This window comes from Ovis aries, chromosome 11 (genome assembly GCF_016772045.2).
Source record: "Ovis aries strain OAR_USU_Benz2616 breed Rambouillet chromosome 11, ARS-UI_Ramb_v3.0, whole genome shotgun sequence".
In the NCBI taxonomy this organism is placed as follows: domain Eukaryota; kingdom Metazoa; phylum Chordata; class Mammalia; order Artiodactyla; family Bovidae; genus Ovis; species Ovis aries.
The window spans coordinates 56,218,991-56,288,425 of record NC_056064.1 but is presented as its reverse complement, the minus strand read 5'-3'; the positions used below and the strand labels follow the sequence as shown (position 1 = coordinate 56,288,425).

Genomic DNA, 69,435 nt, shown 5'->3' with positions numbered 1-69,435 from the left:
TCCCGGAGTTCACTCAGACTCAAGTCCATCGAGTCAGTGATGCCATCCAGCCATCTCATCCTCGGTCATCCCCTTCTCCTGCCCCCAATCCCTCCCAGCATCAGAGTCTTTTCCAGTGAGTCAACTCTTCGCATGAGGTGGCCAAAGTACTGGAGCTTCAGCTTTAGCATCATTCCTTCCAAAGAAATCCCAGGGCTGATCTCCTTTATGACGGACTGGTTGGATCTCCTTGCAGTCCAAGGGACTCAAGAGTCTCCTCCAACACCACAATTCAAAAGCATCAATTCTTCGGCGCTCAGCCTTCTTCACAGTCCAAGTCTCACATCCATACATGACCACTGGGAAAACCATAGCCTTGACTAGACGGACCTTAGTTGGCAAAGTAATGTCTCTGCTTTTGAATATGCTATCTAGGATGGTCATAACTTTTCTTCCAAGGAGTAAGCTTCTTTTAATTTCATGGCTGCAGTCACCATCTGCAGTGATTTTGGAGACCCCCAAAACAAAGTCTGACACTGTTTCCACTGTTTCCCCATCTATTTCCCATGAAGTGATGGGACTGGATGCCATGATCTTCATTTTCTGAATGTTGAGCTTTAGGCCAACTTTTTCACTCTCCTCTTTCACTTTCATCAAGAGGCTTTTTAGTTCCTCTTCACTTTCTGCCATAAGGGTGGTGCCATCTGCATATCTGAGGTTATTGGTTTAGTGGTGTACAAAGCCACCCTCCACCTTCAAAGCAGAAGAAAGGTAGGGAGGAGGATCATGCCATTCCCCTCCCAGCCGCTAGTAGTCACTATAGCCCAGGAAAGCTTGTCCAGGTTGCTGTCCTAGAAAGTGCCTGGGTCCAAGATGTAAGAGGAAGAGGCAGGTTTACCAACCATTTACTTGACCACAGTGCAAATAAAAGACTGCCTTCTTGCCTTCTAGCTACAGGGTCTTGATGTCTTCCATTACAGATTAATTCCTTTGGGTTTTGCTTTGCCCTTGCCTCGTTCTTGCTTTTTAAAATGTTAATGCCTCATAGGAGGATTTTTGCGTTAAGTCATTAACTCCCTAGCTGGGAAATTTGTTAAATTTTATCCCTGAGACTCTTAACAACTTGAGCTTCCAAGGAACTTGGATTCCGAAGAGAAGTGTTGAAGAGAAGCATTGGGACTAAGAGTGGGAAAATGAAGGGCAAAAAGGGTCAGTGGTAGGAAGACATCGGGGAAAAGTGTTGATACATACAACTTTTCGGTCATCTCTTTACTGTCTGGTAGCAGTTTGTACCTGTTCCTGGTGCTTGTTAAATACTGAGTGGATGAATGCATGGCTGATTCTCTGTGGCCTTGGGCATCACAGGGACAGAGAGGAGGGCCAAGCGGCTGGCCATCTGAACTGTGGGAGTCCCGGGGCAGAGAGGAGCTGAGTGCTTGGTGAACTTGCTCGTAAACCTTACCCCCATCCTAGCTGCAAGAGCTCAGGGAATATTTGGGTCCAGGTTACAATTGGTGGAGGGAGGTGAAAATTTAGCACAGTTTCCTCGTCTTCCATGCCTGGGAAGAGGAATGACAACTGGGCTTCCTCTCGTTTGTCTGTCTGGTTAGTTGAGAAGAGTCCCAGGAGTTCTGTGTTAAGAAGGGTTCTGGCGGTCCAGTGGCTAAGATTCTGTGCTCCCAATGCAGGGAACCCAGGCTTGATCCCTGGTCCCGGAACTAGATCTCACATGCTGCAATTAAGAGCTCACGTGCCACAAAAAAGATCCAAGACCCCCACGTGCCCCAACTGGTGCAGTCAAATGAATACATACATAAATAAATAAGAATAAAATAAAGAAGGATTCTGGGAACTTGCCTGGTGGTCCAGTAGTTAAGACTCCACACTTCCACTGCAGGGGGCATGAGTTTGATCCTTAGCCAGGGAGCAAAGATCTCACATGGCACTCGGCGCTGCCATAAAAAAGAGAGGGAAAAAGGATTCAGCAGCTCAGAGGGCTAGACCCTAGATCAATGCACCCTGGTCCAGCACCCTGTGTGTCGGGGTCTGGCCTGAGGGACTGATTTTGCCTTTTCTCCCCTCCGTCTCTAGGGACCCAGCTGGAGCCTGGCCTGGCATCCAGGATGGCCATCCACAGAGCGGTGCTGACGTGTCTGGGACTGCCTCTCTTCCTGCTCCCAGGGGCCCGGGCCCAGGAGCAGGCCCCGCCCGGCTGCAGCCCTGACCTCAACCCCCTCTATTACAACCTGTGTGACCGCTCTGAGGCTTGGGGCATCATCTTGGAAGCCGTGGCGGGGGCAGGCGTCGTCACCACCTTCGTCCTCACCATCATCCTGGTGGCCAGCCTCCCCTTCGTGCAGGACACCAAGAAGCGGAGCCTGCTAGGGACCCAGGTGTTCTTCCTGCTGGGGACCCTGGGCCTCTTCTGCCTCGTCTTCGCCTGCGTGGTGAAGCCTGACTTCTCCACCTGTGCCTCCCGGCGCTTCCTCTTCGGGGTCCTGTTTGCCATCTGCTTCTCCTGCCTGGTGGCCCACGTCTTGGCCCTCCACTTCCTGGTTCGGAAGAACCACGGGCCCCGGGGCTGGGTGATCTTCCTCGTGGCCCTGCTGCTGAGCCTCGTGGAGGTGATCATCAACACGGAGTGGCTCATCATCACGCTGGTGCGGGGAGCTGGCGCCGAGGGCGACGCTCCAGGCAACGGCAGCGCGGGCTGGGTGGCCGTCTCCCCCTGCGCCATCGCCAACGCGGACTTTGTCATGGCGCTTATCTACGTGATGCTGCTGCTGCTTTGCGCCTTCACGGGGGCCTGGTCGGCCCTGTGCGGCCGCTTCAAGCGCTGGCGGAAGCACGGGGTCTTCGTGCTGCTCACCACGACCGCCTCCATCGCCGTCTGGGTGGTGTGGACCGTCATGTACACTTACGGCAACCGGCAACACAACAGCCCCACGTGGGACGACCCCACGCTGGCCATCGCCCTCGCCACCAACGCCTGGGCCTTCGTCCTCTTCTACGTCATCCCGGAGGTCTCCCAGGTGACCAGGTCTAGCCCGGAGCAGAGCTACCAGGGGGATCTGTACCCCACCCGGGGCGTGGGCTACGAGACCATTCTGAAAGAGCAAAAGGGCCAGAGCATGTTTGTGGAAAACAAGGCGTTTTCCATGGACGAGCCAGCCTCAGGTGGGTCACGGGACGCCCTCCTCGGGTCCCCTCTTGGTGGTGGCTTAGTTGCTTAGTTGGCATATTTGACTCTTGTGACCTTATGGACTGTAGCCCGCCAGGCTCCTCTGTCTGTGGGATTTCCCAGGCAAGAATATGGGAGTGGGTTGCCATTTCCTTCTCCGGGAAGGTCCCCTTTATTTAAAAAAAAATTTTTTTTGAGACTTTTTTTTTTTTGTATTGGGGGATATTCGATTAAGTGTTGTGATATTAATGGTTTCAGGCGAACTGCAGAGGGACTCAACCATGCCTATACATGAATCTAATTTTTAAAAAATCATTTTAATTATTAATATTTGGCTATGCCATGTGGCTTGTGGGATCTTAGTTCCCCAACCGGGGATTGAACCCAGCCCATGGTAGTGAAAGCACCAAGTCCTAACCACTGGACTGCCGAGGAATCCCTGCCAGCTCTTCTTTTATTCCAGGTGACTTATTGCAGGACCGGGGACTAGTCTCCTGAGCAAAATGGGAGGTGCCTGAGAATATCCAGAGTTCTCTGCCATCAAGTTCCTAAACTCCATTTTTAAAAAGATTTTTTTCTCTATACTCATGCAATTCATTAGTGTATTTTCATTGTAAAATCTGACACATTAGGGATAAAATTACCCTCCACTGTCTCCCTAATTCTACCCTGTTCCTTCCTCTTCTGTCCACAGAACTGATCCCTGTTGACTGATATTTTCCCACTAGGTACCTTAGTTTCCTCATCTGTAAAATGGGGAATATAGTGCCTCCTATTTCATAGGATTCTTTTGAGGATTCCGTTAATGCATCTTTGTTTTTTGTTTTTTTTTGAGCCATGCTTTGTGGCATGGGAGATCTTAGTTCCCCAACCAGGCATCGAACCCATGCCCCGTGCAGTGAAAACACAAAGTTCTAACCACTGGAACTCCAGGAAATTCCCCAATGACTGCGTTTCTGTCATTATTATCCCTCCAGAGCTTCTTCTATTATATACATATCCATAGTCTTAACTTCCTTTAAAAGCTTTTTCAGTTAAAAATTTTCCCTTTTTCATGAAAGTGTGTGTGCCGCATGCTAACCTACGCAGCACCCACTATTCAATATCCAGCTTGTCCCCAACCTCCTGCCCTGGCTCTTTGTTACTGGGATGAGGTTCTCCTCCGGAACCAGCACTTGGGGTGCCAGGCAGGAACAAAACCTCGGGCTTTGGAGTTAAGGGCGCCCCAGAGGTGGAAGTGGCAGGAAGTTGGGGAGAGAAGCCCCCGCAGCCTGCGGACAGGTCCCCCTCGGGAGCAGCCTGGGAGGCAGGAGCCGGTGGCCATTCTCCTAGAGACGCGTCCGGACACGCTCCGGGCTCCCTAAGGAAGGAGCCTTCTGTCGTTCCTCATCAGGACCACTAGTGTTTACAGAGCACGAACCGAGCGCCAGGGCCTGAGCCTTTCCGGACTTGCTCTATAGCCTACATCTCGTGTGCTTTCTTAGCCGGCTGGCTGCAGCCCCTTCATCCGCCCTGACCCGGAAAGCCTGGACTCTGACCCCGGCCTGTGCTGATTGAGGCTTTTGGGGGCTTAAGACTTGACCTGCCTGACTGTGGAGCAACGACTGGCTCTGGGGCTTCTGCCAGGGGTCAGAGGCCGGGGAGGATGCAGAGTCAGAGCTTGCGGCCTTTTCTCTGTAAGCTGAGGTCCCTGTGATCCCAGCTTTGGGGAAAGGCTCAATCCTCACCCTGCCAAGCGCTGATCTTTGACCTGGCCCCGGGGATGGCCCTGGCACACGCACAGCCTGGGGCCACTCGGGGAGCAGGGCAGGGGGCGGTGGATGAGGCTCATGGATGAGTGTTGCGAGGAGCCGTGGCCGCCCCCACCTTGGCTTCCATCCGCTGCCTGTTTGTCAGGCCCAGGCGTTCTCAGCCTTTGTCCTCAAGACAAACACTTCTGGGGCTGTGAGAGGTTTTTTTCCTTTTATTTTTATTTTTTTTCTAAATGGAAAAATCAATTGAGTGAGCCCTGCACTTAGGAGGCCCTATAGAATTGTGGTCCCTCCGAGCCTTGGGGCCATCCGCCGGCCGGAGACCGGCATCCGCTGCCCCCGCCCCCAGGGCTTAGCCCGCCCCCCGGACCCCAGGAACGGTCAGCAGTTTTCCGTGGCCCCAGCGCCCAGCAGGGCAGGACAGGTCAGGAAATCGACAGCCCCGAAGACACAGGGGAGTGTTTCTGAAGCTGAAAATAGTTCTGGAAACTTGCCAAGGGACCACAGGGTTAGGCCACTGATGTGCCTTCAGTCCCCTGGGGGGCTTGAGGGGAGCAGGCAGGGATTCTGGGTCCTGGGCGGTCAGCACCCAGCTCTGCCCCATGGAGACTTTCAGGCGGTGGGCTCCCTGCTGTATTTACCCCGGCACCTGGCAGCTGGCCCGCAGCGGGAGAGGCCAGAGCTGGAGGCTGGCCACCTTGGAAGGCTGCCGAAGGTCCGTGTGCCTGTCTTGGCCTCTGGCCCCAGAGGGCGGACAGGGATGTGAAGGTTGCTGATGGAGCGTTTTTTGGTAGGAAGGGGTCTTGTGCTGCAGGAAAACCCGAGGGGAAGGTAAACATCATGCTCTCTGTGCCTCCAAACAAAGAGATGCTGGGCTCCAGTGGGGGGGCCCCACACCTACAGCCTCGCGCCCAGGGCTGGCCCAGTCCCCGCCACCGGTCCGTCTCCCTGCTCCCTGGGGAGCCTCCCTTGAGAGTGGGAAAGGGAGCTGAGAGACCAGCCCTGGAGCAGCACCTATGTCTCCTTGCAGCTAAGAGACCGGTGTCACCATACAGCGGGTACAACGGACAGCTGCTGACCAGTATGTACCAGCCCACTGAGATGACCCTGATGCACAAAGCCCCGGTGAGTGGAGTCCCCGGGTCCCTGTGACCCTGCTGGAGCCAGGGGGCCAGTGCCGGCAGGGTGGGTGGAGGCAGCAGGGAGAAGGCTGGCTCTGCGTCCGATGGGTCAGCCTTGGGGAACCCAGGGCCTCCAATGCCATTTTCCTGGGAGTGACAATCCCTGCGGCGGGGCCTCCCTGCCCCGTGTCATCAGGGTATCACACAACCCCTTGAGGCTAGATGCTCAGAATGGTCTCTCTCTACACTGATGGGAGCCGCTAGCTGTCCCCCATGCAGGGACAAGGGGGCCTCAGCCAGGTATGTGCATTCCTGGTTGACAGAGGTGCACAGGGCAGGTCTGGGTAGATCCTGACTCCGCAACCACAGCTGTCCCAGGAGGGCCCCCAGCTCCCCTCCCCCCGCCAGCAGGCAGCCACTCTCAGCTTCACACCTCCCCTGGGTTCTGGAAACCAGATGCTCCCTTAGCCAAGGGAGGGGGGTGGGAACAGGAAGCCGGAGGGTTAGAGTCTTACTCCATTGGTGTTCCTCCTCCCCGGCTGGCTGGCAGTCACTCTGCAGAGAGGTCAGTGACCCCCCTTGGCAGGAGGCTGGGAACAGGAAGCAGGGAGGTCAGTGGGGTGGCGTTCTCATCCTCTCCCCGCCTGGAGCCCTGGGGGCTGGGTGAAGCCAGGGCACCCCACACTTCCAGTCCTGGGCTCTCTCCGGGCCTGAACCTGTGTCCTGCGAGAGCAGACCGTGGCCAGGAACTGGGAGGGCAGAGGAATCTCGGAAGGGTGGGAGCAGGGTTTGCCAGCCCCCAGACGCCCAGGGTCCCCTGCCTGCCCCCCCCCTCTACCCATGTGCATTGAGCCCCACTCCTTCAGGAAGACTTTGGATGAACAGATATTTTATCTCATAGTGGCTCTAAAACCATGGTCCCTTGACCCCCACCACTCCCATCACCTGTGTGTGTGCTCAGCTGGGTCCCACTCTTTGCAACCCAGTCAACTGGAACCCACCAGGCTCCTACATCACCTGGAACTTACTAAAAATACAAGGGCCGGTGGTGTGATGGAGCCGATGATTAGCATCGCTTCAGTGACGTCACCTTGATTACGTGGAGTTACCCAAGTCACAGTAGGAGTGACCGTGGAAATCTGCTGCCGTCACAGATCAGGGTCATTGAACAGTGACCAGCTCGCCTCGGGGTGGGGCCCCCTAGGTGTGCTTGTGGCTCAGCAGTTCAGGTGATTGTGATGCACAGCCAGGCTTGAGAACCGAGGGTCTCGATGTTCTAGGAGCTACAAGGGGCGGGGGAGGGCAGATAGTAAAGGGGTGGGAGGACCTCCCCCCTCAGGACCCTCCCCCACCCCCATCCCCCGGCCTCCAGGTTTGAGTATGTGGAAGAGCTGCCGCCCCCGAGCTACAGGGCTTTGGTGGCGGCTCTCTGCCTGGAGATGAGGCTGGTGGGGCTCACGTTCCTTGCAGGGTGGGCCCTGGGAACAACGCCTCAGCCTCGCCCACCCAGGAACAGAATCAGTGCTGCTCTGACCAGGATCCAGGCCACGAATTTGGATTTTTAAGTCTCCAAAACTTAAAACTCGCCAGCCCCAAACCACCAGGGTTTTAAGTCTCTAAATTAGACTGCTAAACATGTGATATCTAGGGCCGGACAGAAGAGTGTCCTGGGCCCTGCACACCAGCTGCGATGCTGTGGGGGATGTGGCCTCATTGGTGGGGCTCAGGAAAGACCCCCAGAGGAAGCAGAGTGGGTTGGGTCATAGGAGCTCAGCCTGGCTCACCCTCCTTTGGGCCCCACGGTATAGGGAGTGGGATGGGGCTTGAGAGGAGGAACCTCCCCCTGCGCGAAGCCCCCGGACCATTGGAGGCAACTGGAGCCTCGTTTCGCTGCCCAGCCCTCTTCAGGGTGAGATAAGGGGCTGGAGGTCAGAGGGCAGCCCCTTCGGCTCCAGACTTAGAGTCACCATCCCAGGCCCAGCTCAGGGTGGGGACGGGTGGTGATGGGGAGGGGCGGGGAAGCTGGCAGGCACGGCCCGCAGGAAGCCGACTGTTTGCACATCCGCCCCGGCGGAACCGGCTGTGAGACCGCCTGTTCTTCCTTCCAGTCCGATGGAGCTGGAGCGTACGATGTCATCCTCCCGCGGGCCACCGCCAACAGCCAGGTGACTGGCAGTGCCAACTCCACCCTGCGGGCTGAGGACATCTACACGGCCCACAGCCGCCAGGAGGCCACGCTGCCCAAGGAAGGCAAGAGCTCTCAGGTGTTTAGAAACCCCTATGTGTGGGACTGAGCCAGCCCCTGGAAGAGGCGGGCAGATTGGAGGACCTGGCCCCTGGAGAGGGTCTTCTCCCCGCCGGGAGCCCGCGCTCTCCCCAGCCCCCTCCCTCCTCGCTGGCCCAGGGCAGGGGCCTGGGTCTCACCCGGGAGACCCTCCTGTCTGCCAGTGTTCAGATGGGTGTCCCGGTGCCCCTGCCTGCTCCTCAGTGTTTGTGGAGTCCAGGAGCCAGCTCTAGCTTCCTGCCAGGGTCACCTCCGGTGGCCACGCTCCAGCCAAATAGTGTTGTTCTTCTTGGGGTGGCGGCCAGCCAGCACCTACGTTCTCTGGAGTCTTCAGAGAGATTCCTGCAACCTCGGGAGACGTCGCAGGCGCTTCTGTCCTGGGCCTTGTTCCTCTGTGAGGAGCACGGATGCCTAATAAACATGTTTCTGCTTTATTAACCCTTCCTCTGGGAATGTCATGTCTGATCTGGGCTCTCTGTCTTGGATGATCCGCCCCTCTGGCCTGGCCTGTGGGTGTCTCCTCTTTCTCCTCCCTCTGAGTCCAGGTCCCAGGAAAGCCACTGCTGAGCTCTCCTTCCATGCGGCGAAGGAGCCGACGCTTCCCTCCAGGGAATGGGTCTTCAGCTGAGCCTGGGTCCGTGTCCTGTGTGATCAGGATGGCTCTTGGGGCCCGGCTCCCATCTCGGGTCTCATCTGGCATCTGGGCTTGTCTGACCAGGCCACTTTCCTTGGGGACCCCGTCTACTGGATGGAGGGCAGGGAAGGCCAGCCTAGCAGCAGGCGGTTCTGTGCAGTGTATGTGTAGGGGAAGGCTTCAGCCCCTCTTTGTGGAAACAGTGATGAAGATCTGTCGGGATACAGTGGAGGACCACTGCTCCATCTCAGATCATTCAGTGTGTGTGTGCTGGGGCGTGACTCAGAGAGGGCTAGCCCTTGTTTACGAAGGTGGAGGGGGCTGGCCAGGTTCTGGTTGGTTTCACTCCTGGGCGGGAATTTAAATCCCCGTTTGCTCAGTCCTTTATAGTAAAGCCTGTCCACAGCAGTGCATTTTAATCCTTGGAGCTGACCCTGGGAGATGGGTAGGATGATACTTTCTCTTTTCCAGAATCAAATCCCAGAGCCAGACCATTTTAGGATTAGACGGGGTCTTGGGCCTGAGTGATCAATGTAGCTCCCTGCCCCTCCCCCTGACAGGTAAGGGACTGGCCCAGAGAGACCACAGGGCCTCTGGAAGTGGCCCTGCTTTCAGCTCTCAAGACTTTTAGCGGGTCCCAGTGGCCTGTGCTCAGACAAGCAACCTTGCTCTGACTTTTGGACACCAGTTCAAGGCTTTGCGAGGGGTCTGCTAAGTGAGCCCCTCCTGGGCTTGGGGATATTTCTCCCCAGCTCCCCAGAAGCTACTTTCTGACACAAACTATAGGAGAGAAAACGTTTCTGTTGGAAGGGGGAGAAAGGTTTCCAGAAGAAAAAATAAAGCGGACTTCTCCTTCGATGTCAGATTACACCATCCCCCCGGGGATGCGCTTTTGTGGTTCTTGTTCTTTCTTCAGTTGTTCAAATACATGTTCTTTCTGGTCACTTTAGGCTCAGTCCCCGCAAAATAACACGAGATGGTAGACGCCCTCTTCCATGGACCACACGGCGTTCAGATGTCCTCTTTCCCGTATGTCCAGGCTGGGCAGGGCCTTTCTCATTGGTGCTGGGAGGGCCCTGAGGTCACCCATCTGGAGCGGTGGAGTCGGGGGCCGTGTGAAACTCTGAGGATGTGGCTGGGGCTCAGGGCACCCTCGCCCCGATTCCTACCCAGCCCAGCCTCTCCTGGTCCCGGAGGGACTTGAGACTGCAGGAGCGGTCTGCAGACAGCCAGCCTGCCTCTGGACACCCTCCCCCCACACAGCTCCTGCATCCCCCTCTTCGGCTCTCCAGATGACCATCCTGCAGGGCCACCCTTCAGTGTCTGTCCCGCTCTGCTCCAAGGTGAAGCCAAGCTATGGCGAAGCTGCCCATAGTCCTTCTCACCAGGACCTCCTGCCACCACCTGGCCCGTGGAAGGCCACTGAGCTGGGCACAGCTCCCTCGAGGCCTGGACAGACTGTGCCTCTCTGAATGGCCTCCGAGCCCCTCAGCATCACCACCCCACACCTTCGGTGAACTGGGTCCCGTCAAGACACAAGGTGGGAGTGGGGCTGCATTCTCAGGGATGAATGGAGAGTCCTGGGCCTCTCCCAGGACAGACTTGTGGGACTTGGGACAGTCCCTTAGATAAGCGACATCCACGACCGAAGATTGTGCCACTTCCTGATGAGCAGATGGCGGGTGTCTACCTCACCTTGGGCACCCGGAAGGGCTGGTGCTGCCATCCTCACCCACGACTTGCTCCATCAGGGCCTGACAGCCACCAAGGGGAGCGGGGGCATCCTTGGGACCTGAACGAGGCTGGCACCAACAAGGATGTGCACACAGCTTCAGACTCGGGGGAAGGAGATCTCTGTCGTGTCATCTCTGTGGTTTCCTCCTGCCCTTGGGTACCACCGCTGGCTCATCCAAGGAGCCCACGCCAGGTGTACCTGTGGAGCTCACCTCTGTGTGCGGAGATGGAGCGAGCCCAAGGCAGGTGCTGACTCCGAGGGCAATCCCACAGCCCCCTGGTGGCACCCTCCTAACCCTAGCATCTCTGCTTTTGTCACTGGGGTATTTCTAGAAGGCTAAGTTGGTTGAACAGACCCTGCAGAGAGTAGGTCTGTACCCCAAGTGTGACAACCCCCTCACCATTCACTGATCCTTGCACTGGGCTGCCCGGTTCCAGGAAGGGAGTATAACTTACTCTGATGAAAAGGAAGAGGGGAGCTCTGTGCACCTGATTCCTCGCGATCTAGGTTAGTGGCCCCAAAACCTCATCGTGAATAAAGGCTCTGTCTTGCATTTTGAGCTGATAGTCTCATGTGTGAGTTCTGGCAGCGCCAAGCAGCCACGGGGAGCCGCCGGCAGTGAATGTGGGTTTGTTCAGAGTCTGAGTCCCCTGGGGGCTTGTGGTGGGTGAGGCTCGAGCAGGGATAGGCTCCTGACCGATGCAGACCTTCCCGGATGTGAGAATACCCGGTGGCCCTGCTGCTTCCAGTCTTGGCCCAGGTGGTCCAGCTGCATCATACACAAACCTCAAATGGAAAAAACCAGCATAGGCCCGAGCCGGGTGCAGGGGGCACCTATGTAGATTGCACATCCATCTCTGTCAAATCATGTGGAGCAGTTATGGCTTCGTCACTGTTCAGGATTAAATGAACTTATTCTCCGTTTGGGGACCGAACCCAGGTCTCCCGCATTGCAGGCGGATTCTTTACCAACTGAGCTACCAGGGAAGCCAATACTGCACAATCCCTGTATGTTCATTAAGGATTTTTCTGGGACTTCCCTGGCAGTCCAGTGGTTAGGACTCTGTGCTCCCATTGCAGGGGGCGTGGGTTCGAACCTAGTCAGGGAACTAGGATCCCGCATGCCTCGAGGCGGGCCAAAAAAAATAACTTTTTCTGGAATTTGTTAATATTTTGAATTTGACTCCTTGCCTTCTAGACTAACAAAGACTGCTTGATTCTAACCGAATTTTTTTCTTGGTTGGGGATTTATTCTAAGGAGAGACCAGGCCTCCCAAACCAGCCAGACCCAAGATCACTGTCTCTCCGCTCTCCCCTTCTCCCCCTAAACACAGCAAGCAAGGCCTGGTGGTGCAAGGATGGGGCAAGAGAGGGCACCCACCTTTGTCTTAATTCCTGCTACTGCTCGGTGAGCTGCGGGGAGGGGGCATCACTGGGTGAAATTCTGGGCTCATGGAAAAATGAGCTGGAGCCAGGGAGGAGCAAAACCTCCCCTGAGTCAGGAGGACCTGCCGAGCACAACCGTCCACATGCAGTTTACACACGTGGTCCCCAGACTTGTTCAGGGTACCTCACAGTTTCTGTAGGAGCAAGGCACAGGTTAAATGACTCGCCCGTGGTCACGGGGCCAGGAAGGGTCCATCAGCCCTCGAATCCGTTCTCACCCAGCCTAGCACTTCCAGCCCCAGGGGGACCTGGATGCTCAGCCACAGATGAGAGTGACCAGACTTTGTTTCCTGCCTGCCGTCTGCACTCTGGGCCCTCCCGGAAGCTGCAGCCCCTGCTCACAGCACTGTATGAATTATTTAGCACCTGCATCAGCCCGGTAATGCTCTGACCTCATCCTCCCCAGGCTCAGGGCAGGGCTCTGACCTCAGTCTCCTTGAGGGAAGGCAGCTGACGAGCAGAGGCTGGGGCGGTGGGACCCTCTGGGATGTGGGTGACAGACAGGGGCATCGGTACCTTCCAGCAAGGGGTGGGGGCCAGGGGCCAGTTGCTCGCTTGTAGCAGGAGACGACCGCAGAGGAAAGAAGAGTCCCAGGAATGAAACAGCCATGGGCTCAGATCCGGATCTTGCTCACTAATTGTGTGACGCTGGGCAGCTCTCCTGACCCTCCCTCGGTCTCCTCATCTGTAAAATGGAAGTGTAACACTCTGCATTCATATTTAGTATTGAGCTCCTCAAGGTCACTCCATGGAAGTCATCGCCATATACGCTGGTCTAGTGTTCCCTGCCCAGACAGGCTGCTCTCTAGGCCAGTTTTTGCCATCTTCTACCCTTATGGCACCCCACTCCAGCACTCTTGCCTGGAAAATCCCATGGACGGCGGAGCCTGGTAGGCTGCAGTCCATGGGGTTGCTAAGAGTCGGACACGACTGAGCGACTTCCCTTTCACTTTTCACTTTCATGCATTGGAGAAGGAAATGGCAACCCACAACAGTGTTCTTGCCTGGAGAATCCCAGGGATGGGGTCGCACAGAGTCAGACACGACTGAAGCAACTTAGCAGCAGTAGCAGCAGCACCATTAGAAGGTGGCACGTACTTCCTCGGCCATCTCTCATGGGCGCCCAGTGGGTGGAACAGCAGGCTGCTGAGAGTGGAGAGGGCCAGACCTGGGCAGGGCCCAGATGGCAGGGGCTGGCTACCACAGTGTTAAGAGGGTCCCCTGGGCACAGGAAGTCAAGGAGTCAGGCTGAAGAACTAGGACTGAACAGCTTTCAGTCCATAAGCAAATGCTTACTTAGCTCCTGGGGACCCCAAAGGAAAGATCTGATCCCTGCCGGCTAGGGGCTCTCAGCCTCACTCCTCTGTCCCCAGGTCAGACCCAGGGGCTGGAGTGGGTATGGTGACGGTGGTTCCATCCTAGCTCCGAGCTGGCATTAGGTGGAGAGATTAGACTTTCACCAAGCAGCCCCCTCCTGCCAGCCCCCCAAGTCAGCACCTCTGCTGTCAACGAGGCTCCTCCTGCGGTGGAGCAGGTTCTTATTAGCTCCCCGACCCCGGGCAGGTCCCCTGACCCTGCTTGGTTCACCTCATTTGTAAAATAGACCCTGAGCCTCCAGCTCTGCCTAAGCCCTGACTGAAGGGACGCCAGCTGTTGAATAAGAGGACCCGGAAACCACAAGACTGCGCTGAAGGTGAGCCCTGGGGCCTCGACTCAAGTCTGGAAACTGAAACTGAAGTCGCTCAGTCATATCCGACTGTTTGTGACCCTATGGACCACTGCCCCCAGGCTCCTCAGTCCATGGGATTCTCCAGGCAAGAACACTGGAGTGGGTTGCCATGCCCTCCTCCGGGGGATCTTCCCGACGCAGGGATGGAACCCTGGTCTCCCGCATTGCAGGCAGCCGCTTTACCGTCTGAGCCCCCAGGGAAGCTCTCAAGGTCTGGAGGACTGTTCAGATTCAGGGTCACCACTGCCTGGCCGTGCCTGGAGCGGAGGCCCTGGGTGTGGGAGGCTGGGGCGCTGTGGGAGGGTACCTCTGGAATTCTAGCCCGCTCTCTGCCCCCATGTCCCGCCTCTCCGGCCCTGCCCCCCTGGGGGAGGTGCTGGGGGGCGCAGGGAGGCAGGCTCCCGATTCCGAATTCCGCAGACGCCCTGCTGTCTCCCACGCACCTGGGGCGGCGGGCGGAGGGGGTGGAGGCGAGCCTCGGGCGTGCCGACGTCACTCTCCGTGCGGGCCCGCCCCCCGCCCCCAGCCACCCCGGGGCGCCTCCGGTTCCCCACCCCCAGCCCCACCCCGACACCTCCGCTACGCGATCGCCGCCGCGGGGGCAGCAGGCCCGGACCCGCTGGCTCCACCGGTGTCGTCGGCTGGGCGGACGGCCCGCCCGTCTGGGGCCGGCAGGTCCTGCCTCTTCTCTGCCTTCAGGGCCCGGCCCGGCCAAGATCCAGGCGTTCCACTCAGCCTCCCCTCTGGGGACCTTTTCTCCGTCCCCTCCCTGGCTGCGAGCCGATCACCCAGCCCGGCATCTGTGAGATACAGCGTTCATGCCTGTGTCTTTGGGCCCAGCGCGACGCGGGGGCTTGTTCCCTAGAGAAGTCGCCTTCCTGGGCTCAGGAAGCTCGGACGGGTGGGTGTGATGAGGCCCCGGGGAGCCTCGCCTCGCGCCCGCCTTGCCTTTGGGGGAGGATTTCCCAGACTGCCAGGCCAGATCATTGTCTGCGGTGGGAGCCGTGCTATCCAGGGAGGACTCGGGGCCCATCCCTGGCCTCCACGTCTAGATGCCCGCCCCTCCACCCCCTCCTCTCCTCCCCCACCCCCACTCCCCACCTCCGCTAATGTCTCCAGACATTGCCCAGTGTCCCCTGGAGGCAGACTCCTGGGTTGAGAGTCGCTCCTCTGGGGTGCTTCAGTGGGCATCCAGCCAGGCTCCTGGACACTGGCTTTGAAGCTGGGGGTTTTCCCCTCCCCCCCACCCCCGACCGCCCCCGCAAGTCCAGGGCTCTGCCTTTGCTGGGCTTCCCCTCCCCCAGCTGTTTTACAGGTGCTTCAGGCCAGCCTGAGGACACTGACCCTCAGCTGACAGCATTCAGGCAGCATGTGCCCAGCCACCTCCTCTCACTGTGGGAGCCCTTCTCCGCTCCTCCTTGAGCGGGTGTTGAGCAGAAGGCCCTGGGACCCGAGGTGTGGGAGACCCAGATGTTTTCCGGTCATTAGCAGTCAGTGTAGTCCGGGCACCAGAAGGAGACTTACAGGGCACGTCCATCCATTGGGCAGCTTCCGGCTCACAGAGAGGATCTGCGGAGGGGGCTTAGGGGGCTGAGCCTGGGCTGTCAGGAGGGGCGTCCCCGTCGGCAGGGGCTTTGCTGTGGACCCGTCTTTGGGGTCAACCAGATGAGGCCGGGCTCAGCCTCTGTTCCCCTTCCACATGTGTGCCTGAGTGTACTCAGTTGCTCAGTCATGTCTGACTCTTGGCGACCTGTAGCCCTCCAGGCTCCTCTGCCAGGCAGGTATACTGAAACCGGTTGCTATTTCCTCCTCCAGGGGATCTTCCCCACCCAGGGATCAAACCTGTGTCTCCTGTACCTCCTGAGTTGACAGGCAGCTTCTTTACCACTGTGCCACCTGGGGAGCCCCTCTCTCCACAGGCAAAACACCAGACAACCTCTTATGCACGCCTGTGCGCGCACACACACACACACACACGGACACACGTGGAGGTAGAGGGTAGGGGAAAGCGGTTTTCAAGGGACAAAAAGTGACTCGGTCCCGCCTGGAGGCGACTCTGTTGGGCTCCTTAAGCAGGCCCCTTTGGGGCTGGTCGGCACAAACAGGAAGGACAGAGAAGGGCGGGACGGCACTCCTGGCCGGTCCCCACCCCACCCCCCACGTTCCCCCCCCACCCCCGCCCCCGACCACATGCAAAGTAGAATTTTCAAAAGGCTCCAGCCCCAGCCTGGAGAGGGGAGTTTTGCTGGGCCCTGGGCCTCCCTGGTGGCTCATCTGGTAAAGAATCGGCCTGCAATGCGGGAGACCTCTCTCTAGTATAGGCTACCTTCTCCAGTGTTCTGGCCTGGAGAATTCCATGGACTTCTCCGTGGGGTTGCAGAGTCGGACATAACTGAGTGACTTTCACTTTTTTTCTTTCCCTGTATCCATATTTTCCTGTATTTGCATAAAGAGACATCATAGCAGATTAAAGAGGAGTTGGGTCCCTGGGACCAGGCAGATGAAGGACAGGAAGACTTTTCACTGCTTTTCTCTCTCTCCTTCCTGTCCCTTCCTTTCCTCCTTCTTCTCATTCTTTCCTTCCCCAAGAAAATAAATTACATATTTTTATTTTTTTAATTAAACATATTTATTATTTAATTTATTTGACTTCGTTGCAGCATGTGGGATCTTGTTCCCTGACCAGGGATCCCACCCGGGCCCCCTGCACTGGGAGCGCACTGGGTCCAGTTCTAGCCACTGGACCTCCTGGGAAGTTCCAAAAATAAATTACATATTTAAAAAAAAAATTGATCTGAAAGAAAGAAAAGATGCCCCAAAGTGAACTTCCCCTGCAGTTGCCTCTCTTCCCACGGGCCTGTGTGGTCCCTGCCCTGCCCTCACGGAGGCCACTCTGCAAAGTCACAGAGAAAGATAAGCTTCCCTCACCCTGCCTACTTTTTCCATTACATTCTTCCCTGGGGAGTTTATTTTTGAGACGGCTTAGGCTGAGGCCCTAGGGAAGACTGTGTGTGTTCTTTGCACGTAGGGGCATGGGACCCACCCTCCCCACGCCCACCCCACCCCTCCTTGCTAAATAATTGCAATTCGGAGAACTCAGGATGTGATATTCACGGCACCGGTTGGTATGCTCTTTGCAGTGTTTCTGTGTGTAGCTAGCTCGTGGTTATAAAACATGCCGTGTCCAGACGGCATGGGAACAGACTTGGGAACAACATTCAGCTGGTTCATTCATTCATTCATTTAAAAAAATATATTGTCATTGATTTATTCCGCTGTTCCAGGTCTTAGCTGTGGCAGGCAGGATTTTTAGCTGTGGCATGTGAACTCTTAGTTAGGGCACGTGGGATCTAGTGCCGCTCCCAGGGATCCCATCCGGGCCGCCTGCACTGGGAGGTGGAGCCTTGTCACTGGACCACCAGGGAGTCCCCCATTCATTCTTTAGTTCTTCATCAGTATTTGTGAAAGGCTGTCCCCTGCTATCAGGCTCACTGCCATCTGCTTCCGAACTGAACTCCGTCATGTACACGATCCTCCTAACACCTCAGACCTGTGAACTCCGTCTCTGGGTGTCCCTTGAGCTCCGAATCAGACGTCTCTGGGACTTACACTACCGCCCACCGCCCGTGTGATTTCTACAGCCACTTGACCGTTTCTGTAAGGTGCTGCGCAACTCTTGGGCTGCAAGGACGGTTACCCATAAGTGTGCAGGTGTCCAAGTACCTGTGTTGGGGCTGAGGGCTTCCCTGGGGGAGGTGGTCAGACCGGAAAGTGGAGCCCAGGGGACCCGCCTGGGTGGGGCGAGGGGGTCTCTTCCTTGGTCAGAATCACCAAGGCCAACAGGGGAGTTTGCGAGTCATCGGAAGGTCCCTTCTCCACGGGGGCCAGTGAGTAGGGAATCTGATATATTTGCTGCTTCACCATATGCTAAAGTACCACAGACTGGGCAACTTAACAGAAATGTATCATCTCATGGTTCTGGAGCCCAGAAGTCCAAAATCATGGCGACGAGGGACTTCGCTGGTGGTCCAGTGGTTAAGACTTCGAGACTCCACTGCAGGGACTGCAAGTTCCATCCCTAGTCGAGGAATTAAGATCCCACGTGCTGTGTGTGTGCATGTATGCTAAGTCGCTTCAGTCGTGTCCAGCACTTTGTGACCCCATGGACTGTAGCCCACCAGGCTCCTCTGCTCAGGCGATTGTCTCGGCAAGAAAACTGGAGTGCATAGCCATTCCCTTCTCCAGGGGATCTTCCCGGCCCAGGGATCAAACCTGTGTCTCCGGCGGCTCCTGCATTGCAGACAGATTCTTTATCCCTGAGCCACCAGCAAAGGCTACGCTGTGCAGGGCAACCAAAGGAAAATGAAGGGAGTCAGGAGGCCTGGTCCCACCTGAAGCTGCAAGGGAAAGGCCTGTTCCAGGCTCCCCTTGGCGGGCTGACAGCCATCTCCTCTCTGTCTCATCACGTGTTCCCTCTGTGTGTGTCTGAGTCCAGATGTCCCCTCTTCAAGGGGGCACCAGTCATATTGGGCCAGGGGTCACCCTCACGACTTCATGTCAACTTGATCGCTCCTGTAAGGAGAGTCTCTCCAAATCATGTCTCCTTCTGAGGCCCTAGGACTTCCTTCACCATATGGATTCAGGGGGTGGGGAGATGCAATCCTTCCCATACCCTCCTGGAGGTTGAGGAGGGTGGACTATATGCTGGGGCAGCTTGACGAAAAGGACCCCAGAAAGGGACTGGGTGCATAATGAAGCCTTTTTGGTTTTGGATTCTAGTAGGTTTTATTTGTAACCAATCATATGCAAATTAGTTATCCATAAAATAATGACTAACAGCTATTCTCTAATTCACAAATATAGCACGAAACCAAAATTCTTGCCAAGAAAATCTCTTCGTAAGCCAAGATATTACCACTATTTAGCTTAGGCTTTAACTCGAAGGTTGAAAGTGAGTCAGAGAATGTGTCTTTTCTCAGTCAGCAGGGACTTGCAGACACTCATTTTGTTTCAAGCGCCCCGTGCGTGCATACTTCACTTGGTTCCCTCTGGGCTGGGTGCCCCTGCCTGGAGGTTGAGACTCCCTGGCACCACCCCGCTGAGATTTTTTTTTCCCTCCTCCAGGAAAGCAGATGGCATTAATAAATAAAGGAAGACAATTATCTCGCTTGTCCGTAAGCCAAGAATGTTGACATCCTTGTGCCTCTTCCCAGATACGGGCTACAGATCTGGGTCGAGGGAGGGCAGACACTGAGCACACGTTACATGGAAAGTCTCTGTTTAGGAAGCTGCATCCTTGGCCTTCATGTGTCAATAAAAGAACAGGGAAGGGGCTGCCCACCCCTCACCCCCCACAGCATCCCAAGTGAGGTAAGAGAGCTGTGATTGGATATATCTGCAACCCACTGTTGCCTACAACGAAAGCCTTAAAAGCTATGGGCATCTCCCCATCCAGAGCCCAGAGAACCTCGGTCAAGTGTCGGCCACACCAGGAGGGAGCATCATTCACCAGCTCTCAGCCCAAGACCACCTGGGTGGGTAGTTAAAGATCCCGTCCTCCAAGGAGGTGAAACTTGTACACAGGGCCCTATTCCAACCGGAGGCCACAAGGGACCGTGGTCCTCTTGACCAGTTTCAGGCTCATTGAGATTATGAAGGAAGTTCAACCTTGCCTGGCAGGAGGGAGAGCCCCCACCCCGGCATTTCCAGGGTGCAAGGCACGGAGGAGGGGTCTTTTCGGACGAGACTGGACATGCTCAGGGTGGTATGGCTGTAGAGAGAGGAGGGATCTTTGCAGATGGCCATCCTGCCCCCATGTCCTAGCGGTGACCAGGGGAAGGTTTTCTGGCCACCCTTGGACATCTCAGCAGGGGAGGGGGGCTCTGGGGACCGAGTCAGGACCTCCAGGAGGAAAGTTGTTTATTTTGCTGCTGACCTTGGAAGTTCCAGGTTTTATCTTCCTAAGGGTCTTTTCGGACTCCCTCCTCTTCCAAGTTTCAAATCCTGAAATCCTTTCCGCTGCCATACACTCGCTCCCTTCCCCCTCCCCTCCCACCTCCTCCAGGGACTGACTTTCCTCCCCCTGGGGTCTCTCATCTCCAGCTCCCTCCTCCTCCCAATCCAGCAAGACCCAGTTCTCCAGGTGCCCCTGGGCAAGCCCATCCCAGGCTGTATTTTTATCTTCAGGTTGGAATGCATTTTTGATAAACTGATTATATGAGTTTCTCTGCCTTTAAGTGACTTATATTTGATTTTGAGATCTCTGGTTACTTTGATTAAGGAATAAGTATTGTCCAATTGTCTTTATCAATTTATCAGATATTTAACCATGACTTTTAAGTCTTTTGTCATTTATAGATAGTTTTGTACTGTGGCGCTCTTACAAAAAAAGGACTTTACAAGTTTCTGACTTTCAGAAGATAATACTGAACTGAGTAAAAAAAAATTGAAGAATTCTATTGAGAAACTGGAGAAGGAAATGTCAGCTCACTCCAGTATTCTCGTCTGGAGAATTTCATGAACAGAGGCGCCTGACGGGCTACAGTCCATGGGATCACAAAGAGTCAGACAGGACTGAGTGACTAACCTTACCTACCCCCGTGTTTGGACCCAGAGCTTGGCACAATGTAGGTCTCCGTTAATAGTTGTCAAACAGACCGATAAATAGTGCCTGGGCATAGAGCGCCCCCTGGTGGAGACAGATAGTATGGCAGGATCTTGGATCTCGCCTGGAATACTTAACCTGGAGGGACCTGTCCCTGGCACTCCGGGTCAGGGCAGCCTGTCCAAGTGTGAGGTCGTGTGACTAGGGGTGGGGGTCCCTGGACAAAGTCTGAGGGGAAGGAATGGGCCGGGCCTTTGAAAGGCATGGCTCTCCTAGGATAGGCAGGGCTAGCCAGGTAGTGAGACCCAGAGTCTAAGCTCCTAAGCGCTTTCAGTACCTGTCCGTCCATCCATCCTTTCATCCGTCCGCTCATTTTCAGCACCACCACTGTGGATCTGACCCCGGGGAAGGATTGCGGTGGGCACCAAATCCCCCGGTCACAGGTTTCACTGTCATGTTGAGTGCCTCTGTTTGAGTCCTCTCCTTCCCAGGAGAGCTGCTGGGTGGTGGTCCGGGGGTCAGAGGGTGGCTCCTTGGAGTGAGTCCCTGGCGGACTTCTGTGCGGCCCGCACTGGCTCCAGGATGCATCCAGGGTTTGCCCGGAACATCTTCTCTCCCTTGGTGCATGGTCCCTCCTCTGGCTTCCTTGGGGCATGAATGCCTTGTCAGGACTCCACGCAGATCAACTGAGTCAGGATCTCGGGGTCCAGCTGGCTTGGGAAAACGGGGAGGGAGGTGAAGGAGGTGGCTTAGGCGTGGGTGTTTTCTTGAAAGCTCCCTGGGAGAGTGTAATATGCATCCAGGGTGGAGACCCCCGGCAGCTTCTGTGCAAATGAGCTGGTGAGTGGGATGGAGGAGCCCAATCAGGTTTACGCTTCTTTCTGCTTCTCCCCTTGCCCCAGGCCCCACAGTGCTCTGCTGGTTCTTACCCTCTCCCCCTCCCTACCTGAGCCATACGTACATGCACTCTGACCCCTGAAACTGCCCATGACAAGAGCTGGGCTTCCTGTTCTCTAGCGCTAGAAACCTCACAGTGTTTAAGTTTTCATGCTCTGGTCCCTGTGGCCAAAACACATGCTCAGAAAGGGGTTGCTGTCGCAGGGAGCCCTGCAAGGCTGCAACACCCAGGGCTCCTGCTGACAGCAACCGAGCAGAGCCTGGTGGTGGAGGACATTACCAGGAGGGCAGAGCATGTGTGAGTGTGCGGCAGGGGAAGGGGTGAGACCTGATTCTCTGTCTCTGCTTCCCAACCTGCTACCCTCTACCACCTGCAGCCTCAGTCCCGCCCCTCTGCTAGAACAGTCCATAGGTAGCCAGAAGTGGAGCACCAGCCTGCCCACCTTAATGGGGCAGCTGGACCATCCCTGGCTGGCCTCAGAGGTGAGGGTCTAGTTGGGCATCTGAGTCGCTCCTGGTCTCGCTGACTGCGGACCAGGAATCCATGAAACCCCAGAGCCTGAACTCCAGTGTCTCCCATCCCTCCTGGTCTGAGAGCCAGGCACTGTTCTCTTTCCAGCTCCATCCCTTCTGCTTTCATCTCCTATTCCTCCACCACCTCTCTGAAGCCCCCACATCCTCCTTTCAAGGGCCTCAGCCTTCCCCTTATTCCTAGGCTCCTGGCTGGGGGATCTGGAAGGATCAGTGCCACACCCCTGCATACCTGGAAAGAAGCCTCTGCACTTCCTGACTTGCAGAGACAGAAACTAAGTTTAGTTCAGTTCAGCCGCTCAGTCATGTCCGACTCTCTGCGACCCCATGGACTGCAGCATGCCAGGCCTCCCTGTCCATCACCAACTCCTACAGTTTACTCAAACTCATCTGCATTGAGTCAGTGATGCCATCCAGCCATCTCATCCTCTGTCGTCCCCTTCTCCTCCTGCCTTCAGTCTTTCCCAGCATCAGGGTCTTTTCCAATGAGTCAATTCTTTGCCTCAGGTGGCCAAAGTACTGGAATTTCAGCTTCAGCATCGGTCCTTCCAATGAACATTCAGGACTGATATCCTTTAGGATTGACTGGGTTTGATCTCCTTACAGTCTGAGAGACTCCCACGAGTCTTCTTCCAACACCACAGATCAAAAGCATCAAGAGTTACCTGTCCCAGACAGCCAACAGTTCTGGCAACCACCACCAGATGGCAACAGGGACCACTCACGGCTGGCCCGTTGCATCCTTGCAGGGGTGCTAAGGAAGTCTCTTTACTTGTCCCTGTGCAGGCCAGTCGTGCTCAGCGCTCAGTCGTGTCGTCTCTTTACGACCCTCGGGACAGTAGCCCACCAGGCTCCTCTGTCTCTAGTCTCTGCTGCACCACTTCTCGGCTGCCTGACTAGCATTCCCAGGCTCTGGCCACCTTGGGAATTAGGCCCAGGCCTATGGGACCTCCCAGCACTGCCGCCCCAAGACCTGCCTAGGCCAAGGCTAGGCTTGGCCATCTGGTCCACCCCAACTCGCCTGTCCAGCCCCTGCTCACTCCTCTCCCTGTCACCCTGAATCCCTGGGGCTCTCATGTGTCCCCTTGGGGCTGACCAGAGGCGGGGCAGACAAGCAAGGGTGGAGCCCAGATATACCCAGGGCTCTGGAGCCAGGTGGGCATTTGGGAGCTGAAGCACAGAAGGTGCCGGAATTCAGAGCATGATGGAGGAGATGGGCATGGTTTGGGAACACGGAGTGTACGCCAGGCCAGGGCAGTGAGCTGTCTTGTTTTCAGCTCTGCTGACAAGCGGCACCCACACCGCAGCCCTTAATTCCCGGCTCCCCAGGGAAAGACAGGTAGACACCCATGCCCTCTGCTGAAAGTTTCTGATGACTTTGTCCCGGCCTGTTGACAGCCTCCCCTGTTTTCCTCCCCCTTTGCGGGAAGGGGGCAATCAGCCGTCTGGTGTAGTAACATTTGATCAGGAAGGGTCTGGTGGCAAGGGACAGATGAGGGGGCAAAACCCAAGGAGAAAGACCTGCAGGGCCCAGCACGATGGATAGGGTGGGGAGGGGTGGAGAGAGGTCTTTTGGTTCATCTTCATAACCGGCTTCAACTCCACTTTTTCTTTTTTTCTCCTTTCAGCAATCCACCTGTCCACAGCATGAAGCAGGCAAGCGTGCCTGCTCAGTTGCTCAGTGTGTCTGACTCTCTGCGACCCCATGAACTGTAACCCACTAGGCTCCTCTGTCCGCAGGCTTTCCTGGGCAAGAATACTGGAGTGTGGGTTACCGTGTCCTTCTGCAGGGAATCTTCCTGGCCCAGAAGACTGAACCCACATTTCCCGCTTGGCAGGTGGATTCTTTACCTCTGAAGCTCCAGAAGTATCAGTATAATTCAATAATGTCTAGTCCATTTACGGAGTTGTACAACCATCACCAGAACCCAATTTCAGAACATTTCCTCAAACTTAGTATTGACATTATTTTCAGTGAGTCTCTCCATAAAGGCTCAGAAATTATGGGACTTCCCAGAAAAGAGAGGGTGAGGGAGACTTTCCCATAACTCTACACCTGGGGCCCATGACCAACCTGCACCATGAATTAATATTTTTGTAAATCTTGCAGAAGTCTAAAAATAGTTCAATTTCTTGCTCTGTGTGTTTTGCAAAAACTCTGATTTGTTAAATATGTAATTTTCACTAGTTCTTTTTTGTGTCTCTTCATTTTGTAACATGCTAACAGGCTCAGAAAACAGAAGTGGGCTAGACTTCTCTGGGTATCAGGGTGGCACAGGAAACCAGAAAGAGATAAAGGGAAGACAAAAGACGCAGGGCCAGGTAAGTCAGCATGGCTGGCTCTGCCTAACCGGCAGGACGTGTAATACTCAACACAATGCCTTGGAACATGAATGGAGACACATCCTTGTCTATAATTGCTTTTTCTTGTTTTTGCTAAGTTGCTTCGGTCATGTCCGACTCTCTGGGACCCCATGGACTGTAGCCTGCCAGGTTCCTCTGTCCAGGGGATTCTTCAGGCAAGAATACTGGAGTGGGTTGCCAGGCCCTCCTCCAGTGATCTTCCCGACCCAGGGACTGAACCCACACCTCTTAGGTCTCTTACACTGGCAGGTGGGTTAGCTTTTACCACTTGTGCCACCTGGGAAGCTCTTGTCTATAGTTCAGTTCAGTTCAGTCGCTCAGTCATGTCCAACTCTTTGCGACCCCATGGACTGCAGCACGCCAGGCCTCCCTGTCCATCACCAACTCCTATAGTTGACTCAAAACTCATGTCCATGGAGTCGGTGATGCCATCTGTCTCTATAGTTAGCGCTCTCCTATTACAAAGCCCTGTAGTCTGCACTGGCCCTTTGAAACATACACATTCTATCAGCTTCTGAAAAACATCTGCAAGAAGGCTGCTGTGGTGTGAGACAGATGAGCAGTGGGGTCAGGATGTATTTTTAAAAATAAATATTCCCTTATTTTTCATTAATTACTTTGGCTGTGCTGGGCCTGAATTGCGTCATGCAGGATCTTTAGCCCTGGCTTGTGGGCTCTAGCTCCCTGACCAGGAATTGAACCTGGGCCCCTGGCATTGGGAACACGGAGTCTTAGCCACTGGAGCATCAGGGAAGGCCCAGGATCAGGAGGCTTAAAGGAGTGCTGGGGGGTGGGGAGAAAGCTTCTGACCTTCCCGAGGTCAGCCTTGGGAGCTAGGGTCACCTTCAATATGAAACTCACACATTCAAGCTCAAGGCAAAGTGTGCCTCTCAAAGTCAAAGAATAGACATTTGTAAGTGGACCACTTCCTGGTTGATCCCCTACTAGCACAAGGGAAGGTGTCCCTGGTCTGGCGGCCAGGCCTTCCCCTGCAGGCGCAGGTGTGCCTTCGCCTGGGGTGGCCCGAGAAAGAGAAGGAGACAGAGGGAGGTGGTGATGATGGGGGCGGGGAGGGCAGGGATGCCCTGGCAAAGCAGTTTGGTTCCCAAGGCGGCAACACCCTCTTCCCCACCCTGCTCCCGAGTCAGCAGTGTGGGTGCCCTCCACGCCTTCCGGAAGCACCCTCTCCCTGCCCCGGCCTGTGTGCTCACTGCCCTTTGAGTCACGGGCTGGTGGGCAGAAGTTTCAGGTTTACCACGGATGGATGTGGGTTCTGACAAGTGAGATGTCTCATCTTCCTGCCCGGAGTAGAAACGGACACGGGTACACGGCAGATGTTGAGGAAGATGGATTCACATCTCGGATCTCATTTTATGCCTTCCCGCCAAGGAGGCAGGGTGAGGAGTAGGGTTCCCCTTTCACAGAAGGAGAAGCTGACTGAACAAGGACACACAAAAAGCCGGAAAGCTGCTCAGGTCCCCGACACAAAGGCTGGACCCTCCCCCCTATCATCACAATCCAGGGTCCTGGGGAAGCCAGCTCCCCTCTCCCACCCCTCACCCTCAACCCGGCTCCCTGCAGAGATCTTAGGTGATTCAGCAGAGATGCTGGAGGCCAGAGCCAGGAGAAGCCTGCCCGCTTAGACACTGGCCGCTCAGTGGTCCTGGGTGCTTGGGAGGGGCTGGTGGTCAGTCCGGAGCCTGCTGCTTTTCCCTTCCTGGCGTCAGGCCACTGGCCTCTGCTTGAACCTCGTTTGCGATGTAGCCTAGGTGACACGCACGTGCCTTACGAGCTCGGTTGGACAGATTTAACAGGCTCGCACCATTTTAAGTTCTGTCCCTTTCTTCTCCTTGGTGGTGCTGTTTGGCAAGAAGACAAGAGAGAGCTCAGTGGCCTGGCCTTCTCTGGACACGTCTCCAATCTGGTTTTCCTTCCCTGGGAAGTGCAGAGGAGGGGCGCGGGTGTGTGTAAGCCTGGAGCTGCTGGTGGTCCCTGCTTTTGTGAGATCTTCAGCCTTTCCATAAAACAGAGGGCACCTGTTGACACCTGGGCAGAGGTGATCTCATCGGAAAGAGGCATTGCAGGGCTCAGAGGGGCCGGGAGAAGGAGGGGGTCTTCTGAGAAGGTAGCTGAGCCTGTCTGGGGGAGAGTGCGTGATAGGCATGGTGGGGAGGGGGTTCTGAGGATGAAGCAACGTCCATGAAGAGCCAGCCACAGCCTTCCTACTCGAGGAGCCCCATCCCTGTGTCCGACCCTGGGGAGCGCTTGACCACCTTGCAGAGGGGCAGGAGAGGGTGCAGGTGGACCCCCCCTGCTAACCACCCCTACCCCAACCGTGGGTGCCGGGTGAGCTCCCCAGGCCCCCGCTGGACCAGGTGCCAGCCCCAGCTCCCTCCCCGGGGTGGAGAGAGTGTCCCTGGGGCCAGGCCCCATGAGCAGTGGCTCTGCACGTGACAGGGAGCCTGGAGGACCCCTCGGGGGCCGTGAGGGCTCTCAGGCCTCGGCTGGCGTGGTCACTAGCCCGTCTGCCCACCCGCAGCTTCCTCTTTCTCTCGGTCAGGACCACAGCGCATCCAGACCCAGGCAGGAGAGCGTGTTGGCGGCCCTCAGGTTGGTCGTGGTCGTTGGCCCCGGAATACGGGCTGGTCAAGCTGCCTGGGCCCTCGGAGGGTCAGGTCACACGGAGGGAGTTTCCCTAGAGAGGGGCAGGAAGGTGAGGTGTGGCGGCCCCAGGGACACTGGCCAGGCCAGGCAAAAATCGTGGAGTCAGCCGACGCTGGTCTCACCCAGGCTCTGGCAGAGGGGAAACCAGATGCTCCCGGTCCCCCCTCCGTCCTCCTGGTCCCTCGTCCGTCTGTCCCCCCCTGCCCCCCGTCCATCTTCCGCCCTGTCCATCCTCCACTCCCCGTCCATCCCTCCCGGGCCCCCGTCCGTTCGTCTTCCTGGCCTTCCGTCTGTCCCTCCCAGCCGCCCGGCCATCAATCCTTCCCCCGGCCCCCCATCTATCCTCCCCCCGCTCTGTCCTCCCGGCCCCCATCCGTCCATCCCTCCTGGCCCCCTGTCTGTCCCTCCCGCCCCTGCCCCGTCCATCTTCCCGGTTCCCTGTCTGTCCTCCCGGTCCTCCGTCCATCCTCCCAGCCCCCACCCGTCCATCCCTCCTGGCCCTCTGTCCGTCCCCCTGGCCCCCCCGGCCGTCCTCCCAGCCCCTGCCCGTCCATCCTCCTGGCCCTCTGTCTGTCCCCCCGGGCCCCTGTCTGTCCTTCCGGCCCCCGTCCATCCTCCCTGTCCCCTGGCTGTCCTCCCTGTCTTCCGTCTGTCCTCCCGGTCCTCCAGACGGAAGCTGTGGAGTCAGCAGACGCTGGTCTCACCCAGGCTCTGGCCGAAGGGAAACCAGAGGCTCCCAGCCCGCCGTCTGTCCCTCCCTGCCGCCCCTCTCCTGGCTGTTCCTCATTCGGAGTCCCTCCCCTTGCCCTGTGGATCCTGGGGTGATGAACCCCCCGGGTGGTGCATCCCACCACCACACACACCTCCTGAGCATAGTAGGTGCTCAGTGGCCACCAGAGGCCTTGCCCCCAGCCCCGTGCCCCACTGCCAGCTCGCCCAGATGGCCAGCTCTCCTCATCTCCCGTCCCAGACACCAGCTGCTTCCTGCTCCTCAGTTCAGCCTCTCAGCCACACCTGCCCCACTGTGGGGGAGACACGCCCTCCCTGAGGCTCCCTTGGCTTTCCTTCCTGGCAGGAGGAGGAAGAAGCAGGGCTGAGGGAGCCTCACCTCCCTGGGGTGAGGGTGGTGGCTTTGAGATTTCGATCCCCCAGGGAGGGAAGTTCTGCAGGGCCCCACCCCCAAATCTGGATTCTCAGAGCTCAACGGGCGGCTGCAGGTCTGCCCATGAACCCCCTCCCCATCACCACCACATCATCCCTGCCCACTGGCCTCCAAGCACTGGCGTCCACACTGGGAAGAAGATCCAAGAGCCTGGGAAGAGACCACCAGAGCCTGTGATGAGGGGCTCTCTGGTTGCAAGACCCCCCCGCTCCGAGGAGGGTGTTCAGGCCTGCAGCTGGCGGGTTCCATTTTCCCCTACATCTCACGCACTGATAGTCTGTGAAGGCCAGTGGGGAAAGTACCTCTTTCTTAATTTTCTGACATCATGGGGTAATTTTGCATCAATCTGTTTCTTTCTTAGGGTTTGTGGGCAGGTTAGGGTGAACAGGATGTGGGTGGCAGGGATCAATTGCCCTGGCCTTTCTTCTTTGCTGGCAGGAGGAGAAGGGGACGACAGAGGATGAGATGATTGGATGGCATCACTGACTCAGTGGACATGGGTTTGGGCAAGCTCCGGGAGTTGGTGATGCAGAGAAGCCTGGCGTGCTGCAGTCCACGGGGTCGCAAAGAGTTGGACGTGACTGAGCACCTGGACTGAACTTCCTCTTTGCTATAGTTTAAGTGTTTAGGTTTCTAAGGACAGGTGCGTCTGGCAGACTATTTGTAAAGCATATGTCTTCCTATCAAACCCTATTTTCTGGGACACCCCTGGTTCTCCAGTGGTGAAGACACCGTGCTTCCACTGCAGGGGACTTGGGTTTGAACCTTAGTCAGGGAACAAAGATCCCACATGTGCATGGCAGGGGCCAAAATAAATTTTTAAAAATCCTATTTTCCTATTGCCTTTCATTAGAGGAAAGAAATATTTCCTTGGGGAAAAAACTGACTTGAGGACACTATTATCTCATCTTCAAGGGTTTGCGTAATTATGATACTATTCTATCATACTATTCACACCAGTGGCCCAAAGGGTGGTTGTGTATGAGCCACCAGCCGGTGCCTCCCCGCTCTTGACCTTGACATTCAAGACCACGACTTTTGGTGGTTGAAAAATATACCTTTCTGGAAATGTTATAGGCAGAACAGGAAGGGAAGGGCGTTCAGGGGACTCCGGATGGGGGCATTTAGAGTTAACTCTCTGCAAGCTCTCAGGTGGCACATTAGGACTGGTTTCCGATGCTCGTGAGGCTGTTCTGTGCAACCTGGGGGCACGTGTCACAAGGCACATGTGTGTGTGTATTTGGAGCCTGAGCTCCACATGGATTGGGGAAGGAGGGGTCCACACAGGCTTGCTGAGTCCCGCTCTGTGCTCAGCCCTGAGCTGGGTCCGGTGGGGGCTGCCTGGGAAAGAAGGTGACCGCCCGAGGACCTTCAGGCCAAGTGGAAGACAGGTTTCCAAGATGAGAAATCACTCAGGGACTCTGGGGTCATGGTGCCACCTTGGGGGTGCAGGCCTTGAGCCAGGGAGCTCGTGGAAGGGCTGCTCCCCGGGGCGGTCACAGTATGGGACACACCCAGGGCTCTTGCTCCTCCCCGGGGCTCTCACCCCGACCACAGGGAAACCAAGGAGCTACTGGCTGGGCTAGATGGGAACGTCAGCCTGTGGTTTGGGGGTGGGAGGGAAGGGGAGGTGAGCTGGGGGCTTGGGAGGGCTCCTCACCGGAAGTACCTACAGAACGTGGCCGGGGGTCTCGGGCACCGCTGGTAGGTTTGCTCCTCGGCCATCTTCTCACCAGCTCCAGGAACAAAACCGAAAAGAAGCCAAACAAGGAAGCAACAAGGCTTGAAGAAAAGCAGAAGTGGGAGCCTGCAGGCCTGACTGCTTCTGGAAGGGGACTGAGACCTCAGGACCGGCTGGCCTGGCGCTGTTGCAGGCGACGTCTGTGCTGGAGCGATGGCCCAGCTGCACCAGGCTACGTGGCTGCCCCAGGCTCTGCTGCTTCTCTGGGTCCCAGGTGGGGGCTGCCAGGGGAGGAGGGTGAGGGGAAGGGTGGAGGGTGGGGATGGAATGGGGGAGGGTGACTCAGACTGGGGCACGGTCTGCCCACTGCTTAAGATGGACCCCATCCTCGGAGGGCAGGGGTGAGGGTCCATCTCCCCTTCTGTATCCGTCTGGCCTTGCAGGAGCCACAGTGGGACACAGAGGAGGGGCTCTGCCGAAGGTTTGGGGATGAATTATCAGAGGAAGGAGGGCAAAAGGCAGGGAGTACCAGAGTGGGCGGCAGGGTGACCGCTGGGCACACCCAGGACGTGCTCGATGACAGGAGATGCCCTCTGGGTCACGGGTCCAGGGGGTAGAGGAAGCGTGGGGACCAGGCTGGGGCCAGCCCTTGTCTCAGGGTCACGGAGGTGAATGAACAGCCAGGGTGGCTTGAGGGGCCGGGACCTCAGGGGGCTGGTGGTCTCCAAGGAAGGGAGATGGAGATTCCCATCCCATCCGGGAAGGCGAGGGGGAGGAAGCAGGGAGGGGGGAGGGCAGAGCAGCTTCAGGGAAGGGAGGAGGAGGCTTGCTCTCTGGAGGAGAGGGCTTCCTTGTGTGATTTCTCTCCTGGTCGTCCAGGGGTGTTCACGGCTCTCAGACACCTCCTGCGGTCTTTCGAGTTTCATCCTTGTGTGTTCAGTCACTCAGTCGTGCCTGACTCTTTGGATCCCGAGGACTGTAGCCCACCAGGCTCCTCTGTCCATGGGGAATCTCCAGACAAGAATACTGGAGTCAGTCGTTGCCATTTCCTCCTCCAGGGGATCCCATCTTCCCGACCCAGGGACTGAACCCCTGTCTGCTGCGTCTCCTGCTTTGCAGGCAGGTTCATTACCACTGAGAAACTGGCCACCTGCTCACGACTCATTTTCCACTGTCCCTCTAGGGGGTTCTTGTGTGTTCGCAGGATCTGCCTGGGTGGAGGTTTCGTTGTTTCTCCGGTTTCCTCTCTTGCTGGTCACGGGGTCATCCCACGATGCCCAGGGCTGAGGAGGCAGTGGTCATGCCTACCTGGCCCCTGACTGGCCAGGTGAGCCGTGTTTCCATTTAGTGTAAAGGGGGCACTGCCTGTGTTTTTAAAAACAGCAGCATCCGGAGTTAGGCGCTTTTTCATGATCTATTGAGATGATTCTTTACTGTCTGAGCCTCCAGGGAAAGAATCTGCCTGCAATGTGGGAGACCTGGGTTCGATCCCTAGGTTGGGAAGATCCGCTGGAGCAGGGCATGGCAACCCATTCCAGTATTCTTGCCTGAAGAATCCCACGGACAGAGGAGCCTGGGGTCCTACAGTCCACGGGGCCGCAGAGAGGCGGACATGACCAAGCGGCTGAGCACACACAGCGCAGCACCGAGACGGTCACACCTTGTCTTGTGCTTTGCTTTGTGGGGTTTCACAGACATTGCCTTTTTCCAGTTGAATGTCTGTGGTAACCCTACTTTGAGCAAGTCTGTTGGCTCCATTTTTCCAACAGCATTTCCTCCCCTCATGTCTCTGTCCCATTTTGGTAATTCCTGCAAAATTTCAGACTCTCCACCAGAAAAAGATTACAACTCACTGAAGGCTCAGATGATGCATAGAATTTTTTAGCGATAGAGTATAATATTTTTAAGTTAAGGTATGTAAATTGTCTGTAAGACATAATGCTATTTGTTACACACTTCATAGACCGGAGTACAATGTAAGCATCGCTTTTTTCTTTCGGCTGTGCAGCATGTGGGATCTCAGTTCCCCAACCATGGATCAAACCCACACCCCATGCATTAAAGCATGGAGTCTTCCCCATTAACCACCAGGGGAGTCCCAAACATAGCTTTTATATGTGTTGGGAAGCTAAAAGCTTCTTGTGAATTTCTTTATTGCAACATTTGTTTCACTATGGTGGTCTGGATGGAGGAGGAAATGGCAACCCGCTCCAGTATTCTTGCCTGGAGAATCCCACGGACAGAGGAGCCTGGTGGGCTCCAGTCCGGGGGGTCGCAGAGTCAGACACGACTGAAGAGACTGAGCATGCACAGTTGTCTGGAACCAAATCCCCAATACTGCCACAGCACGCCTATAGCTTTTTTCCTTTGAACTATTCAAGTGGTGGTTGTATTAAGATATTTGGCCGGGTTTTAGTCTTTGATATATGTTATACTGCCTTCATGATAAGAATTGGGCTTCCCTGAAGACTCAGATGGTGAAGAATTTGTCTGCAATGCAGGAGACCAGAGTTTGATCCCTGAGAGAAGGGAATGCCTACCCACTCCAGTATTCCTGCCTGGAAAATCGCATTGACAGAGGAGCCTGGCAGGCTATAGTCCATAGGGTCACAAAGAGTCGGATACAGCTGAGTGACTAAGCACGTATGATAAGAATTAGGAAGTTTTTCTTGTTTCCTTATTCTCTGCAGATGTTTAAATAAAATTGGGATTGTCTGGTCTTTGAAAGTTTTGAGAGAATTAACTTGTGAAACTGAGTTTCACTCCTCAATTTTTGGAACGGAAAGAAAAAAGAACTTCTTTCTTCTCTTTTCTCTCCAATTTTACTGAGGCATAATTAACAAGTAAAAACTGTGTGTATATATGGTGTACAATTACAGTGATGTTTTGATACATGTATATACCATGAAATAATTACCGTATCACTTCACATAGTTAACTTTGGGAAAGGACTCCTTGCTAACACTTATAGGTACTGGTCTACATTTAAAAAAAAAAATCTGTTCTGGATTAATATCGGTAATGTATACTTTCCTAGAAAATCAGCAGTTTGGGGGACTTCTTTGGTAGTCCGGTGGCTAAGACTCTGTGCTCCCAACGCCAGAGGCCCAGGTTAAATTCCTGGTCAGGGAACTAGATCCCACATGCCACAGCTAAAGATCCCAAGTGTGGCAACTAAGACCCAGCTCAACTAAACAAATAAATACATGTTTTTTAAAAAATGAAGAGAAAATCACCAGTTTTGTCCAAGTGTGCAGAAATTTTTGTAGAGGCTTGTGGTTTACCCTATTTTTCTTTTTAATGGTTTATGTGTGTCTTCTTTTTATTTTCTCTTGATCTGGTTACACACAAGAACGTCTATTTTGTTGTTTGTTTCTCCCAGTTGAAAAATCAGCTTTTCTGCCCATACACTAGTTGCAGTGATTTTTGTCTCCTGATTCACTAACTTCCGCTCTGGCTCCACTCTCTCCTGGGTGGGTCTACTCTCTCCTGGGTGGGTGTGAGTGCGCCGGTTCCTCTCCACTGCTTGTGCTGGATGGTTCACACGTTTACCTGGGGTTTAGTGGGATGGGATTCTGTGATTCTGAAGTAAAACATTAGGAAAACAGAGGGAGACCCTGTTAGAAGAGACAGACAAAGAGGCAGAAAGACAGAGACAGGCATGCAGACAGAGGGACAGGCAGACAGAGACAGGCACGCAGACAGAGGGACAGGCAGACAGAGACAGGCACGCAGACAGAGGGACAGGCAGACAGAGACAGGCACGCAGACAGAGGGACAGGCAGACAGAGACAGGCACGCAGACAGAGGGACAGGCAGACGGAGACAGGCACGCAGAGAGAGGGACAGACAGAGAGGGATAGGCACGCAGACAGAGGGACAGACAGAGACGATGAGACCCAGAGAGACAAAGAGACAGAAAGTGAGAGACAGATAAAGAGGCAGACAGACAGAGACAGGCACGCAGACAGAGGGACAGAGAGACAGAGAGAGACAGGCACGCAGACAGAGGGACAGAGAGACAGAGAGAGACAGGCACGCAGACAGAGGGACAGACAGACAGAGACGATGAGACACAGAGAGACAGAGAGACGGAAGGTGAGAGACAGAAGGAGAGTGAGAAGGACAGAGAGAGAGAAGGAGAGACAAAGACACAGAGACAGAGACACAGGGAGACAGCCAGGGAGACACACGATGCACGGGGAAGGCAGGCCCCAGACACAGAGGGCTGGGTCCCGTGGGTGGAGGTGAAGGGGGGCCCAGACCAGGCAGGGGAGCCAAGAGCCAGGCCAGGAAAGATGACAATTCACAGTCGAGGGGACACAGGGCATGGAGTCTGGATGTGGGGAGCAGAAGCTACGTCTTAACCCAAGGAAGGGCTGGGGCATTTATCTGTTAAGCACTCGGTGTGTGTCTATTTTACTGATCTGTTGTTTTCTAGAAAATCATACGCTCATCCAGATTCACACGCTCGCCTGGAGAGAAGCCTTTTTTTCTTGTTTTGGCTGTACTGCGTGGCTTGTGAGGTCTTGGTTCTCAGAGGGTTATCCATGCTCATTAGACTGAATTTTCTGAAATGTCGGCTTTCTTGGCCAGACACAGAGGGATGCTGGCAGCTTCATGTGGTTCAAACCTGATATTATTCTCCAGGCATTTGGCGCCCATTATCTCATCCAATACTCCCAAATGTCCTGCGAGGCTTACCAGTCATCACCACGTTACCAGTGAGGCCTCTGAAGCTCAGAGAGGTCAAGTAACTTGTCCCTGAACACACAGCAGACTCGTCACAGAACTGAGACTAAAACTCAGATTCTTCTGATGCCCTTTCCACGCCACTGTGGCACTGGCTACGGAGCATCTCAGGACACATCACACCCGCGATGGGGCTGGAGAAGGCGTCTTTGCAGGGCGTCTGCCACCCAGGCCAGAATAGGACCCCCTGACGGGCTCCCAGGAGTGGGAGGATGGGGGCTTGTGGTCAGCTTCGGGCAGCTTTGAACAGAGAACTGTGTAGGCTGGGGGAGGTGCTCACACCCAAGGGTTTGCTGAGGGCCTACTATGTGCCAGACATGTGTAGACCTTTAAGATATAAGAAGAAGGCCCCAGGGGCTGACATTCTCTTCAACTGATTTAACAGCCTGACAAGCCAAGTCAAATTCAAGACGACTAACTCTAGCAAAAGACAGCAAGCCACACCCCCCACCACTGTGGGGGCCCCATCACAGAATTACAGGGCTGGTGAGGAGCCATATCCACAGGGGCCGGGGGGGGGCGTGTCCTCGGCTTGGTGGCCAGCATTAATGTCACACATGTCACCTTAGCCCCCCAGCTCCATGGCGGAGGACTGTCTGGGACAATGGCAGATGCCAATCTCAGAAATAAAGCATGAGCTTCCTTGAAAATTAAGTCAACAGGAGCTGGGCAAACTGGAGTAAGACCCAGGGTGAGATGAAGGCTGTCAGTAAACTGTGTGTGTGGGTGATTTTTCATCCACAAAATTTGCCAGGCATGTCTGGTGCTTCTGTGAACCATCTGGCAGCCCTCTCTCTGCCTTGGGGCACAGCCCCTTGGTGGGAACACGTCGGCTACAAGCGGGTCTTCAGGTGACTGAGCTGCTCCAGGCTGGGGGCATCCTGACAAGCTGGGAGATGGGAGGTCCCTGGTGGGTGAGAGGTGAAGGGCAGAGGAAAGAAAGTTGGGGTCTGGAGGAAAGGGCAGCTGCGGTCTTAGGGCTGAATAGAAGGGGCAGAGTCTCAAGGTGTATTCTGGCTGATGCGGGGCAGCTAGCAAGAGATGGGGGAACTTTTTGGGGTGACCCCCAGGGTGTCCTGAACTAGGCCCACCTGATGGAGCTGGACCCGGTTGTGTCTTCCAGGCTGTTTATCCCTGAGTGGCCCCAGCAGAGTGACGGGCATCGTGGGGAGATCCCTGAGCGTGGAGTGTCGGTACCAGAAGAAATTCATAAGCAATAACAAATACTGGTGCAAACCCTTCTGTTTGTTATCACCGAAGATTGTGGAGACCACAGAGTCACAGAGAGAAGTGACGAGAGGCCGCGTGTCCATCAGAGACCATCCTGCAAACCTCACCTTCACAGTGACCTTGAAGAGCCTCAGAGAGGAGGATGCGGGAACGTACGAGTGTGGGATCAATGTGCCAGTTTCCATTGACCCCACCTTCGAGGTGGAGGTGTCTGTGATCCCAGGTGAGCCATGCACACCCCTACCTCCCCTTGTACCAGCAACAGGGTCATCTTAAAAGTCTCAGGTTGGAATAGCCAAGGCAGAAATCACATCAGAGAGCAAACTCTGTGTGTGTGTGTGTAGGTGTATGTATATTGTGTGTATGTGTGTGTGTGTATGTGAGACAAAGAGACAGTCAGGACGTTGGCACGTCTCCTTGGTCTTGAGTGATGAGGTGCTTGTCGGGGAAGGGGCAGCAAAGAGGTGGGTATGCAGCTGAGGGAGGAAGGTGCCGTGGGCCTCCCCACAGAAACCCGGGAAGCTGTGTGGGGGAAGGTGGGGAGCTGAGTGGAGAGGTGGCGGGCCAGGTGAAGATGCTGAACACAGTGGGAGTGCTAAAAAGATCTGCAAGTGGTCTCTGGCAGGCTCATGCAGCTGTGACTTGGTCGGGGGCGGGGAGCAAGACTCGGGGTAGGGGTTACTCTGGGGCCTCCGGAGGACCCTGACCTCATCATGGGGATGGAATCAGGTCTGTTGGGGGTGGTGCCCATGTCCTGTTCCGAAACGGTCACTTGGCCCCAGGAGGGTCCTGGCCGCAGGGTTCTTCATCTTGTCCCCTTCATGAGTGATTATTTTGTGTGAAATCAAACAAGAAAGGTATCGGAGGGTGGTGGGAGAGTCAGAGGGCCTCCCAGAGTCTGATTTGTATTTCAGCACCATCGGCATCACCAACACCAAGACCAATCCCACCTACTGTCGCAGCCAAAGTTTCAACTGTGTCATTCACCACCCTGACCACAGAGAGTGCCACCCACAGTGCCAGCAGCCAGGAGGAATACGAGCCCACGCAGAACTGGAGGTAAGGTGCCCTAGGCCTGTGGCGTCCTCTGCCTTGGGGTCTGTTTGGTCAGGAGCCCTGTCCCCGTTGACTGGGGCCTCTGGCTCCCTTTGCACCCAGGCTGGAAGCCGATCTGCGTCTCCTAGCTTGGGCTGTAGGGGCCACACTGGACCTGCCCTGGGCTCTGAGAGAGGGCTCAGGCCAGGTAGAAACTGGGGGTGGATGGAGGGAAAGCGACATTTAATGAGAGCTGGTGTGACGATATCCTGCCAGGCACATGCTCAGTGCCCCACCTGGACGTCATCATCTGCTCCTTACAATCCTTTGCCACCATCACCCTCAGTTTATGGATGAGTAAACTGAGGCTCTGAGAGGTTAAGTGACTGAGTGGGTAATACAGTCACAGAGGCAGGCTGCCTCCCAGGCCAAGTTTATATGATTCCAAAGTTTTGGGTTCTTTCTTCCAAATTTGTGATTCTCGACATTTTTTTTTTGGCAGGGAGAGGTAAAAAAAAAACAAACCCTGGGAGAATCTGACAACATTTATAGTTTCTCTCCCTGGAAATATGCCTATTGTCTGAAATTATTCCTGGGATTCACAGATTCCCTTTTTTAAAAAGTAATCAATTAATTTTTATTTTTGGCTGTGCGGGGTCTTCATGGCTGCTTTGGGGCTTTCTCTAGTTGCAGTGAAAGTGAGACAGTGAAGTCGTCCAGTCGTGTCCGACTCTTTGCGACCCCATGGACTATAGCCTACCAGGCTTCTCTGTCCATGGGATTTTCCAGGCAAGAGTACTGGAATGGGTTGCCATTTCCTTCTCCAAGGGATCTTCCTGACCCAGGGATCGAACCCAGGTCCCCTATATTGCAGGCAGACGCTTTACCCTCTGAGCCACCAGGGAAGACCTAAGTTGCCGTAATGGAGGCTACTCTCTAGTTCTGGCGCGAGGGCTTCTCGTTGCGGTGGCTTCTTTTGTTGCAGAGCATGGGCCCTAGAGCGTGAGCTCAGTGGCTGCGGTGTGTGTTAGTTGCTCAGTCGTGTCCAACTCTTTTCGATCCCATGGACTCTGGCCCGCCAGGCTCCTCTGTCCATGGGACTCTCCAGGCAAGAACACTGGAGTGGGTTGCCTTGCCCTTCTCCAGGGGATCTTCCCTACCCAGGGATTGACCCTGCGTCTCCCGTGTCTTCTGGGTTGGCAGGCAGGTTCTTTGCCACTAGTGCCACCTGAGTTGCGGTGCACGGGCTTAGTCGCCCCGCGGCATGTGGGATCTTCCTGGACCAGGAATCGAACCTGTGTCCCCTGCATTGTCAGGCAGATTCTTAACCGCTGGACCACCAGGGAAGCCCGAGACTCCCTATTCTGACACCACCTGGCGCCCTGCAAGTCGATTCCAGAACTGGACACCTGGGAGTCAGCACAGACTCCAGCATCCTGTGAGGCTCGTGAGGCTCAGTCTTGTAAGACGGCCTGACTTCAGATGCCAGGGCCCTTTGGGGATGCTCAGATCATCACATTTCTGATCAGTTGGATACATGACCCACTTGGGTTTGGTAATTGCTTAGGTAATCCACAGAATGTAGAGAAATGCTATACATACAGTTTTATCATAAAGTATAAAGGTCAGGGTGCTTCCCAGGAGGCGCTAGCGGTAAAGAACCCACCTGCCAACGCAGGAGACATAAGAGACGTGGGTTTGATGCCTGGGTTGGGAAGATCCCCTGGAGGAGGGCATGGCAACCCACTCCAGTATTCTTGCCCGGAGAACCCCATGGACAGAGGAGCCTAACCATGAAGGCTACAGTCCATGGGGTCCAGCCTACGGCTGCAGACTACTGTCCACGGGGTTGCAGAGTCAGACACGACTGAAATGACCCAGTACACACGCACAAAGGTCAGGACCAGTCAATGAAGAGACATGTAGGGCAAGGTCTGGGAGGGTCCTGACTGCAAAATTTCTATGCCCTTTCCCAGTGGAGTTGAGGGGCATCACCCTCCCGGGACTTTGATGTCTTTACCAACCAGGAAGTTCCTTCAAGTCTTGGTGCCCATAGTTTTTACTTGGGTTTCATCGCACAGATATGACTAACTGAATCACTGCCCACATGACTGACCTCAACCCCCAACACCCCTTTCCACTTCCCTGAAGTTCAGGCTGGCTCAGAGCCCCAAATCTCTCATCGCATGGCTGGCCCTTCTGGTGACCAGCTCCCAGCCTGAGTCAGGCAAAATCCCAGGGAGATCCAAGCAGCTTGTGAATCACAAAGGTGCTCCTGTTACTAGGAAAACCTCAAGGATTTAGAGCCTCCCTTCCAGGAGCCAGAGGCAAAGGCCAGTCAGATTCTTTACTGTACGACACCCCAAGACCCCTCCACTGGCTTCCTGACAATCCAGGTGACAAGCTTTATGTCAGGCAAGGTGGGATTCAGGACCCAAACGTGCCGCCTTCAGAAACGACCTGCAGATGCACACCTGGGGAAGGGAGCTGGGTTTTTTAAACAGTAATTTCATCTGCTTATTTGTCTGTTTGTCTCTTTATTTATTTTTTCCTGTGCTGGGCCTGTGTGGCTGCGCAGGCTTTCTCTAGCTGCAGAGAGTGGCGCTTGCTCTCCAGCTTCTCTGCTCGGGCTTCTCCCTGCAGTGGCTTCCCTAATCGTGGAGCACAGGCTCAGTGGCTGTGGAGCCCGGGCTTCCTCCCTCCGCAGCTTGTGGGATCTTCCTGGGCCAGGGACCAAACCTGTTTGTGTCCCCTGCATGGACAGGTGGATTCTTCACCACTGAGCTGCTAGGGAAGCCCCAGAGTTGGGTTTTGTATAACTGAAGCTTGTACAGTTCTCAGGGGAGGGGGGTGCATCTTTAAGAAAAAAAGACGAGAACACCATGGATGCCAGTTAGGCATAAAAGAAGGGGCCCAAGCAAGGGAGGGGCAGAGCCCAAGCCGTGTCAGTTCCCCAGGAAAGCAGCTGCTGCTGTCCAAGTGTGAAGTGGTAGAGTTTCAAGGTGATGTTTTTGCAGCCAGGTTTGTAATTGCAAAAGACTGGGCAAAAGAAATGCCCATGGAGAGGGAGGAGTTAAATAATTTATGGTCTGTCCACACAATGGAATACTATGCAGCTGTGAAAAAAGCCCCGCAGGGAACTTCTGTATGTAGTGACATGGAAAGATCTTCAAGATGCATTGTGAAGTTAAAAAATAGTGTTTTTCACTGACTCAGTGGACGTGAGTTTGAGCAAGCTCCGGGAGATGGTGATGGACAGGGAGGCCTGGCGTGCTGCAGTCCATGAGGTCGCAAAGAGTCGGACATGGCTGAGCAGCTGAACAACAGTGTTTATACCAGCGGTCCCCAACCCTTTTGGCACCAGGGACCAGTTTTGTGGAAGACAGTTTTCCACAGACGGGGGTGGGAGTGGATGGTTCAGGCAGTAATAAGAGAGATTTGGGGGGTTGGGGGGGTGAATGGGGAGGTGCTCACCTCCTCTGTATGGCCAGGTTCCTAACAGTCCTTTGGTGGGTACTGGTCCATGGCCGAGGGGTTGGGGACCCATGGTTTATACTGTGCCTCTTTTATGTGAAAAAAGGACATATACAAAAATAATGTATATTCGTATTTTGTTGCATTGAATAAAGAGGCTCCGGAAGGCTCTTAGGTGCACGGTGTGAGTCTGTTGGGGGGATTTAGGTAGACGGGGGTTGAAAAGGAGGCTTTACGCTGTCTGCCTTTTTTTCAGTGAGCGCTTATCTACTGAACAAGCGAGGGAAGGCGGGACCCCCTGCCCCACCCAGCCCACCCTGTCTCCTCTCAGGCTCCACGCGCTGCTGATCTCGTTGGCCCTGCTGCTGCTCCTGCTGGGGGGCTTCTCGCTGCTCGCCTGGAGGATGGTTCAGAGATGGGCCAAAGGTGAGTGAGCCCCCGACACCCGCCCGCACCCCACCCGAGGGCAGGCCGGCCCCGCCCACACCTTCTGGCCCTAGAGGAAATGCCTCTGGGTTTCCAGAAGGGTCATCAGCTGTGTCTCCCCTGGGACCACATGGCCCGGGTGACCCTAGAGGGCAGGCCCGGAAGGGACTATGTGGCTGAGAGGAGGTGGCTTTAAGGCAAGAGGCCTTTCCCACGGCAGGGCCGGGGTAGGTGCTCGTGAAGCAATGTCCCTCTTCCGTCCAAACCCTTCCGTGACCTCCTACAGCCTCCAAAGTCCAGGCCTGCCCAGCATGGTCAAGGCCCTTGGCAATCTGCCAGTCCTCACACCCTGGAAGGCAGTGGTTTCTCAACTTCCTCCGAGTTTGCTCTGGGCACCTGGGGGGCCTGCCCTGCCCCCCACCGGCTCACTCCTGATGCCCTGAGTGCTGCTCTCTGCTTTCTTTCCTCTAGGCCCTCTTCCTGGCCCCCAGAGGGCAGTTCAGGGCCCCCTTCAGGGTGAGCCTCTGTTCTTCCGCCGTCAAAGCCCCTGTCCCACCAATTTGCCACTCCTGCTTCCTAGGCTGCCTCCCCAGCAGCCCACGCAGCTCCTGTAGATCAGAGACCCTTGCCCAAGAAGGTATAGGAGCAGTATGTGTTGAGTGAAAGTATTATTTAATATTATTTAATATTGTCACAGTGGCACCCAGGGAGGCTGTGGTCCAGCCACTCCCCTCTGAGCTCAGATTCAAAGAGAAAATAAGACGCCCCCAGCATCCTGTCTGGTGCTCATAAGTAGGGGCTCAATAAACACGTGAGCAAATTAAATACATAGAAGAACAGAGGAACCAGTGACGCTGTGACCATCTTGCTGGTGGGTGGCCCAAGTTTTATCTGTGTCAGCTTAAAAAAAATCCGCAGCGTGAGAGTTATGAGCTAGGTTTAATCTGGGGCAAAATGAGGACTGTAGCCTGGGAGACAGCACCTTAGATAGCCCTGAGAAACTGCTCCAAAGATTCAGGGGGCGGGGGAAGGTCAGCGTATCTGTGATTTTGGTGAAGGGGGAGGAACACAGGCCATTCAGCACACATTTTTCCAGGAGGTTTCTATCAGTCTCGAGAATCTTCTGCTAGTCACAGGGAACAGTCGTCACCATGAAGGATGTTCGTGCTTTTCTAGATTTGGGGAGATGCAAGGATTGGGCTCATAAAAACCAGCCCTTGAGCATATCTGACTATCTGAAGACCTCGCGCAGATGCCTCGCTCCTGCTCTCCACCCTGAACGCCTTTCGGGGGTGTTGAAGCAGCTGCATCAGCGCCTGATTTGATCTTTGCAGAGGCAGATGGCAGGCGCCCAGGGCAAGTGCCGGTTGTACTTGACTCCTGTAGGAGAGCAGCTTTCTGCCTGAGATGAGTGTGAGCCTTAAGGTTCCTTCCTGGACTCAGAGTTCTTAATTCCATGTGCACAGAGTACCTGGGCAGAGGGGATGTTTGTTCAGAATGACCGATGCTGAGCCTTTCAGGGCTGCAGTAAAACCCTGGTGGCTCTGCCCCACGCCTGCAGTGCTAAACTGGGAGTTGGTTCTTACTGGGAGCAAAAGGGGAGACCCCGCTTTACTCTCTCACCTCCAGCAACCCTGCGGGGTCCAGCCCCTCCCTCCAGCACATCTCAGGCCTTTAGCAGCGAAATCAGCCTCAACATACATATGCTTGATGGATGGAAGGAAAACCACTTCCTCTTCCCCATCTGCTCTTCGTATATCGCTTCTGGGAACCATCGCCTGAAACTTTAGCCCACACTGCTTTACCGCATGGGGGTTTTCCCAGCCTGGGTTGTCTCAGAACTATGGGTGTCAGGGATCTCCAGGGTGACCTTTCACCTAAAAAGCGTCCCTCCCCTTTAAAAACGGGGTGTGTGATTGCTGTAGAAAATTGGAAAAAGAAGGAAAGCACAGAGAGGGAAAGAAATTCACCCTAATAAATAGAAAGAAGAACCTGCACCACCCAGAGAAAACCAGCCACAGACGGTTGAGTCACATCCTTACGGGCTCTTGCAAATCTGACTTCTTAAAACGTTTGCTCCGTATGTAATTCCACTTTTGTTTTTTTTAATTAAAATTATGCTTTGTTGTCGGCTTGGTTTTGGTTGTGCTGGGCCTCCGTGGCTGCGTGCGGCCTTTCTCCAGCCGCGGTGTGTGAGCTTCTCGCTGTGCTGGTTTCTCTTGGCGGAGAACCCGGGCTCAGTAGTTGTCGCACGTCAGCTCAGTTGCCCAGCAACATGTGGGATCTTCCAGGGCCAGGGATCGAACCAGTCTCTGTCCCCTGCATTGGCAGGTGGGTTCCTAACCGCTGGACCACCGGGGAAGTCCTGTCATTCCACTTTTCTACCTTAACATTCTGTGTGATTTTCCCGGCTGATAATCTCCAAATCCCTGAGTGCAGAGTTGACTCGTGTGAGCGGATCACGCCTCGTCAAGGGATCTTTGTTTAACAGGAGAAAGGCTTTGTGTTCACGTAGCCTCTGTCTCTCCCCGGCTCGGCGTCTCAGCGCCTGTCTCCCGGCTGCCTCGGGGAGAGGTCAGGGTTAGTGACCCCTGGTGGTCCTGCTGGCCCCAGCCTGACGCCTGCCCTGTGCTCACTCTCGGTTCCTCCCCTGAGCCCACTCTGGTCACTCACTTCCTCATTCATTCACTCGATCACACAGCAAAGCCGTCCTGAGCACCTACTGTGCGCCAGGCCCTGTGCTGGGCTCTTGAGGACCCTGTCGTGACCAGGGAAGACTGGGTCCACCTTCAGCGAGCTCCCTGTTCAGCTGTCTGCCACCCAACTCTCTCCATGTCGCCTTCCTTCCCAGGGGTGGACTCCCATCTCTTCCTCACCAGCTTTTTCCCTCCTTCCCATCAAATCCATCTGAGTTGAAGATATAGAGGATGGTAGGGAGCCGGCCCACAGCATCTGAAACAAAATATGTTCATACCTCAAGTGGCGCTAGTGGTAAAGAATCCACCTGTCAATGCAGGAGGCATGAGACGCGAGTTCGATCCCTGGATCGGTAAGATCCCCAGGAGAAGGGAGAGGCTACCCACTCCAGTATTCTTGCCTGGAAAATCCCATGGACAGAGGAGCCTGGCAGGATACAGTCTACAGGGTCACACGAAGTCGGACACGACTGACGTGGCTTGGCACACACGCACTTGTTCGTACCTCAGAGCCCTGGTTGCACGCTCTGTCTACAGTCCACAGGGTCATACAAAGTCGGACATGACTGAAGTGACCTAGCACGCACAGCACGTGTTCATACTTCAGAGCCCCTGGATGCATGCCCCATCGAGCCAACCGGTGAGGTTCACCAGACACCTCTGTCGTCCGTGACCTTGTGTCTCCTGACTCTCGGAATCTCACCGCTGACTTTGGGACTCCCTCCCTGAGGCTGGATAGCATCTCTCCCTGCAGCACCCAGCGGGCTCTGGAGCTGCCTGGCAGAGATCCTAGATCAAGGGCGCTCTGCTGCGTGGGCATCACCTGCCCCCTCTCAGCTCCCGGGGCCCCGGGTTGAAAGCGCCAGGGAAGCACAGAGCCGCGCCCAGAGGCAGGACCCCAGACACCGTGTTGTAGGTGCCAGAAACAAGAGGCTGTGTGACCTGAGCTGGGATCCCTCAGAGCAGACAGGGCTTCCTGTCTGGGGGGGCCTGACCCCCAGGCCAGGGGATCACAGCAGATAAACCTGGTGACTTTGTATGCTTTGATTCTCTAGTCTCTGCAAGGTCACTTCCTTTTTATTATTTTATTAAAAAAAATTTTCAGTTCAGTTCAGTCACTCAGTTGTGTCCGACTCCTTGCGACCCCATGAATCACAGCACGCCAGGCCTCCCTGTCCATCACCGACTCCCAGAGTTCACTCAAACTGATGTCCATCGAGACAGTGATGCCATCCAGCCATCTCATCCTCTGTCGTCCCCTTCTCCTCCTGCCCCCAATCCCTCCCAGCATCAGGGTCTTTTCCAATGAGTCAACTCTTCGCATGAGGTGGCCAAAGTATTGGAGTTTCAGCTTTAGCATCAGTCTTTCCAATGAACACCCAGGACTGATCTTTAGAATGGACTGGTTGGATCTCCTTGCAGTCCAAGGGACTCTCAAGAGTCTTCTCCAACACCACAGTTCAAAAGCATCAATTCTTCGGCACTCAGCTTTCTTCACAGTCCAGCTCTCACATCCATACATGACCACTGGAAAACCATAGCCTTGACTAGACGGACCTTTGTTGGCAAAGTAATGTCTCTGCTTTTCAATATGCTGTCTAGGTTGGTCATAACTTTCCTTCCAAGGAGTTAAGTGTCTTTTAATTTCATGGCTGCAATCACCATCTTTGGTGATTTTGGAGCCCCCCCAAAATAAAGTCTGACACTGTTTCCCCATCTATTTCCCATGAAGTGATGGGACCGGATGCCATGATCTTCATTTTCTGAATGTTGAGATTTAAGCCAACTTTTTCACTTCCTCTTTCACTTTCATCAGGAGACTTTTTAGTTCCTCTTCACTTTCTGCCATAAGGGTGGTGTCATCTGCATATCTGAGGTTATTGATTAGGGTTTGTTAAAACACAGCTGGACTTCATCCCCAGTGTTGATAATTCAGTATGGCTGTGGTGGGGCCTGCAAAACTGCATTTTTTTAATTGGTAAAAAAAAAATACTTATCAAATTTGTCATCTTAACCATTTCTAAGTTTACAGTTTGGTAGTGTCAAGGGTGTTTATATTGTTGCAAAAGAGGCCTCTGGATCTTGTTCATCATGCAGACATTCCCTGTTAGATGAGTGCCCTTTCCTTTCTCATCTCCCTCACCTGGAAGCGTGGAGTCTGAACCACCGGATCCCCAGGGAAGTCCCTAAGGGACGTTTTCACGAGTGGCTGTTCTGGGAACCACCTTCGTTTGATCCCTTCTCCCCCAGCTGGAGCCTTCCTGCTTCTTCATTCACTCATTTCCTCATTCACTAATTCACCCACTCAACAAGCCCTTGAGTTTCCCCCATGCTGCTGGCCTGAAGCGATAGGTCCCCCGGGCTGAAGTCTCTAGGGAAAGGCTTTCCTCCAGGTGGACCACAGGGATCCGCATCCTGCCCCATTCTAGGATTCAGTCTCCTTCCTCTTCTCTTGCCTCTTTAGCTGGAGAGAAACCAGAGCTGCCTCAGAGCCGCAGTCAGGTAAGGAGGGTTCCAGCAGGAGGCGTGTCAGGGTGGCCGGGAGGCACGCAGGGGATGCTAGGGACCCAGTCTGTGCCTTAGCTGGTGGAGGTCCGTGTGGATCCCACACAGATAAAGCGAGGTGATCACTTAGAGCTGGAAAAACAACACCTGGGAGGTCTGGTCACTGGGTCACCGTGAGCTCTGGCCAGCCTGTTCCCTTCCAGGTGAGGGGGAGGGGCGGAGGGCCCTCCGGCCCAGCTGTTGACCTGACCATTCAAACACTCCCCAGAGAGGACCTGAGTGGGGGAGGGGGAAGGCAGGATGGGAAGGCTGGGGCACCCAGAGCGCAGAGGGGAAGGGCAGATGCTTGCAGGGACACGGGCCTCTCTAGGCTCCAAACCCTGCACTCCTGTCCACCGCAGGCTGCCGAGCAGACTGAGCCCAGCTATGCGAATCTGGAGCTGCAGACGTGGCCCCTTTCGGGAAAGCCCGTTCAACCCACGCGGGCGGAGGTGGAATACAGCACAGTGGTGAGTGCGAGGGCCCAGCCCCCGTCCTGCGGACCACGGGCCGTGGCAGAGGCATCGGCACATGGGGTCCGGCAGGCGGGGAGGGGAGAGAGGCTCGACTGGTCACCTTGTGCTTCTGAAGGACGAGGAGACACAGGAAACCAGTCAAGTGCTGGGGACGTCTCTGGCGGTCCAGCGGCTGGGACCTGGCCTTCCAATGCAGGGGTGCAGGTTTGATCGCTGGTTGGGGAGGTGAGATCCCACATGCCTCTTGGCCAGAAAACCAAAACACGAAACAGAAGCAATATTGTAATAAATTCAATAAGGACTAAGAAAGGTACACATCAAAAAAATCTTAGACAAGAAAAGAAAATGAAGAAAGTGGTGTAGATTTCGCCAGACTTTGGTGTCTCTGTGGCTGAGGGGTCGCGTGGGAGATGAAGGGGCTTTTGGAATGGCCAGTGGATAATCAAGAGTCAATAAAGTACAGCATTTATTAAGCACCTACTATGTACCATATGGACTTCCCCGGTGGCTCAGACGATAAAAGAATCTACCTACAATGCAGGAGACCCGGGTTTGCTCCCTGGGTCGGGAAGATCCCCTGGAGAAGGAAATGGCACCCCACTCCAGTACTCTTGCCTGGAAAATCCCATGGATGGACAGAGGAGCCTGGGAGGCTACAGTCCATGGGGTCACAAAGAGTTGGACACGACTGAGCGACTTCACTTTCCCTTTCATGTACCAGGTGGGCTTCCCTGGTAGCGCTGGTGGTGAAGAATCTGCCTGCCATTGCCATAGACACGAGAGACGCGGGCTCCATCCCTGGGGTGGGAAGACCCCCTGGAGGAGGGCGTGGCACCCCACTCCAGTGCTCTTGCCTGGAGAATCCCATGGACAGAGGAGCCTGGCGGGCTGCAGTCCATGGGGTCGCACAGAGTCGGACACGACTGAAGCGACTTAGCCGGCACGCACACTCACGTACCGTACACTCCATGTTAAAGCCGGTGTTTTTTCACTGTTTTGGTCCCGTCATCTCTTTGGTATGAACTCTACTTTTTAGATTTTTACCAATGAGCCCCTGTGGGTCAAGCCGTAGGCATGGCATTGAAAAGTGGAATAACGGAAGAGGTTGCCTCCCGTCCCCACCCCGTGCAGGGTCATAACTCACCCTTGAGCGGAAAGAGTTTAGGCAGAGGTTGAGGGATTAGTTGTTAGAGAAGATGAGATGGAGGTTTGAGCGTCAGACACGTGGCCCGGGACTAGCAACATCCTAGCCTTTTTAGCTTTTGGTGACTAATGACCCCAAAGCAGACCCCAGGCACCCCCCAGCACTGGTGCTGTGTCTTCAATAGTGATCAGGGCTCCTGGCCTTTCCCAACCAATAGAAGTTGATCAGAGGCCAGACAAGAAAGTCAGGCAAGGCTCTGTTGGGGCCCCTGCTGCGGCAGGAGGGAGCAAGGACAAGCAACAGTCTTCCTTGCTTGGGGGCCGGTGGTTCCTTACACGGGGTGAGGGGAGGGGTGTGTCCGGGGAGAGGGAGGGAGAGGGAGGGAGAGGGAGGGAGAAGGAGGGAGAGGGAGGGAGAGGGAGGGAGAGGGAGGGAGAGGGAGGGAGAGGTGGCTTAGGTGTTTGCTCGCCTCTTGGGGGTTAATCTATGCAGCAGGGCATGCGCAGTACCCTGCTTTTGCTCCAGGCTCCTCAAAAGCGGCAGTTGGGTTTTTTGGTCTCTTTGTATCTCTAGTCCAGAATTTGCCCCAGCTGTGCATGCTTGCACTTCTGTCTAGTCCCTTAGAGTTTCTTTGGATTTTGTTGCTCGAGGAGACGTTTGTCCAGGTGCAAGCCCTGCAGCAAAGGGTCTCAGGTCTGGCATGTCTCATCTTGACCAGGTTGGGGCAGAGCAGGTGGGTGGATGGGATTTTGGAGACCCACCTTTGCAAGAGAAAGTGGGCAGGACGGTGAGGACCAGTGGAGCCCCCACCATCCCCTGCCAGTGGAATCTCCCTCAGGGCACCCCTCTGATGTCTCCTCCCTAATCTGGGATTCCCATGTCCCCGGCCTCTCCCTGAGCGTCTGGTCTCCGTCTCTGCAGGGCCCGTCCAGCGACGATCTTCACTACACCTCGATAGTGTTTGACTCCCGGAGCCAGGATTCCAAGGCCGACAGGATTCCCTCCGAGACGCCAGTGTACAGCGTGGTTAAGAAGACATAAGCTCATGTTTCCAGCCTTACCAACTGGAGGACTCTGTGGGTCACAGGAGGCCCAGGGCTCAGCCTTCACCCACGGGCCCCCCTCCGCCTACTCCCCTTGTGGTGACCACCAAGTCAGCTGGGCTCCCCAAGGCTGCCCGTCTTGCGCCATCAGCCAGGCTGGCTTTACTGAGGATGTCCGGGAATGCGGTTCTGGATGGTCCGATGGGAAACCTTCCATCCCACTGGCTCTCGAGGTCTCTCTCCTCTCTTCTCTGCTTCATCCCAGCTCCAGGTGGCTCCAGGCAAAGGCCTGACTCTCGTAGTACGGTACCTACGAATGGCTTTGTAAACCACAGCCCCATGGAAATGTCTGGGGTTGCTGGGAAGTGGGGAGAACTGGTGAGGAGCCAGGAGAACTCAAAGGCATTGAAGACTGGGTCCCTCTCTTCTTACGGATGAGGAGACCAAGACCCCGGGAGAGGAGAGGCTTGCCCACAGCTCCAGAACGAGTGGCACACTTCTCTGGACTCTTGGAATTATTGTTAATCCAAGAGATATTATTAACCATTGAAAGTATCTTAAGAGAGCAGAAAAAAATTATTTAAACTTTGCAGCTGTATCTCTGCAATATTGTATGAAAAGTCCTTTCTTTTGAAGCCGAATAATATTTCACTGATGTATATATCACATCATGCTCATCCATCCATTCATCTGTCAACGGAATGCTCCTATATTTTAGTTCTTGTGAAAAATCCAAGTTATGAGCTTGGTGCACAAGTGTCCCTTGGAGACTCTGCTTTCAATTCCTTTGGGTATGCACCCAGAAGAGGAATTGCTGAATCATGTGATAACCTATTTTTAATCTTTGAGGAACTGCGATACTCTTATCGGCAGGAGCTGTACCACGTTACGTTCCCATCACGGGTCTCCCACTTCCTCACATGCTTTCCAGCACTTTTTTTTTTTTTAATAGTAGCGAACCTAACGCATGTGAGGTGGTATCTCATTGCAATTTTGATTTGCATTTCCCCAGTGATTAGTGCAGAGAAGGCAATGGCACCCCACTCCAGTACTCTTGCCTGGACAATCCCATGGACGGAGGAGCCTGGTGGGCTGCAGTCCATGGGGTCACTAAGAGTCGGACACAACTGAGCGACTTCACTTTCACTTTTCACTTTCATGCACTGGAGAAGGAAATGGCAACCCACTCCAGTGTTCTTGCCTGGAGAATCCCAGGGACGGGGGAGCCTGTGGGCTGCTGTCTATGGGGTCGCACAGAGTCGGACACGACTGAGGCGACTTAGCAGCAGCAGTGATTAGTGAGGCCGAGCACTGTCCACGTGCTTACTGGCCACCTGTGTATCTTCACTGAAGACATGTCTATTCAGTCCTGTTGCCCATTTTCAAATCAATTTCTTTGTTGTTATTGAGTCGTCTATGTATTCTGGATATTCAGTCTTATCAGATATATAATCTGCAAATATTGTCTCTCATTTTGTGGGCCAAATGTTTACTTTGTTGAGGTGTCTTTTGAGGACAAAATGTTGGCGTTTCATGAAGCTTAATTTGTCCATTTTGTTGTTGCTGCCGCCTGTGCCGTTTAGGTCATATTCAGGAAATCACTGTCAGATCTGAGGTTCTGAAGATTTTGTCCTTTGCTTTATTCTAGGAGTTTAATAGTTTTAGGTCTGACTAGCTTTTGGAGAAGGCAATGGCACCTCTACTCCAGTACTCTTGCCCAGAAAATCCCATGGACGGAAGAGCCTGGTGGGCTGCAGTCCATGGGGTCGCGAAGAGTCAGACATGACTGAGTGACTTCACTTTCACTTTTCACTTTCATGCATTGGAGAAGGAAATGGCAACCCACTCCAGTGTTCTTGCCTGGAGAATCCCAGGGACGGGGGAGCCTGGTGGGCTGCCGTCTATGTGGTCGCACAGAGTCAGACACAACTGAAGTGACTTAGCAGCAGTAGCAGCTAACTTTTTAGACTAGTTTTGGGTTTATCCTTCTTTTTCTGGCTTCTAAAGTTGTACAGTTAGGGTTTTTTATTTGAGATCTTTGCCCGTCTTTTTAATGCAAGCATTTGAATTACCCACTTAGCCCTGCTTTCGCTGTGTTCCATGAGTTTTGTAGATGGTGTTTACGCTTCCGCTTATCTTTAAGTGTTTTCTAATTCCCTCTATGATTTCTTCTTTGATCCATTGGTTGTGTATGAGTGTGCTGTTTCATTTCCACAGGTTTGTGAATTTTCCAGTTTTAATTTTTTCCCTTTTCGAGTATTTATTGAAACATGAATAAACATAAATTGATTGGTTCCATAGTCAGTGTCAATTAGTTGTTTTAATTCCATCTTATAATACCATGTAATGTCTTGCAAGAAAAAAAACTTTTTAAGCCTGGAGTAATGCCTTTACAGTATGAACTGGACCAACCATCAGACATGGCTCCTCCCCATCTCAATGTGAATAAAATGCTATTAAAGAACAATGAAGAGAATCCGGTTTAACTTTTGTTATTTATTTCTAACGTCAACCTGTTCTGGTCAGAGAAGAAACTTTGTATGATGTCTGTCTTTTAAAATCTATTGAGACCTAGTTTGTGGCCTCATCTTTGGTCTATCTTGGAAAACGTCCCATGTGTACTTGAGAAGAATGTGTGTTGGGCTGGAGTGTTCTGTTTATGTCCGTGAGAACTAGTTAGCTTACTGCGTTGTTCAGTTCTCTGTTTCCTAACTTATCTTCTCTCTGGTCATTCCTGCGAGTGGGGTATTGAAGGCTCCAGCTATTAATGTGGAGCACTGTGTCTCCCTTCGATTCCATGCGCTTTTGCTTTGTGTATTTTGATGGTCTGTTGCGAGGTGCCAAATGACGTCTATTTGCTGTATCTTCTTGCTGTTACAACATACCCATGTTTATGTTGTATGAGACAGACAAACCTGAAGGTCTTTAGGTGACAGTTTGTTGGAGTTTCTGCTTCTTACAGGAAGCTACATTTCAAACTGACGTAATGCTCTAGCTCACAATCTTTTCCTGTTTTGCCAGGGATGTTTGCTAAAACTTCACCATTCGCCCAGATGGAGGGGATGTTGGTTTAGAAGTCCTCCAGTATGTTCTGATCAGGTCCTTTTACATCCACCTAGTCACTGGCTCAACAAAAGTTATCTGAACAGTTCTGAAAGTCAAGGTATTAGTCGCTCAGTCACGCCCGACTCTCTGCGGCCCCGTGGACTGTACTCCAGCAGGCTCCTCTGTCCATGGAATGTTCCAGGCAAGAATACTGGAGTGGGTCACTGTTCCCTTCTCCAGGGAATCTTCCCGACCCAGGGATAGAACCTGGCTCTCCTGCATGACAGGCAGACTCTTTACCGTCTGAGCCACCAGGGAAGCCCTTGACTACTCACTGGTACTACTAAACGCAGCAGTGAGACTACAGCAGCGAACGCAATAGTGGAAAAGATACATCATACCTGCTCTCCGAGAGCCTGCAGTCCAGCAGGAGCGACACTAAATTATGAAACGATCAGAGGACTAGCCAGACGGCCTCCTGCAGCAGTGAAGCCTGAGCACGGCGCACGGTAGGTGGAACCCTTCTTGTACAACACAGTGTTGGGTGTGTTCCCTAAAGCTGTGCGATGTGGAGTCCTGGCAACGAGACTTGAAAGGTGGACGTGGAGGAAGCTGTACCAGTCCTCAAGTGCCCAGTCGCCCCGTCACATCTGACTCTTTGCAACCCCGTGGACTGTACCTGCCAGGCTCCTCTGTCCACGGGACTTCCCAGGCAAGAATACTGGAGTGGGTTGCCATGCCCTCCTCTGAAAGATCGTCTCAACCGAGGGATGGAACCCGAGTCTCCTGCATCTCCCGCATGGGTAGGCGGATTCTTTACCACTGAGGCACCTGGGAAGCCCTGAAGGGTATTGAGAGACCCTGTAATGTGAACAGGGGTTCAGTCACGGACTGAGCAGAGTAAGCACTCAGAAACACTTGTTGACATGAACTGAACTCAGTAGAGTCATATTCCAAGCCGGACCTAAAGTAACCCTTAGAGACATTCCGTTTCTAATCACAGAGCGACCCCTGCAGGGTGGTTTAGGACACAGAAGGACAGGATAGAAGATAGAATCAAAGATCCAAGAGATTATCTGGACTCTTTCTCCCCAAGTGGGCTTGACCTGGGTTCGACCTCTGGGTTGGGAAGATCCCCGGGAAAAGGAAATGGCTACCTACTCCAGTATTCTTACCTGGAGAATTCCATGGACAGAGGAACCTGGCAGGCTACATACAGTCCACGGATCACAAAAGTTGTACACGACTGAGCCACTTTCACTTCTCCTCAAGTGGAGTGAATTTAAAATGTTTATTTAGTCTGAGTTTTCACCAATTAGAAATCTTCTGTAGGAGGCAAATCTCTGAGCGTCAGTCAAAAGAGTGATGCAAGCCGCTGTAACAGCCACAAAAATGAAAGTCGCTCAGTCATGTCCGGCTTTTTGCGACCCCATGGACTATCAGTATCTTTATCCATCAGAGGGCAGACAGAATAAAAACCACAATCACAGAAAACTAATCTAATTGATCACATGGATCACAGCCTTGTCTAACTCAATGAAACCATGAGCCATGCCGTGTAGGGCCACCCAAGGTGCACGGGTCATGGTGGAAAGTTCTGACAACACGTGGTCCACTGGAGAAGGAAATGGCAAACCACTTCAGTGTTCTTGCCTTGAGAACCCCATGAACAGTATGAAAAGACAAAAAGATAGGACACTGAAAGATGAACTCCCCAGGTCAGTAGGTGCCCAGTGAGATGGTTGGATGGCATCACTGACTCAATGGACATGAATTTGAGCAAGCTCGAGGAGTTGGTGATGGACAGGGAAGCCTGGCATTCTGCAGCCCATGAGGTTGCAAAGAGTTGGACACAACTGAGCGACTGAACTGAACTGGACTATACAATCCATGGAATTCTCCAGGCCAGGATACTGGAGTGGGTAGCCACTCTCTTCTCCAGGGCATCTTCCCAACCCAGGGATTGAGCCCAGGTCTCCCACATTGCAGGCAGATTCTTTTACCAGCTGAGCCACCAGGGAAGCCCAAGAATACTGGAGTGGGTAGCCTATCCCTTTTCCAGCGGATCTTCCCGACCCGTGAATAGAACTGGGATCTCTTTCATTGCAAGCAGATCCTTTTCCAGCTGAGCTACCAACCACAATCACAACAGTAAACTGTGTGGCGTGGCCACGGGGGCCAGATTAAGATGGTATCTGTCGCAGTCACACGCTGTCCCCCCTCCCTGCCCCCACCCCATGAATCTCTAAGGGATGCTTTTCCCAGTGGAGACTGCCCATCAGGATGGCAACCCCTTGGGAGCCCTTAATATCACCTCCTGACAGTGGGTCTCAGCCGAGACCATCCGAGATGGTCTAACAGCATCAGGGAAGGGGCTGCCTCTCCACATCTTTCCCCAGGAGTCTTGTTAATCCACACATTTGCCCAACTTCCTTCCAGGAAGCTCTGCATACCAAAGGACGTGGGGAAAGGCAATCTCTGCAAGACAGATATGTTTCTAATTTATTTTATAGCTTTCCTCCAGGGACCCCGCGGGTACATTCCTCATAATTGCATCAGGAAGAGTGGCAACCTGGTGACTCTTCGCTGAACAAAGATCTGCTTGAGGGTGCTGTGTTCAGAAATTCCTCAACCCACATTTGACTGGACTTCATATTTTAAGTTGTATTAGTCAAAAATTAGGCAATGTATTATACAATCAAAAAACTCAAAATTTACAGGCGAATATACAGTGAAAATCAGGGTCCTTATTCTTCCTGTCTCTAGTCATCCAGAAGTAACATTAGTATTTCTTTTATTTCTTCCCTTTTGATTACAGAACACACATCCGAAGTGGTAAAGAATCCGCCTGCAGTGCAGAGACACGGGTTCGATCCCTGGGTCGGGAAGATCCCCTGGAGAAGGAAATGCCACCCACTCCAGGAGTCTTGCCTGGGAAATCCCATGGACAGAGGAGCCTGGTGGACTGTAGTCCATGAGGTCACAAAAGAGTCGGATACAGGTGAGCAACTAAACGACAGCAATATGTGTATGGATGATATAGACCACGACGTATGACATGCATATACACATATATGACATGATCATATGTGTCTGAACTTCAGTTCCGTTTTCTTATCTGTAAAATGGAAAACAGCCCTAGAAATCTTTGTGGTGGAGATAAAATGAAAGAGCAGGGTGCCTAAATGACTTAACACGGCAGCAATCAATGCAGCTGATATAAACCCCACCCCTGCCCCTGGAGTTAGTCCCGTCACCCTTTTCTCCCCAGTCCTCCAAGACAAACCGTCATCCCCTAAACCGGCCTCTGCTCATCCTTCTTACTGTCAAGCAAGTGACGCAGAGCCTTGACCTGAAAGGAGGACTCCGTTGACCCTGCTTCATCGCCTCCTCAGGGAACTGGAGGAGTCTGGGGTGGGGGGAATCCTTTATCCATAAGAGAGCCAACCACTGCTCCTGCCTCCGCCTCCAAGACACAGAAAAAATAAAATTAAAGGAAAAAAAGAATAGTTTGCTGTGGGAAAATAGTTTTGAAATGCTAATTGATGCAGTCTTGTCGCTCCTGGCGTTTCCTTCTAATCCATTAGATCCACTGGGTTTCCTGCCCTTAGGGAAGTCGGGGCACCGCAAAAAAAGCAGAGGATAAAGGGTGCTTGCCTTTGTGGTTCCAAAACCATCAAGGCTTTGTTGAAAGAGGAAGAAATGTGCCCAGACCACAGATCTGAGGGAGAGAGAGGAGGGAGGGAAAGCTTTCCAGCCTCAGACCAGAGAAGGGAGGTCTGGATGGGGGTGGGAGAAGGAAGATTTGCGGGGGCAAGGGTGGGACCCTGATTTGGGGTTGTCCAGAGAACCAGCAGCTCTGCAGTTCAAATTGAAGCAGCCACGGACCCACTGAGGCAGGGAGGTACGAGCTCTTGAAACGTGCTCATTCTAAATAAAGACGGGCTGTGAGGCTAAGAAGACTTGATACAAATAAGAGGATGTATTTAGAATATCTCCTTAATAACACAATGATTACATCTTGACATGATAATATTGGGGGTATACTGTGTTTGAACATATTGCTAAAATCAATTTCACTTGCTTCTTTTCCTTCCATCTTTGCTTCTAGAGCAAGGGGTGAGCTGAGGATTACTCACAGGGTGGAACATTTTACAGAAGTGAAACAAATTGGCTTCTTTGTTTCAGAGACGAGGAGCCACAGGCCAGAGAGATGAACCCGAAATGATAAACCCCACTCAGATAGGTAACGGAAAATCTGAATCTTGCGTCCTGGGATCTTAGTGCTTAGGAAAAAAAAAACAAAAACAATCTTTATTATCTTAAAACATTTTCAAATTTACAGAAAAATTCTGAAAATGGTACATAACACCCCTATATATCCTTTATCCGGATTCACCCTTCAAAAAAAACCCATTTTGCCACATTCTTTTTTTTCTTCCATTTACACAACATTTTCCTGAATCATCTGTGTGTAGGTTGCTTATATGACCTCTTTTGGACTCAGCCTGCTGCAGCCAGATGCCCTTCTCGTGTCTTGGGATCCCAGTGGCGTCCGATAAAGCCCTTCCCCAGTTGTGTCTTGCCTTTGAGAGTCCCCTTCAAAATACAGCGTTGTGTTTGGCACGGGCTAGCTGTATGGTAAATATTCGCAGTATTAAACGTGAGTGAAAGTGTTCAGGTATTTTCTGATTTTTTGCAACTGTATGGGCAAGAATACTGCAGTGGGTTGCCATTCCCTTCTCCAGAGGATCTTCCTGACCCAGGGATGGAACCTGGGTCTCCTGCATTGCAGGCAGATTCTTTACCGTTTGAGCCAGCAGGGAAAGGGAAGGAAGCAGTATTGAGTAATGTTAGGTTAATCGAATATTCAGGCTTCCCAGGTGGCGCCAGTGGTAAAGGGCCCGCCTGCCAATGCAGGAAACATAAGAGGCCAGTCCCTGTTCTTGCCTGGAGAATCCCACGGACAGAGGAGCCTGGCGAGCGGCAGTCCCGGGGGTCACACACGATCAGACATGACTGAAGGCACTTAGCGCACGCAGCACACCTGGTCTAAGGGGCTGAAAGGTACTTCTAAATTAGCCAGAGTCCTTTAGAAAGATGACGCAGGGCTGACTCACTCAAGGTTAAGAAAATGACTTTAAAACTGTTTTCCTGCCCCCGCCCCCAAACCACGTGTTTTTAAATCTGGCTCGGCAGCAAGTTGGTTGCATAAACCCTCAGCACTGGAGCAAGGAAGGAGGACTGGACAGCTGTCTGTCTCCACCTTGTGGCCATATTTGGAATCACACATTTTGCACACCAAGCCCATTTTCATTGCTCCAGCCAGTCTCTCAAGGCAGAAGAAATTCTGTACTTTCCGGATCAGTGCCGCTGAGAAGGGGCAGGGCTTGAAGGAGGAGACAGGACAGGACAACGCCCACTCAGCTTTGCAACGCCTCCATTGCCACTCCCATCCCTTGGATGTCACTCTGCTGAAAGCAAAGTGGATTCCTCAACTTCGGCTTCTCTTGTTTGGTACCCAGCTGCCTTCTCCCAGTCCCTGGATCGTCCCCAGGCTGACTTCAGCAGGTCACAGGGAAGGGCAGTCACACCTCCTGTGGCTGATGGGTCTGCGGTCAGACAGAGCAGGTCTTAGGTCTCACCTCTGCCCAGACCCGCTCCAGGATCTGTGACTGTCCCCCAAGGTCACTGAGACAGTTTTCTCATCCAGCAACGGCCCAGTGGCCCTTTAGGGCTTTCAGCCTCACCAGGCTCAGAAGCAAGCTCTTTTTTCTTTTTAAATAATAACTATTTATTTATGGCTGGGTTCTGTCTTCACAGTAGCATGCAGGATTTTAGTCTGCAGACCAGAGATCGATCCTGTGTCTCCTGAATTGGAAGATGGAGTCTCAGCCATTGGATGGCTGGGAAGTCCCAGCAAGTTCTTAAAGGCTCCTTCCACCCTGCCTGTCTGCCATCCACTTTGTTTGATCGCCTCTGAGACTCCCTCCAGGCAGGCTTGACCTGGATTCTCAGTGTCTCAATTGTTGTTCAGTTGTTCAGTTGCTCAGTTTTGTCCGACTCTTTGCGACCCCATGGACCGCAGCACGCCAGGCCTCCCTGTCCCTCACCATCTCCCGGAGTTTGCCCAGGTTCATTTCCATTGCATCGGGGATGCCATCCAACCATCTCATCCTCTGACGCCCTCTTCTCCTTCCGCCTCAATCTTTTCTGGCATCAGGGACTTTTCTAATGAGTCATCTTTTCACATCAGATGCCCAAAATACTGGAGCTTCAGCTTCAGCATCAGTCCTTCCAGTGAGTATTCAGGGTTGATCTCCCTTAAGATTGACTTGGAGAAGGCAATGGCACCCCACTCCAGTGCTCTTGCCTGGAAAATCCCATGGACAGAGGAGTCTGGTAGGCTTCCGTCCATGGGGTCACGAAGAGTCAGACACGACTGAGCGACTTCACTTTCACTTTTCACTTTCATGCATTGGAGAAGGAAATGGCAACCCACCCCAGTGGCAACCCACTACAGTACTCTTGCCTGGAGAATCCCAGGGACAGCAGGGCCTGGTGGGCTGCCGTCTATGGGGTCGCACAGAGTCGGACACGACTGAAGTGACTTAGCAGCAGCAGCAGCAAGATTGACTGGCTTGATCTCCTTGCTGTCCAAGGGACTTTCAGGAGTCTTCTCCAGCACCACAGTTCAAAGGCATCAATTCTTTGGCTTTCTGCCTTCTTTCCGGTCCAGCTCTCACAACCGTACGTGACCACTGGGAGGACCGTAGCCTTGCCTGAGTTACTTGTCTGAAAGTCACTGGCTGCCATTTCTTTGCTATAACACTCTTCCCAGAACCTTTGAATTTGACCCTCAGGACTCTTGCCCTCTCCTTATAGGCTGCGAATCTGGGCCATCTGGAGCAAATGAGTCCATAACACACCCTAAAGCCCGGGCCAAGGGCAGACCCTGGGTTCCCATGTGACTGGAGGAAAAGTGTAAAAACCAAATGACAGTGCTCTTAGAATTGTTTAGAGACGTCACGTGGACGCACCAAATAGAGGCCTTGAACCAAAGAACATTCTCCCTGTAAAAGACTTACCTTCCTCCCTCTCCCTTTCCTCCCTTCCTTTCTTCCTTCTGTCTTCCTTTCTCTTTCTTTCTTCCTCCTTCCCTCCCTCCCTTCCCGTCCTTTCTCTTTATCAGTAATTGTTAAGCAAATCTGCAAGGCCAAGATCTTTATTTTAATAGTTTCAGGTGGGAGCATAGCTAGTCACCCTTAAAAGGTAAAACCCAACAGCCCAGGTTGGTTGATTTCTGTGATGAAACAGCCCAGTCAACCTCAGCTGCCTTATGCAAGCTGTAATAACGTGTATTTACAAGTAACACATTAAAACAAGTGTAAGGATGCTGGCTGCACCAGCCAGGCAACTAACTGTTTAATAAGTGAAGTGAAGTGAACTTTTAAATAACCGATGTTGGCATCGGTTCATTAGTGTGTTAGTTCAGTTCAGTTCAGTTGCTCAGACGTGCCCAACTCTGCAACCCCATGGACTGCAGCACACCAGGCTCCCTGTCCATCACCAACTCCTGGAGTTCACTCAAACTCATGTCCATTGAGTCGTTGATGCCATCCAGCCATCTCATCCTCTGTCATCCCCTTCTCCTCCTGCCTTCAATCTTTCCCAGCATCAGGGTCTTTTCCAATGAGTTGGTTCTTCACCTCAGGTGGCCAAAGTATTGAAGTTTCAGCTTCAGCATCAGTCCGTCCAGTGAATATTCAGGAATAATTGCCTTTAGGATGGACTGGTTGGATCTCCTTGCAGTCCAAGGGGCTCTCAAGAGTCTTCTCCAACACCACAGTTCAAAAGCATCAGTTCTTCGGGGCTCAGCTTGCTTTATAGTCCAACTCTCACATCCATACATGACCACTGGAAAAACCATAGCCTTGACTGCATGGACCTTTGTCAGCAAAGTAACGTCTCTTCTTTCTAATATGCTGTCTAGGTTGGTCATAGCTTTTCTTTCATGGCTTCAGTCACCATCTGCAGTGATTTTTGGAGCCCCCCAAAGTAAAATCCCTCACTGTTTCCATTGTTTCCCCATCTATTTGTCATCGTTAGTGTGTGCAGGTGGCTAAATCTGGAAGGCAAGTGAAGAGGAGAAAGGAAGGTTATAAAGGAGCAGGGAGCTTGGATTGACGAGGGTCTCTAAGCATCTAACACTCAATAAACTGAATTCAAGGTGAAAGTCACCATCAAGACTCGTAGATGCAGAGAACAAATAAGTGGCTACCAGTGGGGAGAGGGGAGAGGGAGGGGCAAGATGAGGGCAGGGGATTAAGAGATACAAACTTCTATGTATAAAATAAATAGGCTACAGAGATCTATTGCACAGCACAGAGAACAGAGCCACCATTCTATAATAACTATAAATGGAGTATAACCTTTAAAACTTGTGTCACGGGTTCCCTGGTGGCTCAGTGGTAAAGAATCTGCCTGCCAATGCAGGAGACTCAGGTTCAATCCCTGATCCGGGAAGATCCCACAGACCGCAGAGCAACCAAGCCCGTTATAGCACAACTATTGAGCCTGTGCCCTGCTGCAAGAGAAGCCGCTACAATGAGAAGCCCGCACGCCGCAAGCACAGGGCAGCCCCCGCTCGCCACAGCTGAGAAAAAAGCCCGCAAAGCAATGAAGACCCAGCACAGCCAAAAATAAATAAACAAATTATTTTTGGAAAAAAACCTTGTGAATTGCTATATGCACCCCCATAACAGATAACGTTGTACATCAACTATACTCCCTAAAAAGGAAGTCACTGCGGATGGTCAGCTGACTAAGCAGCTCTTCACTTCTGCAGAAGCAGAACCATCTTCACAAAGTGGGAGGGGGTCAGACACGGACTACACTCCCCAGATCATCAAACTTGTGCGCTGTCAGCTGACCCAAAGGATGTGGGGCCAGGAGAAAGGGCTGCATAAAATTCTCTACAGATGTCAGAGAAAGAGCTCTCGGGCTTTCTATTCATGTCACAAGTGAAGTTGAAACAGTATCATCCTCGCTAAGACCAGAGCTGGACACTCAGCATCTTAGGATCAATTTGATGGGTGTGTGTGGGGGGGTGGGTGTGAGAGAGAGACAGACAGAGAGACAGAGAGAGAGACACACACACACACAGAGGTTCAAGACGGGAGAGATCAAAATTCCATCCATCCATCCTTGGCAGGCCATGTTTTTATACATGTGTATAAAATATATCTGTGATTGTAGCTGTTGAAAAAAATCCCATAAATGAAACTTTCTTTCTTTCTTTTTTTTTTTTAAGTCTTTATTGAATGTGCTACAATATTGCCTCTGTTTTATACTTTGGTTTTTTGGCCGTGAGGTATGTGAGATCCCAGCTCCCCGACCAGGGATCCAACCTGCACACCCGGCATTGGAAGACAAAGACTTAATTATTGGACCAGCACAGAAGTCCCTGGGAACTGTTTATTTCGATAGATATTGACAGGTTGCCCTTCAAAAGGCCTTGCCCTCTGACTTTCCCATTAAGAATACCCAGCAGAGCCCATTTCCCTTCACTCTTGCCCATCTTGGATATTTTCAAATCTCTATTTTAATTTTCGTGTGATTGGAGATAATTCTATCAATTTGCATTCCCTTACTTAGGAGTGACGTCAAACCCATTTTCCCGTGTAGTGACCTTGTCATTTTCTTTTCCTGTGGTCTTCGCACCCTGCTCTGGAGTGGCAGACCCATGCATGCAGGGAGCACAGCCCAAGTTCACGTGCCCAAGGAAACAGTCCACAGTCTCCATCGGGAGCTCTGGATGGAACCTGGCCAGGAAAGAGCGCCGATCACAGGACTTCCTGCCTTCCTGGGGCTCCGGCTTAGGCACCAACGTCCGCCCTCACCCTTGTCACTGAAGCATCTTTCTTCCTGGGTACAGACCTCCAAGGGGTCAAGCTCAGAAGGAGCTACTCTCTACCCATAGGTGTTTGAGGTACTAAGTCCTCCAACTCCAAATTTTTGCCTGGCAGAGGCAGCACAGCCTGGTCAGTGATTAGAGAGGCGCAGACCAGGTGTCAGGAAACGGGCCTCCTCTCCTAGCTCGGCATCATATGGGAAGTTGGGGCTGGCCGGGGTGGGATAGATCATGCGTCATCCATTTCACAGATGTTAAAACTGAGGCCCAAGGAGGTGAAGGGATGCACCCAAGCCTGCACTGTTTGGATTCTGGGCCAGGCTCTAAAGAGACCTGAGTCTATTCTTTTTTTTTTTTTTTTTTCTTTAATTGAAATACGGTTGATTTACAATGTTGTGTTCATTTCTGGTGGACAGCAAACTGAATTCCTTCACATATGTAGTGGGGTGGAGACTGGCCTTGCCCAGCAGCCAGAGTTATTGAGACAAATGGGGCGGTGGATGTTGTAAAATGGGGTTTGCACTGTTTGCACACGCAGTGTGTGTGTGCGTGTGTGTGCGTGTGGGTGTGTGCGTGTGGGTGTGTGCGTGTGGGTGTGTGACAATACGCTATCACTGACCTGTGACACCCCTTCCCACCCCTGATCCACGGGGTGGATGCTCTCTGACCTCCCTCCGTGAACTTTTCTCCTTGCTGCTGAATTTTAGGCTCAGCACAGCAATTTAGGCCCATCTAGTCAAAGGTCCATCTAGTCAAGGCTATGGTTTTTCCAGTGGTCATGTATGGATGTGAGAGTTGGGACTATAAAGAAATCTGAGTGCCAAAGAATTGATGCTTTTGAACTGTGGTGTTGAAGACTCTTGAGAGTCCCTTGGACTGCAAGGAGATCCAACCAGTCCATCCTAAAGGAAATCACTCCTGAATATTCATTGGACGAACTGATGCTGAAGCTGAAACTCCAATACTTTGGCCACCTGATGCGAAGAACAAACTCACTGGAAAATACCCTGATGCTGGGAAAGATTGAAGGCAGGAGGAGAAGGGGATGACAGAGGATGAGATGGTTGGATGGCATCACCGACGCGATGGACATGAGTTTGAGTAAGCTCCGGGAGTTGGTAATGGACAGGGAGGCCTGGTGTGCTGCAGTCCATGGGGTTGCAAAGAGTTGGACATGAGTGAGCAACTGAACTGACAGCAGTTTAAGTGGGGAGTGTGGGAGTGATGCTGAGATGAGATCAAGGAGAATGCATGTGAGCAGCTTGAGGATCCAGACCCAGCAGACAGAAGGACGCACCGGTCCCCTTGGGATCGCTCTGCCTCATGAAGTGGGCCATGGGGACCCTGGGGTTTCGTCTGGCTGGACCAATCTCCCCACATGCGTCTGAAGAGGATGAATGTAGAAGACGGTGCGGAGGCCTCCTCGTGTTACATGCCTTGGGTGAATTTACCCAGGCCTGATCCTCATCCTTGGCCTGTGAAGAAAGCTGAGCGCCGAAGAATTGATGCGTTTGAACTGTGGTGTTGGAGAAGACTCTTGAGAGTCCCCTGGGCTGCAAGGAGTTCCAACCAGTCCATTCTGAAGGAGATCAGCCCTGGGATTTCTTTGGAGGGAATGATGCTAAAGCTGAAACTCCAATACTTTGGCCACATCATGCGAAGAGTTGACTCATTGGAAAAGACTCTGATGCTGGGAAGGATTGAGGGCAGGAGAAGGGGACGACAGAGGATGAGATGGCTGGATGGTATCACTGACTTGATGGATGTGAGTCTGAGTGAACTCCGGGAGTTGATGATGGACAGGGAGGCCTGGCATGCTGCGATTCACGGGGTCGCAAAGAGTCGGACACGACTGAGCAACTGAACTGAACTGAACCGATCCTCATCCTTGCAAATCTAGAACCCAGACTCCAGCCAGGCAAGCAGAGATGCTCAGACTCCACCACGGCTCAGCTCAAAGGATTCATTTGGGGGACAGTCCCTTCCGGAACCTGAATGTCTTGACCCCGCACCTCCAGGCAGGCTTCAGGGCCCCTCTCCAGTTATCTGGGGGGTCACCTAAATCATGAAATAGGCAGAAGGTAGTTCATAAGCCTGGGTTAGAGCTGGCGTCACTCCCCTGGGGCATCTCCTTCTGCGGCCAGGCTGGCCTCAAGTGGCCCTCATCGTCTCTATCTTTGTGTTCCAAATATTCTGCAGTTGGCATCATGTTCTTTGTTCAAATAGAGTTTCTCAACCTTGGCTCTGTTTATTTCCTTGGAGTGATTCACTTTTTATCTGTCTTCCAGGGTTAGCCTTTCTTAGCTAGATTTTTATTATTTTCTTTTGCTTTTTCCCTACTTTTATTATCATGAATTCTTTCTTCTCCTTTACCTTCTTCTTCGTATTTGCCCATCTCTTCCCCCCGACCCTTTCTTTTCTTCCTTTTTTTTTTTTTTTGGCCACACCATGCAGCATGTGGGATCTTAGTTCCATGACCAGGGATCGAATCCCCGCTCCTTGCATGGGAGGTGTGGATTCTTAACCACTGGACCTGTCGTGACAACCAAAAGCATCTCGGACATTGACAGATGTCCCCTGATTGTCTCCGGTTGAAAACTTCTGGTTTAAAGGCTTTGCTTGACTTATTACAGTTTGAAGTTGAGACTTCCCTGGCAGTCCAATGGTTAAGACTTCGTGCTTCCACTGCAGGGGGCCTGGGTTCGATCCCTGGTCAGGGAACTAAGAGTCCCACAAGCCGTGAGGTTTGTTCAGAGAAAATAAAAGTGAAGTCAGATCATGACATTGGTCTTTTGAGCCTGGCAAACATTCCATGTGTCTTTCTAAACTCCTCCTCCCTACCGCCCAACACTGAGTTTTATTTTAAATGAACTCCTCCTCACAGGGGCAGGCCCCCACTCTCGTACTGACACCCCCCACATTGTCATTTTCTCATTCTTGTATTTATTTACTAGATACCAGGTGGTGTCCACACTGGGGATGGAGAAATAGACGAGATAAGCACAGTTCCTGCTTCATGGCTTCCCTCTTCCTCATTCTGCTCATCAGCGCGGAGAAGAAGCACATGCGGGTGCCTGCCGTGCAGAGAGAGGGCTCAAGCTTTCTCGACGTTTAAGATGAAAAGCTGTCAGGAGACACTGTGTCTATATCTTCACTGCACACGGGACATTAGGAGGAGAGGGGCAGGGAAACCAGAGGCAGAAGGTCACACAGCGCAAGGACCACAGTCCACACATCCTGATCCCGCTGCAACGCTCTCTGTTTTTAAAAATATTTATCCGTCTTTGACTGTGCCAAGTCTTGCTTGCCACATGCGGGATCTTTGTTTCAGCGCTGGGGCTTCTCTCTAGCTGTGACTCGTGGACTCAGCAGTTGCGGCGAGTGGGCTTAGTTGCTCCGAGGCGTGTGGGATCTTAGATTCCTGACCAGGGATCAAACGCGGCTCCCCTGCATTGGCAGGCAGATTCTTAACCACTGGAGTGCCAGGGAAATCGCTGCCGTGCTTTTTGGCACTCATTATTCAGGCTTGAATGTGTTTGTCCTGAGAAGATCAACCCCCAGGCTTTCTCAGGGCACCTTAGGAACCCAGGCTTAGCAAATGATGTGCAAATCCAAGGTGTTTTTTTTTTTTTTTTAATCTAAAATCTTTATTTTGTAATCTGAAAGGGCCAAAAAGAGTTACCCAGGAGAGGAGAGACTAGAAAATCCTTACAGGATCCATCCTGATTTGTCCTCAGAAATTCTTGGCGTCTTAGTATGATGTTTGATCATCTTAACTCTCTCACCCAACCCTGTCCCTAGTCTCATGGCCCATCTTCCCGCCATCCTGAGAAGCCCACCCTTATCCATTTCCCCAAGCAGGGCTGGGGGCAGCCTCAGAATACTCCCTTTCCAGCTCTTGCGTGTCTTGATATAAAAACAGTAGCAAATCTCAATCTTATGTGGATTTTACCCCAGTGCCATTTAAATTTTTTCTGTTGGCCACCTTAAAAACACTTTTAAAAAGTTGAAATTAATTTTAGTAGTATTACCCGATACACTGGAGAAGACTCTTGAGAGTCCCTTGGACTGCAAGGAGATCCAACCAGTCTATCCTAAAGGAGATCAGTACTGGGTGTTCATTGGAAGGACTGATGCTGAAGCTGAAACTCCAATACTTTGGCCACCTGGTGCAAAGAGCTGACTCATTTGAAAAGACCCTGATGCTGGGAAAGATTGAGGGCAGGAGGAGAAGGGGACGACAGAGGATGAGATGGTTGGACGGCATCACCAACTCGATGGACATGGGTTTGGGTGGACTCCAGGAGTTAGTGATGGACAGGGAGGCCTGGCATGCTGCAGTCCATGGGGTTGCAAAGAGTCAGACACAACTGAGCGACTATGGAACTGAACTGACTCGATAGACTCAAAATATAATCATTTCAGCGGCATTGGAGATATTTTCAATTCTTTTTTCCACAGCGAGTCTTCAGCACCTAGTGTGCATTCAACACTTGCAGCGCACCTCGAGGCAGACCAGCTGCAACCTCACGAGCTCAGAAGCTGCAGGCGTCCTGCGGCCGCCATATTGGTCTGGATGCTGGTTACCTGGCTCCCAAGCCTCCAGCCCCGATCTCCTTGGTGTTTCTCTTTCCTCTAGTTTCTTCTCCCACCTCCTCCAGCTGTGTCTTAATTTCAAATATTAAAAGATGCAGCGGTGACAGAAAGCTCCGCCTACAGGGTTGAGAGCCTGATGCAAACCAGACTATGAGCTTTTGTCTTGGAAATGGAATAAGTAGAATGCAGGCAGAGTTGTGTTTCAACTACAGACAGTGTCCGTCCTCCTGACGCCCCATCACAGCCCCCTCCTGCCTCTGGCCGGCTGCCCTTCCCCTCCAAGGTTCCCACTTTTTCTCTTTGTGGTCAGGGCAATGCCCTAATGTCTTCAAAGCGGAGATTCTACCCATCTTTCTGGTTTGAGGACTAGGGTATGATTAGTGTTGGATTTTTTTTTCTTTCCCACATTTGCTTTATTGAGATTAGTTTGGAACTTCCCTGGTGGTCCAGTGGTTAAGAATGATCTTGCATTGCAAGGGTATGGGGGTTCGATCTCTGGTCTGGGAACTAAGAGCCCACATGTTGCGGAGCAACAGAGATGACTGGCATAGGAGGAGCGAGGGGGAGGGTAGTGTGCAGCAGCAAGGGGGTGGGAGAGGGCTGCTCAGAGGGACCCAGGCTCCAGGTCCCCTCGCTGCTAGCTCTCCCAACATGAGTGTGGGGGGAGCTCAGGAAAGCCCCCAGAGGCGCATCTGGGCTCCCCTTCTGGGAGGAACCTTGACTCCCAGCTTCACAGGAGGCAGGGTCCCCAGATAAGGACAGAAGCAAAGGCAGCCACGAGGATCTGGGAAGTTTGGGGCAGGTGGAGCAGAGCCAGGTGGACAAGCCAGCTGTGGAGAACGCAGTTGCAGAGAATAGGTGCATGAAGTGCTGAAAACTTACTCCTTTCGCCTCATTTACTAAGAAAACAGGGCTTCCCTAGTGGCTCAGATGATAAAGAATCTGCCTGCAGTGCAGGATACCAGCGTTCCATCCCTGGGTCAGGAAGACCCCCTGGAGACGGGCATGGCTACCCGCTCCAGTATTCTTGCCTAGAGAATCCCATGGACAGAGGAGCCTGGTGGGCTACAGTCCATAGGGTTGCACAGAGTCGGACGCAACTGAAGCAACTTAGCACACGCTCACTAGGGAAACATCATTCAGGATGCGTCCGTCATCAAGAAGAAAGCTCCCCGAGTCCTGGCTGGGGCTCCTGTTGCTTCTCCCTCCCCTGACTCGCTTCTTTCTGCTCTGGGTGAGCTTCCTCTGTGGTTGCACAGATGCTCAGATGTAAAGGCCCATGAATAGGAGCTCACAGCAAAGGAGAACTTGTGCTTTCCTCTAAAGAGCAACCCGCATCCGCTCTCTCTACCTCAGCCAACACTTGGTTACAGAACCCGCTAAAACCACACACGAGGAACCATCTGAGTCTCCAGCTATTGGAGGGCATGAGGGCTTGGGTACCAGGCTCCTGCTAGAAACACACTGGCTGGAAAATACCATCCCAGCTGTAGTGCTGACCTCCTTCATTTCTGTCTCTCTCCCTGCCCTGGAGAGTGGGCATCTTAGTCAAGTGTTGCCTGACTGCTTTCATCGGCACCCAAGAGGCAATTCCTAGAAGTGTGAGTGTATGTGTGAGTGTGTGTGTGTGATTGCATGTGTGTGTGTGTGTGTGTGTGTGGCAGAGATGGGGTTCAGGACAGACAGGGGATGCCTACTCCAGCGGATTTTCTTTGATGACACTGTGTGAGTAACAACTCACCCACAGTTTCTGCATAGAGATCAGGGGCTAAGCGAATATCAGCTGCAAAGAACTGTGGGAAAATCACTGTCACCAGGTTGGCGACAGGGGAGCCACCTGAGCCGATGAGGCAGCTGGACTCTGGCTTTGCCTCCTGCAGAGCAGAGCTGCTATGTCACCTGAATCTATCTGGTTGGATCTTCGGAAGGCTGGATCCAGGGCGTATTCACAGACGGGGGGACTCGGGAGCTGGCAGACTGTGGGTTCCCAACAGGGTGACTTGGAGAGTCTTCAGTCAGCTCAGTTCAGTCTCTCAGTCGTGTCCGACTCTTTGCGGACCCCATGGACTGCAGCACGCCAGGCCTCCCTGTCCATCACCAACTCTGGCTCAAATTCTGTTCTTTCTGGGAACTTGCAGGCCCATCACTGACCAGAACCCTAAACCAAGTGCAAAGAGGGAGAAGGTTTCTCATTGGCCAAAGGACAAAGAGAAGGGATTACAGTACCCCTGGGGAGGTGGGAGAGGGGAGGTCCCAGCCACCTTACTGGGGACGGGGAAGATTCCCTTCTCCTTTACCCTCAGGTGAGGCATCTTCCGGTGGCCTCTCGGGGCTGAGAACCAGGGCTCACCTATTAGGACAAAGGGCAGGATTGATGGGTCTTCACAGGCATTCAGAAAGAAATATTCCATGTAGAACCAGGGAATGGCATGTGGTTGGCGGTGGAGAGGGGCTGGAGGGGATGGGGAGGAATGGGAGAGGCTGACCAAAGGACACAGACTTCCAGGTCTGAGATGAGTAAATCTGGGCTCTAAGAGTGTGGGGACTTCAGCTCATCAGACTGTTCTGTATCCTGGGGATTTGTAAGAGGGTAGATCTCATGTTCTCATTGCACAAAAAATATTAAAAACTGGTTTTAAAAAATAAGTGTGTAAAGTGGTGACTGTGTTAACTTGATTGGGATACTCATTTCACAGTGTATATGTATATTAAATTAGCACATTGTGCACCTTTTAAAAAATCACATTCACACCTTAAATGTATACAGTTTTTATATGTCGCTGTTGAGCCGCTTCAGTTCAGTTCAGTTCAGTCACTCAGTCGTGTCTGACTCTTTGCGACCCCATGAATCACAGCACGCCAGGCCTCCTTGTCCATCACCAACTCCCGGAGTTCACTCAGACTCATGTTCATTGAGTCAGTGATGCCATCCAGCCATCTCATCCTCTGTCGTCCCCTTCTTCTCCTGCCCCCAATCCCTCCCAGCATCAGAGTCTTTTCCAATGAGTCAACTCTTCTCATGAGGTGGCCAGAGTATTGGAGTTTCAGCTTTAGCATCATTCCTTCCAAAGAAATCCCAGGATCTCCTGATCTCCTTCAGAATGGACTGGTTGGATCTCCTTGCAGTCCAAGGGACTCACAAGAGTCTTCTCCAACACCACAGCTCAAAAGCATCAATTCTCCGGTGCTCAGCCTTCTTCACAGTCCAACTCTCACATCCATACATGACCACAGGAAAAACCATAGCCTTGACTAGACGGACCTTAGTCGGCAAAGTAATGTCTCTGCTTTTCAATAC

General features: G+C 53.2%; 2 protein-coding genes and 1 long non-coding RNA gene across 15 annotated transcripts in view; all 3 read left to right on the top strand.

Moving 5' to 3' along the window:
- The window catches only part of GPRC5C (G protein-coupled receptor class C group 5 member C), a 17,174-nt gene extending 5,930 nt beyond the window's left edge, over window positions 1–11,244 (top strand). For 4 of the 8 annotated variants that reach the window (XM_015098972.4, XM_042256428.2, XM_042256429.2 and 1 more), the window contains exons 2-5: window positions 2,071–3,156; window positions 5,942–6,036; window positions 8,141–8,296; window positions 9,901–11,244. In XM_015098972.4, coding sequence (XP_014954458.2) covers window positions 2,103–3,156; window positions 5,942–6,036; window positions 8,141–8,296; window positions 9,901–9,933 — 1,338 coding nt within the window. In that variant the 5' untranslated portion in view covers window positions 2,071–2,102 and the 3' untranslated portion in view covers window positions 9,934–11,244. Of the gene's footprint in view, window positions 1–2,070; window positions 3,157–5,941; window positions 6,037–8,140 lie in introns of all 8 variants that reach the window. The other 4 variants (XM_042256435.2, XM_042256434.2, XM_042256433.2 and 1 more) reach the window with 2 other exon arrangements.
- An 18,649-nt stretch (window positions 11,245–29,893) lies between these two features.
- LOC101112832 (CMRF35-like molecule 8) lies at window positions 29,894–51,059 on the top strand. 6 transcript variants are annotated; one of them, XM_027974032.2, is made up of 7 exons: window positions 29,894–30,037; window positions 35,639–35,968; window positions 36,660–36,804; window positions 40,586–40,680; window positions 45,841–45,878; window positions 46,283–46,390; window positions 48,462–51,059. In XM_027974032.2, exons 1-7 carry the CDS (start codon window positions 29,977–29,979, stop codon window positions 48,579–48,581), a joined length of 897 nt encoding a protein of 298 aa, XP_027829833.2. In that variant the 5' UTR covers window positions 29,894–29,976; the 3' UTR covers window positions 48,582–51,059. The 6 variants fall into 6 exon arrangements, with proteins under 6 accessions (XP_027829833.2, XP_027829832.2, XP_042112372.1 ...); XM_027974031.2 differs by having other exon boundaries at window positions 40,511–40,680; XM_042256438.2 differs by lacking the exons at window positions 45,841–45,878; window positions 46,283–46,390; window positions 48,462–51,059 and adding an exon at window positions 43,532–44,485 and having other exon boundaries at window positions 40,511–40,680.
- On the top strand, window positions 30,105–33,169 carry LOC132657368 (uncharacterized). Its single transcript, XR_009595399.1, has 2 exons — window positions 30,105–31,090; window positions 31,213–33,169. It is a non-coding gene; the product is annotated as an uncharacterized LOC132657368 (long non-coding RNA).
- Window positions 51,060–69,435: the final 18,376 nt, after the last annotated feature.

Bases quoted from the DNA above. Each gene is read 5' to 3' on its own strand.
- LOC101112832 (XM_027974031.2), top strand. From the start codon at position 29,977: ATGGCCCAGCTGCACCAGGCTACGTGGCTGCCCCAGGCTCTGCTGCTT. The intron at 35,969-36,659 runs GTGAGCCATGCA...TTTGTATTTCAG, and splicing joins GGAGGTGTCTGTGATCCCAG to CACCATCGGCATCACCAACA. The intron at 45,879-46,282 runs GTAAGGAGGGTT...TGTCCACCGCAG, and splicing joins TGCCTCAGAGCCGCAGTCAG to GCTGCCGAGCAGACTGAGCC.